Source organism: Simochromis diagramma, unplaced genomic scaffold (assembly GCF_900408965.1).
Source record: "Simochromis diagramma unplaced genomic scaffold, fSimDia1.1 OVJJ01000176.1, whole genome shotgun sequence".
NCBI lineage: Eukaryota > Metazoa > Chordata > Actinopteri > Cichliformes > Cichlidae > Simochromis > Simochromis diagramma.
Genome location: NW_024386892.1, coordinates 2,221,818 through 2,292,944, shown reverse-complemented (window position 1 = coordinate 2,292,944; position 71,127 = coordinate 2,221,818). Strand labels below are relative to the sequence as shown.

The following is a 71,127-nucleotide window of genomic DNA, read 5'->3' as shown; positions in this document are numbered from 1 at the left end:
AACCTTTCACATCTTATTAATGTAATTTTTTTCCTTTTAAATGCGTTTAAAAAAATTGTGTTCTACTGACTCAATTTAAATAAATTGTCATGATGTATGTAGATTTGGTTGAACCAAAATAAATGTATTACGTGGAAAACCTGCCATCAGTCAAATTGAGTTCATCCAATGACTAATTTTTATGAGTGCACGGGGGGACCTGGTGAATGACCTGCAGAGAGCTGGGACCAAAGTAACAAAGGTCACCATCAGTAACACACTACAACGGCAGGGAATCAAATCCCGCAGTGCCAGACGTGTTCCGCTGCTGAAGCCAGTGCATGTCCAGGCCCGTCTGAAGTTTGCCAGAGAGCACATGGATGATACAGCAGAGGATTGGGAGAATGTCATGTGGTCAGATGAAACCAAAGTAGAACTTTTTGGTATAAACTCAACTCGTCGTGTTTGGAGGAAGAAGAATACTGAGTTGCATCCCAAGAACACCATACCTACTGTGGGGGTGGAAACATCATGCTATGGGGTTGTTTTTCTGCCAAGGGGACAGGACGACTGATCCGTGTTAAGGACAGAATGAATGGGGCCATGTATCGTGAGATTTTGAGCCAAAACCTCCTTCCATCAGTGAGAACTTTGAAGATGAAACGAGGCTGGGTCTTCCAACATGACAATGATCCAAAACACACCGCCCGGGCAACAAAGGAGTGGCTCCGTAAGAAGCATTTGAAAGTCCTGGAGTGGCCTAGCCAGTCTCCAGACCTCAACCCCATAGAAAATCTGTGGCGGGAGTTGAAAGTCCGTGTTGCTCGGCGACAGCCCCAAAACATCACTGCTCTCGAGAATGAATATGCATAACAGGAAATTCTGTTGCTCTCTCTCCCTCTGTCTTTCACTCACACAGACACGCACACCACCGCCATCAACTTTGCTAATGAAAAACATTGATCAGGCAGCTGTGATTGAGCAGCATGTAAATCCAACTATTTTCACGGTTGTTGCAGTCGTGATAATTTTGTGAGGCCACATCGAAAAGGCTCGGATGAGTTCTACAAGTGCCTCCATCGCTTGTGTCCAGATCACACGTTGCACTGCTGTGCTACTCCGTCTTTTTCACCGACGTTTATGTGTTTGCGCGTGCGCAGTGTGAGCGGCTGAGGTGACACCCTCACGACCAAGCGATTTATGATCGGGAGCTGGTCGTGAGGTGTTAATCGCTTCTCGTTACCCCACGTATACTACACGATGTGTAACCGGTTTCTGCTTCATCCCGCTGCAACAGTTCAGCCCAAACAGACTCCTCGACTCTGTGTTGTGTTGAAGAAGACAAGGAGTCTCTTATCGATCGTTGCCACTTTATTGCATGAATGGAAACAACGGTGTTTTATCAGTGGACAGGCTCGCCACACACCACTCCGCACAGCACACTACGGCAGAACATCCCATTAGCATTCCACTTTAGCATACAGTTTTACACAATAATAAACAAATGAAAGTACATAAAACTGGTGTTGGACATGTGTCCACTAAGCACTTATTACACTTGGTGCCCATCAGCTAATCAAACATATTTTATGTGCTGTACTACTTAGCTATATCGTGGGCGGAACAATACAACTCACCTCTCGTATGGCTACGGCAGACTGGCAGCGATTAATGCAGCCAGCCTCACCTAACCAGCCACACCGGGGGGGGGGGGGGCGTTGTTTCCCCATTACACTGACATTTGTTGCAAGTGGAATAACACCACATAAACACTGTTACAGATGCACGACGCACGATGAAGGCCAGAATCAGGCTGATCACCAAAACAGTCGCACGACTCAAAAATTGGCTCAAAATGGGCCAAAAATCGCACAGTGTAAGCCCAGCATAAGGAGGGAAGATCTCTAGTCCAAATTTTTATACATATATGCAAAGGGAAACTGCTAAAAAAAAACTGATTTCCATGATCTACTCAGCACTACAAAAAGAAAGGAAACTGTTGTCTACCACCTACATTAAGTTTAGAACTATGGACAGAATTCACTTGGAAAAAAACTATGAGGTTTGTTTTGTTTTTTAATCGCACCTAAGATTAAAGAACTCCAAAGCAAAAATGTTGACCAAGGGAAATGTTGGAGGAGATGTGGATATACTTTGGCAGGCCATTTCCATGTCTTTTGGGAGTGTCCTAAAATCTCCCCCTACTGGTCAGTTGTGATTGAACACACTAAGCAGATAATTGGGTCACAGCTTGAAGGGAGTTTCAGTGTCTTTTTGTTTAGGCAATATACCAACCAGATTGAAGAAATGGGATAGATAACTGCTACAGATACTACAGGCAGCCAGCAAGAAAGCTATAACACATAAATGGCTGAATGAGGAACCACCAACTGTTTCTGACTGGACAGAAATAATACACAAAATTCATACTATGGAACGACTGTCAGGGTTCCTGGGTGGCTCAACCAGTGTTTTCAGTTTGTTCATGTTCAGTTTATTTTGTCACTCGTTCTCATTTCCTGTTTTGCTGTTCCAGTTACTTCCATGTGTCTTTACTCAGATTAAGTTCAGCCGTTCACTCACCAGTTTCTAATCACTCACCATCCAGCCTGTATTTAAACCCTCAGTTTCTCTCGGTCCAGTGTTTTGTCATTGATGTTGTCTACTCAGCATGTGTGTACTCAGTTCAGCCAGCCAGTCTTTCAGTCAGTTCAGCCATCTTACGTTCTGCTCGTCCTGTCATTATAATAAACTCCAACTCTCACCGTGAGTCCTGAATTTGGGTTATCTCTTCCTCTCATCCACACACATCCCTGACAGAATGACAAGACCCGTGCCACGAAGACACGTCTGTGACCCAGTGGACTCAGACATTTTCGAGTGGCAGGAGGCAGTGCTTTCCCTTTCTTACTCCTCACTGCAAGCCAGAGACTGTTCACCATCTACCTAATCAAAAGACTGTGTTTTGTGATTACATTCTGGACTATCCAATTAATACTCACCATCCTGCCGCCAAAGAAACTGTTTCATCATCCCAGGCCATTATTAAAAATATTCACACCTCTAAACCTGTCAGTATCACTCATCCAGTCATTATTTCCACACCCATTGCTCAGACTTTTCCTGCTAGCACGGCGGCTCAGATTCTGCCTTCACCTTCACCTGTTTCACCTTCTCAGGTGAAGGCAGCAAAGGCTCAGCCTGTCCCTGCAACAGCTCCTCGAGCAGCTAGGGCTCAGCACGTCCCTGCACCGGTACCAATTCCTCTGGACGGTGCTGCTGATGCACAGCCATCACCCATTCCTTTGCCAGCTCCCAGGGCGAGGGCAGCTGTGACCCAGCCTACTCCTGCACCTGTTCCTGTTCCTCGGGTGGGGGTGACCGGTGTCCAGTTTGCTCCTGTGCCTGTCCCAGCACCCAGGGTGAGGGCTGCCAGGATCCAACCTGACCCCCCTAGAGGCTCAGCTGAGGCTTTCCAGCCATTGTCCTCACACTCTGGAGGCTCGGATTTGACGATTCCCACAACACCGCCTCATCCACATCTGATTTGGCGTCGGCGGCCACGTTCCAGGAAAAAACATACCCAATAAATATAAAGTTAAAAAAAACTACTTGTAGCAGCTACATTTAGTTACAACTGACTGCCTTCTTTGAACAATAAGACTGACTACTATTCTAAAAACAAGCACACAAAGAACCAGTAAGTAACCAGTAAGCAGACTGTAGCAGTTTATATCTGAATGAAAGTAGAACTAGCTCAGTGGAGCTCAGTCCCATATCTTTGGTTAGAAAGGAACAACATCAAGGATATACTGCTGCTCAAGCAGATTTGAGAAGTGCACACACATCACAGCAGCTGATGAGAGAATCTGTGTATATGAGAAAACAGCTGATCGCTTGCAGCTCGTGCACTGTTGGATCTCCAGATGTTCACTTGGCTAAAGTCTGTGAAGAAACTGTGGTTCACGTAGTTTACACGGTACGGCCTCAGATTGGACTGAGCTTCCAGGATCACTGCAGCATCCTCAGCTGGTACATGGACGTCTCTGTTCCTTAGTCTTGGAGCCCCTGATGGTCCGTCCACACCAACAGGGTCTTCTCACTCACCTGTTCTTTGTCCTAGTCCTTTATTGGAAGTACTGAGTCCTTGTTCATGCAGTGTTGTGCCCATGTGGCAGCGCTGATGTTCCCACCTTTTATGCACAACAAGTATGGTGCTGGTCTTTCTTCGGATGGAAAAGCATCCTTAACTGATCCAGAAAAAAGATCCAGAGTTTGATCCCTCCTAGTAGGACAGGAAACATACTGATGAGAGTTTCAAAGTGTCTTTGTATGCAGACATAATTCAAATGAGCCAGAATGAGTTTGGTTCCTGCAGTTTGTGCATCATAAACAGTGCTGAAGCAGAGGCAGATTGTGCCTGCAGTGAATGTACACTGCTGTCATAAGAGCTGTGGAAAAAGGATGTAACAATACTGCTGAAAGTTCCAGGACAGTCACAGAGTTATTGCATCATTTGTGAACACAAAGAGAGAAAGGTCATCCAAATTTCAGGATTAAGAGTCTGTGTCCTGGTTATGTGCAGTAAAAGACATCTCTGGTAGCAGGGATAGCTCAGTAGGTAGAGTGGTGGCCCCATGATCGGAAGGTCGGTGGTTCGACTCCACTGAACGGCTACCCTGAGGTACCCCTGAGCAAGGTACCGTCCCTACACACTGCTCCCCGGGCGCTGCATTGGTGGCTGCCCACTGCTTCACTGGGTGAATGGGTTAAATGCAGAGGAACTATTTCCCTACGGGGACTAACATGCACACTTTACACTTACACTGTGAAAGCTTCAGTTCAACAGGCTCCTGCTCATTTCCTCGTCAGGTTCTTGATTCTCTTGTACCATCTCACTGTCATCCTCCTCGCTCGCTCTTTGAACTCAGTCTTTTGTGCATCATTAAAACCATTAACATGTGGAAAACCAACGTTTAACTGAATAGAAGACAATCATCAGTGACGCTGCCTTTAAAATACTCTTGTTAGAAATGTACGACTTTAATGTGAAAAATTCAGAGTTTTTTCTCTTGTTGTGTTCTTTTGAAGCTATTTCCTGTTGGCTTCAGCTGTTTGGAGTTTCCATTTTCTAAACTTCTACATTCTGAACCTTCTTCAGCTCTGAGCAGATGAAATAATGAAACAATAAATAGTTTCAAGAACACACTTTGTCTACTAAAACTTACTTCTTTCCATCTTTATACAGATTGGGGTGGTGTGGGCTGTCAAAGATCAGCTGTGATTATCTGGCAGCAGCGCTGAAGTCCAACCCCTCCTATCTGAGAGAGCTGGACCTGAGTAGCAACAATCTGCAGGATTCAGGAGTGAAGCAACTGTGTGGTTTTCTGGAGAGTCCAGGATGTAGACTTGAAACTCTGAGGTCAGTCACCATGTTTTAGTTGTGCTGAGATGAATATGATTTTAAATATGATGTTGTGCCTGACCCTAAACTGCAGACATAAGGCTGATATACTGATCCACACTGAGGATCTTCATTGTAAAGTCTGTTTTCTTCTTCTCTGATTTAGTCCATTGACTGTAGCAGAACAATGTTCACATTTCAAACAGTGATACTCAAGCTATAGGCTGCAGCCCTCCACAGGGCGGCAAGCAGCCTGCCGACCTTTCCTAATTCAGAGACACAACAACAAATAATCCACAGCTGACTTGCTTTAGCAGGTCAAGGGTTACAGGACACAGCAATCTGTGAAACAGAAACAGTTTGGAGCAGGAATTATTTCGCATTTACAAACTGACACTGCTGCACGGCTTGCTGGGTAATGCTAGTTGGTCAGGTATGGGTGTTAACGGCTGTGAAAGGCTCCATGGCTGCAGAACACTGAAGAAGAGAAAAGAGAAATGTAGGATGAAGAAAAGAGGTGGAGATGAAGCAGAAGTTTAGCTTCAGAGAGGAGCTGTGTCTGCTGTTTGGAAGCTTCTGTGTGGGCGGGGCTCAGGCAGCTCCACCCACAACGTGACAGGGAAGCAGGTGGAGAATAATAAATAAAGACTTCAACAGCAGGCAGGATTTTATAAGCTGATGTACAAACATCTAGAATGGTGGTGGCAGGTACAGAAACAGATCCATAAAGAATAAAGCGTGTCTCCGTTCCTTTGTAGTAGTACTGATGAGTCCTACAAAGTGTGTGTGTTCAGTAGGAGATGAGTTTGGTAGTACTTTGTGTGCACAGATGGACACCACAGGAGATCTCCTTTATGAAGAAACTCTGAGAAGTTTTCCAACAGTGGGAAACATTTCAGAGAATATCTCAGAGAATATCTCTGAAGCAGAAGCTAAACATAATAACTGAAGAAAAGCAAAATGATGATACAAATCCTGCCCTGAGTCATTGTTTAAACATTACTATCAGACAGTAAAGGCTTCCAAAGACTGCTCACCTTTTAAATTTAGTTAAAGATGCTCGTCCTGTCCACAGATCAGCTTACCTGGTAGGTCTCCACAATCAGCTTTGTTTCTTGGAGATGTAGGCTGAGCCCTTTAGAGCTTCGCTTTTTGTTTTACTGAACAGAAGTTGATCATCACTGATGCTGTCCTTCAAATACTCCTGTTAGAAATGTATGACTTTAATGCGAAAAATTCACAATTTTTTTTCTTGTTGTGTTTGTTTGAAGCTGCTTCCTGTTGGCTTCAGCTGTTTGGAGTTTCCATTTTCTAAATTTCTACATTCTGAACCTTCTTTATACAGATTGAGTAGCTGTGGTTTATCAGAGATGTGCTGTGATTATCTGGCAGCAGCACTGAAGTACAAATCCTCGCATCTGAAAGAGCTGGAAGTGAGTGGAAACAACCTGAATGATTCAGGAGTGAAGCAGCTATGTGGTTTTCTGGAGAGTCCAGGATGTGGACTTGAAACTCTGAGGTCAGTCACCATGTTTTAATTGTGCTGAGACGAATATGATTTTCAAGTTGTGCTGACACTAAACTGCAGACATAAGGCTGATATTATACTGATCCACACTGAGGATCTTCATTGTAAAGTCTGTTTTCTTCTTCTCTGGTTTAGTCCATTGACTGTAGCAGAACAATGTTCACATTTCAAACAGTGACACTCTAGGCTACACTAGGCTGCAGCCCTCCACAGGGTGGCGAGCAGCCTGCCGACCTGTGCTAATTCAGAGACACAACAACAAATAATCCACAGCTGACTTGCTTTAGCAGGTCAAGGGTTACAGGACACAGCAATCTGTGAAACAGAAACAGTTTGGAGCAGGAATTATTTCGCATTTACAAACTGACACTGCTGCACGGCTTGCTGGGTAATGCTAGACTTCAACAGCAGGCAGGATTTCATAAGCTGATGTCCAAACATCTAGAATGGAGGTGGGAGGTACAGAAACAGGTCCATAAAGACTGAAGCGTGTCTCCATTCCTTTGCATATTCCATATTTTCCAGAAGAGCAAACATCAAATATGCCTCCAAACATGTGACGAGTCAGAGTAAGGACAAACAGTGCAGCAGGAATGATTAAACCCACTAACAGTGAAACAGCGAAAAATTCACAATTTTTTTTCTTGTTGTGTTTGTTTGAAGCTGCTTCCTGTTGGCTTCAGCTGTTTGGAGTTTCCATTTTCTAAATTTCTACATTCTGAACCTTCTTTATACAGATTGACGAACTGTGGTTTATCAGAGATGTTCTGTGATTATCTGGCAGCAGCACTGAAGTACAAATCCTCGCATCTGAAAGAGCTGGACTTGAGTAGAAACAACCTGAATGATTCAGGAGTGAAGCAGCTATGTGGTTTTCTGGAGAGTCCAGGATGTGGACTTGAAACTCTGAGGTCAGTCACCATGTTTTAGTTGTGCTGAGATGAATATGATTTTAAATATGATGTTGTGCTGGGTGTGGGTCCCAATCAGCCAAGGTTTCGGGTGAGCTCATTGTGAAACCTGGTCCCACCTTATCATGCGAATTCCTGAGGTCAGATGGCCCAGGATGTGAGTGGGTGTTAAGGCGTCTGGGGAGGGAACTCAAAACTGGATTATAGATGGCAGACAGTTGGTGTCGTAAACCACTGCCTCTGTTCAAAGATGGTCGCTCACAGTGGACATAGATGGCTTCTTTCACTGTCCAAAATGTGAACATTGGCATCCTCGAAAGAGTGTTTTTTATCCTTAAGATGCAGATGGACTGCTGAGTCTTGTCCTGTGGAGGTGGCTCTTCTGTGTTGTGCCATGCGCTTGTGAAGTGGCTGTTTGGTCTCTCCAATGTAGAGGTCTGATCAAGCAAAATGATCACAGAACAATCCCTTGTATCAGAAGCCCTTGATAGATCATTATAGACCATTAAGAGAGCGTTGGAGTGCTGCTTTTGAAAGCCAGACTGAAAAGGGTCAAAAATCTGTAATCTGCATAGTAAGGACCTAAACTGATTTTCTACAATTGTTTCTAGTAATTTGTTTATAAATGGCAATTTTAAAATAGGCCGATAATTACTAGTAGAACTAGGATCTAGATTCTGTTTTTTTAAAAGAGGAGTTACCTCAGCATGTTTAAAATGGGATGGAACACAACCCTGCCTCAGTGAACTGTTGATGATGGATAGCAGTGTGGGACCGATGTCCGAAGCTGTGGCTTTCCATGCTTTCAGATGACAGTCGGGTGGTAAACACAGGGGGTTGAGGGGATTAATCCAGGTCTGGCAAGTCTCAGGATTATTTTACCGGCAGCAACCCAGGAATAAAGGCCCCCGAAGATCCACTTCTCTCCAAAGCAGCACAAGAAAGCCAGCTCTCTTCCTCCAATGAGGCCTCTGAAGCAAAAAATGAGCTGATCAGCAAGAATGGACATAAGCCGGGTGCTGTGCTGCGCTCAAGCTGCGTTGGAAAAACAACCTTGTTTTGTTGAAAATTATCCATAGCAGATTTGATCGCCAATAATGCATGACGATCATAAATCTGAAGGGAGATGACGCCGGATAAAACTGTAGCATAAACCCTTTTTAAGTCTTTTCATGGTTTTATGATAAATGTACGACTTTAATGTGAAAAATTAGAAAAACAAGAGTTTTTGTATTTGTTTGAAGCTGCTTCCTGTTGGCTTCAGCTGTTTGGAGTTTCCATTTTCTAAACTTCTACATTCTGAACCTTCTTCAGCTCTGAACAGATGATGAAACACTGAATGATTTCAAGCTCACACTTTGTCTAATAAACTTACATCTTTCATTCTTTATACAGATTGTGGAGCTGTGGTTTGTCAGAGATCAGCTGTGATTATCTGGCAGCAGCGCTGAAGTCCAACCCCTCCCATCTGAGAGAGCTGGACCTGAGCTACAACTACAATCTGCAGGATTCAGGAGTGAAGCAGCTGTGTAGTTTTCTGGAGAGTCCAGGATGTGGACTTGAAACTCTGAGGTCAGTCAGCATGTTTTAGTTGTGCTGAGATGAATATGATGTGAAAGTTGTGCTGACACTAAACTGCAGACATCAGGCTGATATTATACTGATCCACACTGAGGATCTTCATGGTAAAGTCTGTCTTCTTCTGTTTCTCTGGCTAGGCTTAGTACACCATTAATCAGTTGTGTTTTAACGTTACTGTCTGCAGTTTCAATAACAAGACTTTTAAATCTTCCATAGACAAAACCAGTGAGTACTGAGACTCTGTGTCACATTCATCACTATTTCATCAACAGCATATCACATGAAAGCTCGTTTGTGCTTATTTCATTCTGCAAAAATCTATAAATTATGTTTGTTCGTTTTTTAAGGATGTGTTTTTAGGTACTGGTTTTGGTCAAAATATTTTAATACTTTTTAAAATCTATTTAGTGAGTGAGAAGGCTGCAGCTGAAGAAGATGGTGGGTCCTTAAGGAAGAAAGAGAAATCCCTCACAGACAGTTTGTATTTGATCAGAAAACCACTAACAAATGAATATGATTGTAAACAGCACCAGTTAGAGTTCCAGGAAATCCTGAATTATTTGATGTTTGTCTCTCATCAGGTTACTCTGAGGTCAGACTGAATCCAGACTCATTAGACACACAGCTTGATTTGTCTAAGGATGACATAAAGCACATTAAGGTGAGAGAAAAGCATGTGGATCTGATTATTGTGTTATGGAACAAAAACAGAGGCTTTCAGCACAGAAACTGTGTCATATGTGTTACAGCACAAGGCAGGTTAGTCAGGCCAGACAGCCAATAAGGTTTAAGATTCAGTGTCATCGTATGTACAAATCAATAATGATGTGTACTCCATGTAGTTTCTTCACTACTTACTTGTTTATTGCTGCTTTAAACAGCTGATGTTGTTTCCTCTCTTAATTCCAGCCTCCATCAAGCTTCACCCCTCAAGTACAAACTGAATCCACACACATCTCCTACAGGTGCTTCTAATTTCACATTAGGTTGATAACATGTATGTAATGATGTGACATAAGACGCGTGATACAGCTGGAGGTGATCAGACCTCAGCTCATACAGGCTGGTTGGAGTGCTTCAGCCCTTCTGTGTCCTACAGGTTCAGGTGTCCTGGTCCAGGTGTGTTCCAGTGTACTCTGACCAGACTAGTGTTTGTTATGGCTCAGGAGGCGGAGCTGTTGTACAGGACTGACCAATGGGATGAGAGCCTTCTTCAGCTAGCTGGAAAAACAGCTGCAGGGCCGCTGTTTAACATCACATGCTCTGAGGATGCAGTCTGGGAGCTCCACCTGCCACACTGTGAAACAAAGGAGGGTGAGCACTGTAATGCTGACTGCTGTGATGATGCTCTGAAAACATCTGTGTTACTGTGTGGTGCTCAGTTAATTCAGTTCAATTCAATCTTTATTGGCAGACTTCATGTCCATAAAAACAAGACAAGAAACACACACACAACCCCCCCCCCCCCCCCCCCCATACAAGGTATAAACCATTAAATATATATATGTATATAAATAAGTATATAAAGCATTTGTAAAAATATAAAACCATAATATACATAAAACACAATTACTTAAAATAAATCAATAAATACACAAACACTTTAACCAGTGCTTTCTCAGACTGGATGAGTACCGGGAACCACTCGGTGTCGGATCTGTAAGTGCTAAAGTTATACTGTTACTCGAACCATCCAGTCGTTCTCTAAAATTGAACATTAACTTTCTTAAAAGTGCTTTAAAAGTCCAAACACCCACAGCTACAAACATCTGGCTGCACTACCACTTCTAGGTATCCTGCAAAGGATTCTCATCGCATCATTATATGCAACATGCAGCTTCAGCATGCTACATTGTTTGTAGGATGACCACAAGGGGGCAGTATATAGCGGTGTGCAATACGCTTTAAACAAAGCCACTTTAACTGGAAGTGAACAAAAGCTGAATTTGCGTGCAGTAGTATTTGCCTGCACATAGAGCTTACATCGTTGTCTGTATATGTCGTCATCATCATTCATTTGCTCAGTAATAAAGTGACCGAGGTATTTCACCTTTTTATGAACTTCAAGAGTTTTTTGTGCCAGTTTAAACAAAGGGAAATTTAGCTGTTTATCCTGCTTGCTTCTACATATCAAAACAGCACTTTTAGCAGCATTGTACTCAATGTCATATTGCACACCATATTCAGTACAGACATTAAGAAGATCCTGTAACCCAGCACTGCTTGGACTAAAAACAACCAGGTCATCTGCATACATAAGATGATTTATCAATGTTTTACCTAATATACACCCAGTGTTACAGGCTCTCAGCTGTATGGACAAATCATCAACATATAAATTAAATAAAATTGGAGACAAAATCCCACCCTGTCTAACACCATTGCTGACACCAAAGGGGGCAGAAATACTGCTTCCCCATTTAACCTGCATGTTCTGATGAGCGTACCAGTAAGAGAGAATCCTCACCATGTATTGAGGAACTCCCCGTGTCTTCAATTTATCAAAAAGTTTTCTGTGGTTCACTCGATCAGAAGCCTTAGAGGCATCAATGAAACACATGAGGACAGATTAATTTTTAGCCCTATACAAACTGACTATTTCCTTGAGTGCATATATGCACACGTCAGTGCCGTGCTTTAGTTTGAAGCCAAACTGATTATCCAGAGAAGAGATGAACACACTAACTCTGTCAAACAAGATTCTTTCTAACACCTTAGGTAAAATACTGGCTAGTGCAATCGGCCTGTAAATATTATATTAAGATGAACTGTTCTGCATTATACAAATAACCATAATGCAGTTTATTTATAACAAGAAAGGATGGAAGTGAACCTGTAGTTTGGAGGAGATGTAATTCTCAGGTATGTTGAGAAGTAAATCTGAACTCTCAGAATTAAAAGCTCTTTGCTTTCACAGCACTGCATGTTGATGGCCTGCTGTCTGTTGCCCACATCTCTGATAATGGGATGAGCATCTTGGAGCCGCTGGAGATCACTGCCACCCATGTGGTTGTGAAAGTCCCTCACCTCTCTGCCTTTGGCCTCATCTGGGATGTCTTCAAGCGGTTCCTGAACGTGGCAGAAGCCATAAATGGTCAAGTTCTGCTGTTCTTCCGACCTCTGGAGACAGGATCTCGAAGAATCAACATGTTTCTGCTGCAGGAAAATATCCCTTTGCCAGAGGTAAACAGTTTCAACATCATCACTCTATGGTCCTCTCAGAATCCAAATGATTTCTCAGCATTTCTGATGTTTAACTAAAATGATGTACAGGTTTACTGGTCATTCCTCCCTGATTACCTGAAACACAGGATCAGACTCCAGTTAACTTTTATGTAATCACATTCACCTTCAGACTTGTCAGATCTGCTGACCAATCACTACTCTTCATTATTCACTCCCAGTAATGACCCTGAGCTGTGAACATTTGATGTTTGTGAACCATAATGTCAGATCTGACACTTTACTGATAAAAATAAAGTCCCAGAGCTTTCCTTCTCTGTGCAAAGTTGTTTTATCTCAAGAATTATTGTTTTTCTTTGATTCATACTCACACATGATGTTCTACACCTGATGCGTTTAAATGAGCTCTACAGGTGAATAGACTTATTAACATTACCAGCATAATAAACTGTCCTGTCTCTGAAGGTGGCTGCCCAACAAGGACATGGTGCTGAATACATTGAGACCCCTGCTGACTGTCTTTTCAGCTTAGGTCAAAGGTACAGTATCCACTGTGAACCTGAGAGCAGGATACAGCCGGAGGTGAGTCAGCAGTAACAAACGAAATGCTGCTTAAATTAAAGTCCTGGATAACTCACACGTCATGAAAATGGCATCTTTCTGTTGTTTTTAGCAAACACAGTTTCGCTTAAAGTTTGGCCCAAATTACCATCCAACATTTCAAGTTTTCCTGAGTACCAGTCCAGAGATTTTGACTCTGACAGTCAAAGACCAAGAGGGGACAGAAACCTGGAAATCATCTGTTTACCTGCCAGGTAAGTTTGCTGCCAGAAGCCAGAGCAGAAACTACCCTGCAAACCTCGGCTACAAGGTTGTTTTATAAAAGTTAACTGAAATCATACTTAAGTCTCTTTTCACCTGCAGGTCAGCGTCCTGTTACATGTCTGTTATCTATCTTTGTTCCTTCAGCACCAAGAACAGAAACCTTAATGAGGAGTGTCCCAGCTGAGGCCCGAGTCCCAGCAGCTGAGGCCGGAGTCCCGGTGGATGAGAGACTGTTCACAATTCGCTCACAGTTTATTGAAAGAGTGTCTGAATCTGTTTTAAACCAACGTCTGGATAAACTCCTGCAGCAGCGCGTTATCAATGATCAGGAGATGGAATCAGTCAGATCACAGCAGAGCAGAGCAGATAAAGCACGAGACGTGATGGACACAGTGCGACGAAAAGGAAGTGAAGCCAGGTCACTGCTGATCGCTGCTCTCTGTGAGGAGGATCGATGCCTTTCCAAAGACCTGAAGTTAACCTGAATGCAGACAGACTTGGAAAGAATCTGTGGAGCTGTGACCATGAATCTCAAAGACCACTGACAGTCACTATTGTGATCTTCATGGGAGGTGTGTTTAGCTGTTTTTTTGTAAGGACCCCAAAGCGCTTTACACTACATTCACCCATTCACACACTGGTGATGGCTACAGCCACAGCTGCACTGACAGAGGTGAGGCTGCCGGACACTGGCGCCACCGGGCCCTCTGACCACCACCAGTAGGCAAACATGGGATTAGTATGCAGCCAGGAGACAGCCTGGAGTCTCACTATCTGTTTAACGTCTTCTGATACTACTATTACTAAAGTGATATGGTTAAAATATGTGATTAATACATCAGAAAAGAAATCTGCCTGTACACTCATTACCTCCAGGCCAGAACCAGGTTTCCTTATTAGCCTCCAGGAGGAACAGATAGAAACTTCAGTAGTACCTTAGCCATTTAGTGTTCTGTGCAGAAGAGAAACCAACTATGACTGCTGGCGTTAACACACACACACTTTTGTCCTGACTAGGGATGGGTATCGTTTAAGTTTTATCTGATACCGGTGCCAAACCGGTACTTTTGAAATGGTGCCGGTGCTTAAACGGTGCTCGAACCGGTGCTTAAAGGATGGAGAACACAAACTTTGTCCAAAACCCTCTCATGTTTAGCTGTTTTTTTTATAAAAAGATAACAATGTTAGCCTTTTCTGCAGCTATAGGGCATATATGGTATCACTCTTGGCTGGAAACAGTGCTTAATCAATGGAAAAAACACAAACTTTGTCCAAAAACCTCTCATGTTTAGCTGTTTTCCACTTTTTCTTTGGTCATTTTTTGGCCAGGGTGCAGGGAGTATCTGCCATCATACAAGAAGACAGCTGCATGTAACTACGATGGTGTTTGCTGTTCACCTTACATGCATTAATTTAATAACGTGGTTAGCCTACTCAACGTAAATTACACACGAACATTAATCAACCAAAGACCCAGACAGACTTTTAATTCATTTGAAAGCCTGGTGCTTCGCCTCGTCCACCCCAGCTGTGAAACTCAGAAACCAGTCTTACTTGTTATCATCTATCGTCCACCTGGGCCTTACACAGAGTTTCTGTCTGATTTCTCAGACTTTTTATCTGATTTAGTTCTGAGCTCAGATAAAATAATTATTGTGGGTGATTTTAACATCCATGTAGATGCTAAAAATGACAGCCTCAACATGGCATCTAATCTGTTATTAGACTCAATTGGCTTCTCTCACAATGTAAAAGAACCCACCCACCACTTTAATCACACTCTAGATCTTGTTTTAACATATGGCATAGAAACTGAACAGTTAACAGTGTTTCCTGAAAACCCTCTCCTGTCTGATCATTTCCTGATAACATTTACATTTACAATAATTGATTACACAGCGGTGGAGAGTAGACTTTATCAAAGTAGATGTCTTTCTGAAAACGCTGTAACTAAGTTTAAGAATATAATCCACCCACTGTTATCATCCTCAATGCCCTGTACCAACACAGAGCAGAGCAGCTATCTGAACGCTACCCCAACAGAGGTCGATTATCTTGTTAATAATTTCACCTCCTCACTACGTACGACTCTGGATACTGTAGCTCCTGTGAAAACTAAGGTTTCTAATCAGAAGTACCTGACTCCGTGGTATAATTCTCAAACACGTACCCTAAAGCAGATGACTCATAAGCTGGAGAGGAAATGGCGTGTCTCAGATTTAGAGGATCATCATTTAGCCTGGAGAAATAGTTTGCTGCTTTATAAGAAAGCCCTCCGCAAAGCCAGAACATCTTACTATTCATCACTGATTGAAGAAAATAAGAACAACCCCAGGTTTCTCTTCAGCTCTGTAGCCAGGCTGACAAACAGTCAGAGCTCTGTGGAGCCAACCATCCCTTTAACGTTAACTAGTAATGACTTCATGAACTTCTTCACAAATACAATTTTAATCATTAGAGAAAAAATTACCAGTAATCATCCCACAGATGTAATATTATCTACAGCTACTCTTAGTACCATTGATGTTAAGTTAGACTCTTTTTCTCCAATTGATCTTTCTGAGTTAACTTCAATAATTACTTCCTCCAAACCATCAACGTGTCTTTTAGACCCCATTCCTACAAAACTGCTCAAAGAAGTCCTGCCATTAATTAATGCTTCGATCTTAAATATGATCAACCTATCTCTAATGATCGGCTATGTGCCACAGGCCTTCAAGCTGGCTGTAGTTAAACCTTTACTCAAAAAGCATCTCTAGACCCAGCAGTCTTAGCTAATTATAGGCCAATCTCCAACCTTCCTTTCATATCAAAAATCCTTGAAAGAGTAGTTGTCAAACAGCTAACAGATCATCTGCAGAGGAATGGTTTATTTGAAGAGTTTCAGTCAGGTTTCAGAGCTCAGCACAGCACAGAAACAGCTTTAGTGAAGGTTACAAATGATCTTCTTATGGCCTCTGACAGTGGACTCATCTCTGTGCTTGTCCTGCTAGACCTCAGTGCAGCGTTCGATACTGTTGATAATAAAGGTGTGGAGCAGTGGGTACAGGGTGTATTGTCAGAGGAGACTGAACTTCATCTCATGTCTGTGGAACCAGATGAAGTTAGAGCAGGATCAGGTGACCCTAAATCCTCCCTTAGTTACTTCTTAGGTAAGAAGTATTATTTTTCTCTCACTATGTGTTTACACACCACTCTGAATGTAATCATTAGTTATTATTAACCTCTGTCTCTCTTCCACACCATGTCTTTGTCCTGTCTCCCTTCCCTCACCCCAACCAATCACAGCAGATTGAGGAAAATATTTTTGGGATTTGGCATTACATCAATTGGAAAGAAGTACATTAGTGTGCGAATGTGTGTGTGAATGGGCGGATGACTGGTTGTGTAAAGCGCTATACAAATACAGGCCATTTACCATTTTTAGTACATTTCTATCTCAATCCTTAATGACCCTAAACTGCTGCACTTACATTTTAAAGAATATTAAGAGTTATAATTACCTGAATACTACTCTAGTACCACCTTGACGTTTGTAATTTGAAGAGCTACGTAGTGGGCCACCACGAGAGATTAATTCCTCAGTTCTTTGGTATTTGACAACCTACTGATGATGAGCCTCAGCATTCTTCTAATGTCATGTCCCAAACCGACACAATACAGTCATTATCTGGCTGCCAGCCAGTCATAAGCACATATTTACAGTTGTTTCTGCCACTTAAATTTGCCAAACTTACGGTACGTCATTTTTAAACCAGCACTGGCCTAGTTAAGCCTGGTTATAGTTAGGGTGAGTTAGAGCTGTTTTCTTGCGTTGGCCTTGGCTCTCCATGAACTATGCTTCCTTCTGATAACATGTTGGCAATAAACCTTTTTAAAAACTGACCTCAACAGCCTCCTTATATTCCTTTTTCCAGTTTTATGTTAGTCTCCTCACCACCTAGACCTTCGTGGGGATGTAACATGATTGTTACTCTTGGCTTTGTCATTTTTTCTTCTTTTCTACAAACATTAGAAACCCAATTGTAAGTACAGTAGCACTGAATAAGAATACTGTCTTAGTGTGTTTGACCCTACATTTACAAATGATTGTAAAATTTGTAGGCAAATCTAGTGCTGCAGTATAGATTACAGGACTGTTAAGTGTGACAAAGTTGGGTTTACTGTAAAGCAGTGATGAGTCATGAGACACCAGATGGTTTAGAGACAAATTACTCTACAAATTTACTGTATTATTGATCAAACGAGTATAGTCCTGTATAAAAAGGACTCAGGGTTTAGAGAACAAGGCACCACATTTAGTAGACAATGGTTTATATCCTTCTGATTGACCCATTCCACCTGCTTCCACTGCTGAAATCTATAAATTAACATGTCTGTAAAAAGGGAAAAGCATAAATGAACATTTCTGGTAGAAAGCTACAGTGCACAACAATAAGGATCAGCACAAACATACATAAATATTTGGCACCATATTCCTCAGTGTGATTAAGCTTTTTAAAAATATGACATTAATATCCAGGCCTGGACTTATTTCTAGACTCAAGAACTACAGGTTTACGCAGGGCTCTGGAATCTGTATTGCACTGGTGATTGATAAGTCTGCATACCAAAGTTTAAGCAGCAAAAGCATACGCACTTTATTGACCAAAGACACAAGGGAAAAACTATATACATTAGTATATATTCCCAACTTCCCCAACATCTAGAATAACAGAGTTTTAAAAAAATCCTGGTTTTGTAGGTTTTTTGTTTTTTTCCCCCCCACCCATGCTCCAGGGTAACTGTCCATGAAAAGGTCCACAGCTCCAGGTCATCCAATCACACTCCAGTATATAGTGACAGGAAGTAGATGTACAGTAGGAAAATGGGATATATGAGAAGGGGCTTCTTTGTTTTAAATTCATCTCCGACAAGCAGTGAAGCAGCACTGTATGCAGCCCAGAAAACTCCAAAAAGCTGAAAGATGAGAAGACATTCATTCAACATTAAGAGCAAACAGCCACAGGGTGAAAGAACTTCATTGCTTATCTAAAAGCTACAATTATTAACAATTTTCTATCATGCTGTGGGTTATGAAAGACTCATTAGAAGACAAGCTTGTCAAGAACATACTGGCTGGAGTGCACAATTACAGCAATGCTCTAATTACCTGATGGTTCTAATGCCATCCTGCTCTGACTTTTCAAGTCACTGCTTGTTGACGTAAACTTCTCAGGCAGTTTGTGTCCCTGACTTTTCTTGCATACTCCATGAATGCGTGCTGAACCAAGCAGCGGATATTTTCCTTTAGAGTAAAGGAGTGAATTTGGAACCAGGGACTATGGAGGACTCAAACCATCAGAAATAACAAGGCTCTCTATTTTTTTATTCATACATTTCTATCCGCTTCTCGTGAGGAGAAATGAGGAAACTGTCATAGGCGCATCAGTGTCTGTCACGTTTATGAAGCTCTGTCTCCATGTTCACACCAACATGTTTTTGGACTTGTTTCGTCCACACTGAGACGGCGTTGTTGGTCAGGGAAGACGCAGCGTTTTGAAAACGCTCTCCAAAGCGAAATCGGAGGCTCTCGAAAACTCTAACGCATTTTAGTCATGTGATGCAGTCATGTGACCAATTCAACTAAGATGGCGGACGGCATTACGCAGCAGCCCTATTGAAGATTAATTCTGATTCTAATATCAGTTTGTACATGCTCCAGAAGACCCAATGTTTCCTCAGAGCAACTTTGTACTCTTGTGTTACTCGCAGCAACAACTCCACCTCAGTGTCAGTCCATTTGAACGACTCGGTGCGTTTCCTCAACATTCTGCCGCGACGCTTCAAAGAGCCGGAAAATAAATGGCAGAAGGAAATGACGCAGGTCGAATTGTCCTATGTTTCACGCATGCGCACTACAGGACGGTAAGTGTTTTCAGTGTGGACGAACTCTCGGAAACGATTGAAAATGATAGTGTGGACGCAGAGTGTTTTCGAATTTATCCGGATCAGTGTAGATGTAGCCTTTGACTACAGCCGTCCAGCCTCCGTTTCGGAGCGGGCCCTCTCACTTACTCTCTACAATGATCTGAACACCAGCTTACTAGACTAGACCAGCTCAGCACGTGTTTGAGCCGTCTCTGCCTCCTACAATCTTTACAAAATACCCATACATGCATAGCACTGCCGATTTGCTGTCATAATCATGTTCTTTATTTACATCTTTCATTTTGCTGTAGCCTATGAGACAGGTTGTAACATTGAGCTTTGTAACAACATGAAAACATAAGACACTTGCTTCTTAAAGTGACTCACTTTGACTAGTGTAGAAACCACCTCGAAGCCTCCAATCACTAAGAGCAGAGGGGCTATGACGATGAGAGGAAGAAGGGAATACCCAATCACTCCAAGGACCTGACCGTATGAAACCTGCTCAGGAGAACAAAAGCATTTCTTATCCTCTGTATGTACAAGTTAGAGTTAACTTCAAGTGCTGCAGGTGTCAGCTGGATTTACCTCCCCACCAAGAACACGAGCCAGCAGGAAGATGGTTAGTGATCCAAATATCCAGATGGTGATGATCCAAGACACAACCTGTGAATGCAAAGAACAGGTTGGTGTTGACACTGAATTATGCCACAGTGAGTATAGAAGAGTATCCAGCTAGTACATTATACATATGTCTGACGCAGATGCATATAATGTAGAGGATGCAAAGTACTGTCTAGTGAAGCTGCATTTGTTGGTCTACACATAAGGACGTGGTTGGTTCAAAGGAAAGGTTGTATTTAATCCAATTAATTAGCACAATGTACTCAAGTTTCCACTGGACACATTTTCAATCCGTCGTTTCCAAATGTCACTTGGCACAAACAAAATGCCGTGTTTTTCATCAGATATCTGTCAAGAAGCCAGATGGGACTAAATAAGAACTATAACCAACAGCATATACAAACTAAAATCAACTCCTCTTCAATGCAAACTTTTATCTTTGTAATAAAATAAATCAACTGCACTAAGTTACAAGATCTTCTCTCACTCAAGCAACTCTGTACTCTGTACTGGAAAGAGGTACAAACAATGAACCCGAGTTGGTGTGTACCTGACATATTTCACCTTACCAAACAAAACCAGGTAATAGGCCTAACCGAATTCAGCAAACAGAGAAACAAAGCAGCCGATCATCACAGTCCTCTTCCACAGGGGAAATTCATTCAACAATGAAACGTAACACAGGTCTGCAACCAAAAAACTGCATACGAGTGTTTCTTATACATTTGTACTCGCTGAAACCGGGAAAAATATTTTTAAAATTCCTTCTCGTCGCATTTTCTTGCAAAACTCATGTTTTTAGTTTAACTCAGCGTAGAATTTTTAAACTGAAATCTGAGTTAACAACCATATCCCATAATGACTTCTTACATTAATGTAATATTTCTAAGAGCGAGACTCCAGAGAAATACAAACAGAAAATGGGAGGAAAGGGAAGCGTGTTGGGAGCATCAAAGAGAAGCTTTCACAGACAAGAGTAAACGTGTAGTGTTACATCTATCATGAACGAATCGTTTTTTGTTTCTACGTTCAATCATGAGAAAAATTATGCATAGTTAATTGTAACAAAATATTGACTTGTTTCATCGCTGTTGTGCTTTTTTAAGACGCGTCCAAATTCATGGGCCGCATCCTCCTGAGGACCCGGCCTTCACAGTCTACGTGGGCCGGGTCCTCAGGAGGTCGGGTAGGCCGGAAGTAAACGGCCGTGAAATGTGACGGTCCAGCCTTCAGATTAGCGTCACCGCTGTCTCGGTGGAGTTTAATAAACTCACCGTCTGCTCCTTGCTGTCTAAAATATAACAGGACACTGGAGTAAACTCTCGACTGTCTCACACTTCTGTTTAATCAGTTTTCTGTTTGACGTTTATTCAGCTGTGTAAACACCAAGGAAGAACCCACCCGATGGATTAATAAAGTTTTATCTAATCTAATAACTTTAATCTCAGCCAAACCGATTTACTCACGAACAAATAAAACACTGAAAAAAGCCCAACAATAACATTTGTAGGTTGTCTAAGTGGACTTATATATTACGTTTAACCCGAGCAGCGAAAGTCCGCGGTGATCTGAAAATGATGTGCCGGGAGTTGTGCCGTTCTCGGCCGCATCAGTGACCCTCGAGCTCCCGGCTAGCTGTCGAGCTGGTGGGTAACAGATGCTCCGAAAACATCGAAGCACTTTTGCAAATATGTGATATCTTGATAAACCGAGCAGATATTTGATGTTTACACAGCTACTTTCTCGCCTGACAATATGTTAAAAGTTTATTTTGTGACCCAGAAAGATTAGTATGAGTAATTTTAAAACTTAGTAGCGGCCGCCATCGTTGGAAACTGGAGTTTGGCTGGGCCACGCTATAAATTCTGGGATATGGTGGGCCACGAAGGACAGACCCGACCCATCCTTCAAATGCGGTGAAAAGGAGGACGCATTTGTCGGCTGCGTTCGGAGGAGTCTACGAATTTGGACAGCCTTTGGCGCGTCGCTGTGACGTAATCGGTCTTCAAATGCGGCCTCAGGAGGATGCAGCCCATGAATTTGGACACGACCTTAATGTAAATTCTTTGTGTTTTGCAAAAAAACTGTTCGTGATGGAGGGAGATCATGTTTGGATTCAGCACCCTACAAACATCAAATTTACCTAAAATATCCCACGCAGCTGAAAAAATATATAAATATTTTTTGCAGACCTGTGCAATCCGTCTTCATTTTCACAGACTCACTGCTTCCACTGCTCACCATAGGATTGGAGCTACTTTTGTTGTTCAGGAAGTAATCCTAGCTATTACAAGTCTGGGCGGTAGAAACGTTATATGGTAGAAACGATATGAATTTGGCCAACGGCAGAGATTTTGACTATACAGCTCTACCGCATGTTGATGATGTCATCAAGCTGCACCTGTTTTGATTGAAAGCATCACAGTGGCTGCAAGCATGGAGCTTACACGTGGGGACTGCATTTATTCCAATTCCACTATTCATTCACTGTCACATTCACACACTGGTGGAGGTAAACCACAGGTGTAGCTACAGCTGCCCTGGGGCAGCCCCTCTGGCCATCACCAGTAGGGTAAAGTGTCTTGCCCAAGGACACAATGACCAAGACAGACAGAGCTGGGGATCGAACCGGCAACCTTCCGGTTACAAGATGAGCTTCCCAACCCCCTGAACCACGGTCGACCGGTGCGCATAAAGAAGACCGGTGCGACGCATTTGGACCTGGTTTGGGTTTAAGCGGTCAGATGTTGAGCAGAAAAATAGCAAAGAGATGGAATACCAAGTCTGCATACCAAAAGTTTAAAAGGAAAGCCAAAAACTGTGCCCTCCACAAACACCAGTCAGTCAAGTGGCCCTAACAAAGGTGGCCCTAACACCAGCAGACCGATCTTTTCCAAGCCTGTTCCAAAGGCACATTTTCCACTTTATTTTAAACAACTTAGAATTTTGCGTATTGGTATTTGGAAAAAGATCTTAAAAGTTATTTGAAAAGTTTTGCACAATAAATATGCTTAAATGGCATTCTATACTGTTCAGTTCAGACATATATACAGAAGAAAAGAATATGTTGTGATATATATCGTTACAGCAATGTGGATTTTGGGCCATATCGCCGAGCCCTAATTACAAGTAAAGGTTTTGAGTTACTGGAGGCTACTGGCTCCAGCAGAGACTGGAACCCACAGCCAATCCACACAGATCTCAAAGTGCTGTGCAGCCCAGTGCACTGGAGCTGCTTGATACGGCCAATGCTATTTTGGGCTTTAGTTCTTTTCTGGATTCAGTATGAAGCTACATGAAAGAAAAGCAGTAACATAATGAGCACTACTTCAACTCCTGTTTAACCCACAAACATTGGTTTCAAATGCCCTCCAGGCAGGACAGATGATGATGGTCTTGCTGTAGTTTGAACATGTTTGAATGAAACGACACAGCTGTGTTTCTTGTGTCCTCCTCACCCTGAACTGTCCATAGATGGAGATCATGGAGAAGAGCAGCACCACAGCCAGAGGGCCCCAGAAGTCTGGGTTGTCTCGAACCACCTGCCGGTTGTAACCCAGTGATGGCATTGGCATCAGCACACATCGAATCTTGTAATAGATGTCCTTTATATCAATGTCCAGCTCCTCCCTGTTCAAAAAGAAGCACAACAAGATGACGTGATCATCACTGGTGTTAAAGTCAAGTCTAACCCAGTTAGTTTCAATGGTAAAGATCACAAAAACAGGATCTACAGATGTGCATGTGTTTTGAGCAAGCAGCACAAAGTGAACTGAACTGTTCAGAAGCAGTGGAATAATACAACTGTCCAGCCCTTCACCTTAAAGGGGATCTATTGTTTTATTCCTCTGATATACATCTTGTTCCAATAGTGCATGCTTGTATTGTGTACTCTGATATCTGTGTTATTCCATAGAGCAGGAACATCTCTGACACACTGCTCTGGGTTCAGGTAGAGAATAAGTTCCCCGTAAGTAATCCTACAGTTTCAACATCTCAGTACAATTATAAAAAAGCAGAAACATTTCACTACAAGTACTCCCAGTTATCTAAAAGAAGTCTACACAGTGCAGACTTGGATGACATTTTTTGCGGGGGGAAAGATAACCCACTATATAAGTTTATTGTAAAGATTAGCCAAGTTGATGTGAGTCATAATACAACACACTTAAAGCACTATGGCTGTTCCTACAAAATAAAACCACCATGCACTTACAGAAGAGGTTTGCTCTCTTCATTGTCCTCTTCCTCCACCTCCAGCAGCCAGCCGTAGCCCCGTTGTCTCAGGAAGGTGGTGGCATACGGGTCCTTCCCACTGTCACTGCCTATATTCAGTTTAACATCTGGAGTGCTGATGGTGCCGCTGAGTTCTGAGGATGACATATTTGTTTACATCGTGTAATGTGTGCTTTTAGAATGGCATGAATCCAGAAATACACACTGCAAGATCTATGACAAAACAGCTTTAAGTCCACCGCTATAACCAGTTCTTACTCTCAATGCAGCCTTACCAAGCTGACCAATAATCGTCCTAATTAAAATTAGGATGTCAAAGTAAACATTAGTGGCAGCACCACTCTAAACATAAAGAGTGAGACCGATGCAGGCAAAGGTTAAATCTTTTTTTTTTTTTTTAAATAAGGAAGGTATTCCAGCGTGCTGCCAGAGCGCACTCGCCTGGCATGTTTAACAAGCCCCTGTCCAATCAGTGCAGTTACACACACAGGGGATGGGACTAGGAATCGAGAACCGGTTCCCAGGAGTTCATTTCCTTGGAAATGTTAGTCTGTTTATCTATTGATCTTGCTTACTTGATTGGAATTTGCATGTCAGAGGAGGAAAATACCAGCACAGTGTACAGCATGGATATGGACTTTTATTTTACTTTTATTGCACAAAAGGGTGAGAGCATGATGGTAAAATGGAAGATGCACCCAGGACAGAAACAGCTGCATTATGCTAATCAGACAGCAAGCTAACTCTAAGCTAGTCAAGAACCTGAGTGAACTCTGACCCCAAGCAGCCAGACCCTGAACTTCAACAGGCAACAAACAGCCTCCATTGTTACCTTCTGTAACGTTTCTGTACAGCAGAGTCACTGTGGGGCTTTGAAGCGTCTTTGTACTGGTTTTCATTTTGGTTTGCTGTTTTCAGCTTTGTGTTCATATCCAAATACCGTAGCCTCAGGTTTATATTGTTCGACGGCAATTATGAGACAATGTGCTCCACCCATTTTATAGAGTTACATAAAATAACATTATTTTCTCCTTTGAGTAATAAAGTAACGTACTGCGTTACTTTTTATCCAAAAAGGTATTGCGGCCTAAATCACTGATCGAAAATCACGTATGTGTTCAACCCGGATGACATCTAGTGACTATGAAAGCCATAACATGTGACCCATTCACAGTAACCACTGTGGACGGATGAATTTGGATGAGAGTGAAATGTTTCATCCCAGATAAAAGTGACCACTTACAGCAAGCCTGTATTGACAAGCAGTGACTTTTCCCTTGACGTGGAAACAAAACCCTCCGCATCATAACAGCAGCAACCAGACCCTCACCCAGGAGAGACTCAGAGTCACTTACTCCATCACAATTTAAGTAGCAACATTTAATTTCTTGTTTAGCCAGTAAACTTGGTACTCGGCAGCTACGTTCTCCACCAGCCACGTATCAGTGCTGAAGTTATTTAGCAAAGCTAAATGACAGACTGTCTACCTGTGAATTACTGTGTACCAATTACTCAGAAATGCAGAGTCAGCCCACAGCAAAGTGCTATTTCTTAGTGTGGATTGATCTACACCTGGGTATCTAATCTAACTCGTGACCACGAAAATAAACGACGTGAGCAGGTACGAGGCTAGCTCTTTTCAGGCCTGCTAGCTGCGTAGCTCTGCTAGCGATAGCCTACCTTCAGCCTCGGTCGAAGACACGAACGTGAAATCTCCGTTGGTGGGAGAGAACTGCATGTTTCAGTTTCTATTACTGCCACACGCCTTGGCTCCACAGAAATTGCATTTAGTGACACGTTAATAAAGCTGTCATTGGTCACAACTCTTCAGTGAAGTTCAACTACCGCATCTTGTTTTCTTTCCGACGTTGTGCGCTTGGACGTAAGCAGGAAGTGCAGATGATGCTAGTAAAGAGTACACGTCTTGTGATGCATTCATGTCTAATCATGATGGTCGGAAACTATCAGAAAACCTTTGTTAAGTTCAGTGTGCAGAATATATGCAGGGGTGGAGGGAAGGGGATCCACAAAAATAATTCAGGAACCACACGTGGTCTTTTATACTCTAAAGCCTGGTGGAGTATTTATGTCAATTTAACAAATTATAGATTAATTATAATTTCAGCTAAACGTCAGAACTTGACAACAGCCTTTAATAAAATGTTGTTTTTTTGTTTTTGAGTATTTTGTTGATGAAGTTAATGTACGCCATATTCTCAGTCTAACGTTTTCCTCTGCAGACACATGTGATGGGTACAAACTGTTAAATATCCCCCTTAATACCCCTTAAATCCTCCTCGTACTGTACTGTGTCGTTAAGTGCTTAATGATATTAGGGCTACGAAAATCCATCAGAACAAAATGTTGTTAATTTGAAAAAAAAAATGAACAGTGCCCCAAGTACTGCAAAGCCTGAGTGTATTTTGTGCAAAGTAGAGTTCAGTGTGTTTTGAGGGTATCTACAGCCAGGTCATAGATCATAGGCTCTCATCTACATCCAGCTGACTGTGATCTGCTCACACTTGCCTGCAGTGCACATTTTTACGTGATTCTTTTTCAGCTTGGTATGGGAGATATTTTGCTACCAGATATATTATTATTATTATTATTATTATTATTATTATTATTATCTTTATTTAACCAGGAGATTGCATTCTTAAGATAGCAAATGAATTTACACATACATTTTGGATTAAGAAAGAAAGCAAAATTCACAGATGCATTTGAACATGACTTCTTCGCTTTTGCCAATGACTATTTTCTACAGTTGGACTTTTGGATCCAGCCTCTAGTGGCCCTTTGGAGGAACTGCAGTATTACAGGAGGTTAGCGCTCTGTACCGGCGTACATCGCTTCGCAAAGAGGCGGGTAAACAGTGTAACGGGACAGAAACATGGAGCCAATGGCATGTCGTCGAATCTCTGGTGGTGTTCACACAGCCGCGACTAATGTGGAAGATTTGAGTTGCACCCACATCAACGAGATACGGGTCGTTACAGCAGCCCTATGGACACGACGTAGCGTCACGCCGGTGATGTTTTGAAGCACACTCCCTTTTCTATTACGTTCCCTGCCTCTCAGTGAATCTAGCCAATAGCAACATCTCTTACTGAAATACTTCTTTTGGCGCTAAAACCAAACTCCCTCTAGTTTTCTGTCGTCGAGGGCTCTGTTGGTGTCGCTAATTTCGAGAAAAAGGTAAGTTTAACTTTTAACCTTTAGTCGAATTACGTTAAACTGCTTTTACGTGTTCTCGTCTGAGGAGAAATGTACACTGACATCAGTTGTAGAGCCAAGAAACTGTCCAGTTTTGTCCTTTTCCCGACCAGCTACCTTTTAAACGACATACGATAACAAGGCGTTTGCAGTGTGATTTTCATCTGTTGAGCGCATTCAAAGCAGAAACGTCTGCGCTGACTTATTGTTGTTATTGTTACGGAGCGGGAATCGAGCAGCTCACGTGCAAATTATCAGACAAACATGAATAATTCACACGTGCTCATGAATGAACTGATAGGTAAATATAGGAATGTGTTAACGCCGCTGAACGCTGTTTACCACTGCATACGTTTATATTTACACGATACAAGTGTGACAACTTTATAGCTAAAGCTAGTTTAAAAAAATAAAACAACGTGTGGCATTTAGATCTAAATCCGGTTTACTGTGCATGTGGCTTTAACATTAGCAAAAGGAAAGTAAATCTGAAGCCTTCAAACAATTCTTAAGTGAAATAGCAGGTAGCAAAATATTAGTCACTGTAGGTTTGGAGGATATTTTTGGTTGCACTGATATATCTGCTGAGTATGGGTAGAATCCAGTGGGCTTGTTGACTGACACTGACAGATGGCTGATTTTGTTTTATTTATTTTTTAATCTGTAGTGTCCCATCAGTCTTACACTGTCAAAATGTCATGGAAAAATGGAGAGCTGTAAAGAAAGCAAACAGAATTATCAACAAGCAAATCCGTATCGGCCCAGGATTTTGGAATTGATGCATCAGAAGAAACCTCCATTTGTGACATAGTACTGTTAAACCTTTATTTAGTCCACAAAGTCCATTTTAGTTTAAGGTGTCCACGCCAGATGCACCCTCTCTGAAGGTGTTCTTTATCCCTTACTGATGATGATTTCTCATGTTCAGAATCGGCGTGGCACCGATCACTGGCTCAAAATGGGAATCTCTGGACTGCTGCAGTTCATCAAAGATGCAGCAGAGCCCGTCAATGTGAAAAAATACAAAGGCCAGACGGTAGCTGTGGACACCTACTGTTGGCTGCATAAAGGAGCTTTCTCGTGTGCTGAGAAACTTGCTAAAGGAGAACCGACTGACCAGTAAGCAGTTGTGTTATTTTCAATCAATTAAAACGACCCTGTTGTTGTAGGGTCTTTATCTGTTGTTATGATTTGGCACAATGCAAATAAAACCGAAGTGAACTAAAGGTGTTCTGAATGAGGCTGTTTTCTGATTAGGAATGGCCTAAAGTCTAGAACTGACAGTGGTGTTGAATTTGCCCCATCCAGGTATGTGTGGTACTGCATGAAATTTGTGGACATGCTCTTGACCTTCAGTGTTAAGCCCATACTGGTGTTTGATGGACGCAATCTGCCTTCAAAACAGGAGGTGGAAAAGGCTCGCAGAGAGTGAGTATTTATTTTTATTTGCTTCTCGCTGTAAACATATACATTTGAACAAGTTTAACCTAAAGTGAGAACAATCACAACTCTTGGGATCCTGATAGTTTCTATAGTAAATGGCCTGTATTTATATAGCGCTTTACTAGTCCCTAAGGACCCCAAAGCGCTTTACATATCCAGTCATCCACCCATTCACACACTGATGATGGCAGCTACATTACAGCCACAGCCACCCTGGGGCGCACTGACAGTAGAATCAAATGAGGAATTTGCGATGCATCCAGATAGAAAGAAACCAATACAGTACACTTCATTACAAAGGCTGGGCTTTTAAAGAAGAAAGAACACATAAGGAGCAGTCTTACTGAGAGCAACACAAAATCATGTTTTCATGTTTAAGCCACTCGAAAGAGTGTCAGTTTTGTGACTGCATGAGATATGTAGGAGTTTCTCTTACAGAAGGATGTGTTCAAAATATATCATGCAAACCTGATTTTTGGGTTGTAGTGTGGTATTTATAGCAAATTGCACTAAAAAAGCATGCCTGATGCGTTTGTGATAATTGCTTCTAGGAATGATTATTTAGAACGGAGCCACTCACTCAAACTGTCAGTCAAAGCTGTGGGCACAACACCGTGGTTCTTTCCTAAAACTCTGCCTTTAGTCGTCATGTTGGCTAACTTTTTGCCATGGTTGCACTGGTGCGCCTGGTTTTTTTTTTTTTTTCCCTTGGGTGCATACAAATTTTTCAACTGCGTTGCTTAACACCGCAGTTTTACTTGTGCTGGAAGTGCTTCACTGAGTTGAAATGTAAACTTAAAACATCTCAAGATATATGAAATAAAAAGAAAATCTAAATTGGAAGGACCTCAAAGTGTCTCACAGTTTTCAAACATCTCAGTACCTGAGCAGCTCGATATCTATGGACTCTCCTCCATTGCAGTCACGTGCCCCTCAGATGGCCAACTCCTGTAATTTTGCCCCCTTTTTTCTTCTTCTTCTTTCTTTTCCCCCAATGTGTCAGCAATGACACCATAAACATGGCGCACGCGACATCATTACTGTACGTGGGGTTTACGTTCAAGCCATTTTTCTTGTGAAGAATTATTTCAGACTTGAACTTAGTGAACAGAACATCTTCTTTGGAAACATCGTAGGTAATGTTAACCGTAATCATCATGTCGGCCTCCTCTGACGGCCTGTTTGCTGCTGAAAGGCCGTGGGGAGCGGGGACACTGGGCAGTGCATTTATGGCAGCATATGTGTTTTCTGGATACACTGTGCTTTTTCAGCGTTTCAATTGGAAACTTATTAGCACCAGTCACAAATGCAGTATTGTCAGCCATGGTCTCTCCACACTCACCACAGGAAATGCAGTGCAGCATGTTGTCAGCTTTACTGTATCTTAGCCGGGGAAAGTGGACAAGCCGCTCTCTTCCAAATGTATACACTACCCCCTTTTACTCTCAGTGGGCTCAGTCCATCATATGTGGCTCATTATCTGATGCTGTCTCTGGACCAGTGTTGGACATAAGCTGAGAGGTCGATGGCTCCGTGTCATGAATTTCAGACGGATCAGGCCTTAATGAAAAGGTTATCGAGTGTTCTTTTCATCTTTTCTCCTTCCCCACAGCTACATCCACCTCTGGGCCTAGGCTGCTCACCTCTCTCTATCCGCCTGCACTTTCAAACGTACTCCCACATGTAGGACTACAGGAATCACGGCCAATCAGAGAGTCCCACCCTTGACTGTTTGTGATTGGTTTCGATCAGGGGTCCCCAATCCCAGTCCACGAGGGCCGGTGTCCCTGCAGGTTTTAGACGTGTCCTTGATCCATCACAGCTGATTTAAATGGATAAATGACCTCCTCAACATGTCTTGAAGTTCTCCAGACGCCTGGTAATGAACTAATCATGTGATTCAGGTGTGTTGACCCAGGGTGAGATCTAAAACCTGCAGGACACCGGCCCTCGTGGACTGGGATTGGGGACCCCTGGTTTAGATCATGATATGGGAATAATGTGTTTGTTGACCACACGGAGACTTTCAGAGTTTCTGTGAAGGTTCCCGAGCAATGAGCACACATCCCCATCACAAACAAATACTTTAACTTCATGAAGCAAAAGATGTTCAAAACCACATCCTTGACAAGGGAGCTGAGCTGTGCCTGTGACTGTCCTAATTTTTTCTTTCCTGCTAACAGTGACACCACAGCATCGTATCGTATGGTTTCAAATCATGACTGTCACTTCCTTCCACCTCACGTTGTATGTCCTCAGTTTGATTTCACTTCTGTACTTTTCAGACGCAGAGAAACTAACCTACAAAAAGGGAGACAGCTGCTACGTGAGGGCAAACTGTCCGAGGCCAGAGAGTGTTTTAACCGCTGTGTTAACATCACCCCAGCTATGGCTCATAACCTGATTAAGGTGGGGTTCTTCTCCTTATTCGATCGACCTATGAGCGCTCACACCTATGAAGTGCTTCTGGTAATCACTGTCACCTATCGTGTTAACTTGTTCTGTGACAGCGGGGGTGTTTGACGCATGCTTTTAACCTTAAACCCACATTCACACAAATGCATTTTCACTTGACGCCGTCTTTGTCCGGATTAGCATTTGATCCCATGCTCTCTGCATTTTAAGCTTCTTTCCTCTTTCTTTCTTGTGCCTCTTATCTATTTCTGGTGTTTCTACTTACTAGGGCTGTGCGATATGACCAAGATTTTAAATCTTGATATAAGATATTTATCGTCCTGACAACAATATCATTATAACAAATATATATCACAACAAATTCACATTTTCTGTGAAATTCTGTGAATCTCGGGGAACGTGGCTTGTGTGAAGTGTTTTCAGCTGGGCGTCGTGTAGCTCTTTTTGCTTCTCATCTGTGAACTCTCGCCATCCTCCGTCACGTGATTCTTGCGTAGGTGGTAGAAGAGGTTGTTGTGCTTGAGTCTGAGGTGGGGACCAGTTTGTGCCTTAATCTGCATAGTGCAGTTTTCTGGTCCGTGTCAGACTTTTCATAACCAAACCACGTCCATGAGGTAGCCCCTCATTTAGGAATAAGGTCCTCAATGTGTTTTGACTGGTCCTTCTATTTGTCATCATTTCAGTTTATTTTGAAAAACCTCAACAGGATCTTCAGCTTTATTGTGAAAGGTTTATGTGGGGGGGAAAAAACAAGCAGACGGCGAAGCCCCAGGCTGGGGTTACCGTCGTTGTTGCTAACGACAAAGCTAAAAACAGTCGCTTGTCTGTCCGCAGTGTGGTTATTTTAACTATAAGAGAACGACAGAACTTTAAGAAATGAATATAACCATCAAAACATGAAAACATTACCGTAAACACCATGAAACAAACGATAGATGTTTTCATGTCATCATCCGATATATCGTTATGTCAAACAACCCTACTACTTATTTTTTACCTGATATAGTTACATTGTTACTTTGTGTTATTTTGATATCATATTTGCTCTATCCTGCTGTATCCTACAATTCTTATTGTATGTTGTTGTATGTCTTTATTCCTGTGTTTCTCTTGCTGCACTGAGCATGTGCATGACAAAAGAATTTCCCTCAGGATAAATGAAGTTCTTATCTTATGTACTGCACGTGCTTCTGTAAATGGGAAACAAATGGTTTGTTGCTTAATTAGCAATAAAATCTATACTTTCTGTGGAGAAAGTTGGCTCTCTCGCCCAATCACAAAGTGAACGTGTATACGAGTCATCCTCTCACAAAAAGTCTCCATCTTTGCTTGTTTATGCATAAACACTCCAAAAAAACCTTTAGTGGTCTAAAACTGTTTGCATGTGCAGAAAATACTAAAATGCATTTGCAAAAATTGTCATGTAAAGGTAAAGAAAGGCTTGTTTTTGTGTGTTCTTGGACCAGGCTGCAAGGGCGAGAGGCGTGGACTGTGTTGTGGCTCCGTATGAAGCTGATGCTCAGCTGGCTTACCTCAGTAAATCTGGTTTGGCCCAGGCGGTCATCACAGAGGACTCTGACTTGCTGGCATTTGGGTGCAAAAAGGTATCTAAACTCAGGAGGTGCATTTCCAGCTGCATGCATGCAACACCATATGTCAGTGAAGAATGAATTGATTTTAAACCTAGTGTAATCTCTAATTAGCAGGAGCAAACAGGACTGTGTTTAAGATGAATCTCTCTTTTTTTCTTTTCTTTTCATTCACAGGTTATTCTAAAGATGGACAAGCAGGGCAATGGCCTGGAGATAGACCAAAGCAACCTCGGCCACTGCCGATCCTTGGGGAATGTTTTCACTGAGGAAAAGTTCCGCTACATGTGCATCCTCTCTGGCTGTGACTATCTTGCCTCTCTGCATGGCATCGGTCTGGGCAAAGCCTGCAAGCTGCTGCAGCTTGCCAAAGACCCTGATATACTGAGGGTAGGACAGGCCGAAACCATGAAGTCATCAATTTAGATATTTTATTGATCATGTTTGGGCATTTACAGTATATACAATAATCCTACTTATAAGAAAATCATGTGTTATATGTCGGCTGTCTTTTCTTGTCCCTCACAGCCAAGTAGCTGTGGCACATGGCTGCCGGAGAGCAGAGCTTTCTTCCTGTTAGAAGGACGTCTTTGCTTCCTGCTAAGTGCTTGCCTCTTTAAGGAGGTTGTGTGATTGTCGGGGTTTCATTTTTCGTCTTTAGCTTATACTATAAAGTGCCTCGAGGCAATTGTTCTGACTCTTGTGAATTAGAAATAAAATATATAAACAAAATTGAATTGAAAATGAAACGAACCCTGTCCACCCCACCCCTAAGATGCCGTAGTTGTTATTCTATACACGCTCTTAATCAGTGACTGACAGTTATTTTTGATCACGTCTGATCGACTGCTCATCTTCCTGTCAGGTAATCAGAAAGATGGGCCAGTACCTGAAGATGAGTCTCGTCGTTCCCGAGCAGTACATCGAGGGATTTGTCAGAGCCAATAACACCTTTCTCTATCAGCTGGTTTTTGATCCCGTCAGGAGGAAGGTCGTGCCCCTCAACCCATACCCAGAGCGCATTGACCCAGCCACGCTGAGCTATGCTGGACTGTATCCTCGTGTCCTGTAGCACATCTGCTCTTATCTCCACTCGTGTTTGATTTAGCGAGGTGACTTGTGTAAGTTGCCTGCCTTGGCCTGTCCAGTATTTTGTCCTTGATGTTAGATTCAGTCATTTAGGAGATGATAAGGGCTTGCAAATGGCCTTGGGAAACCTTGACATCAACAGCATGGAGAGGATAGATGACTTCAGCCCAGACAAACCTATTCCACAGGTACTGGATCATGGTCAGTCAAAGGTGTTAAAATAAAGTGTTATTTTTAATACAGAACAACTTTCCAAACCTAATTTCAGCAATGCAAAGGCCGCAGTCACAGCTGGAACTACTCACCGGCCTCCACAGGGCCGAGTATATGGAGCAGAGGCTTTACGCCAGCCACCGCGGCACCTGCCCGGCCCCCAACCTCTCCAGACAGGCCTCCCTCCACCAGGGGGAAGAAGAGAGTCATCAACCTGGATGGCCTAAGGATACCCTGCAGAGAGCTGCAGGTGAAGAGGCCCGGAGAGGGTGAGATCGTCCTGCTGTGCTTATGTTGTGTAGTGGAATGTAACAAAGCACAAATCTGTTTCATGCCTCTGTTTATTTACTGTGTTTCAGTATGTGAAGCATAGCTGAAACAATTAGCACGAAGATATTTTCATGTAGAAATACTAAACATTACACTATTGAGCTACATTAAACCGTGCAGCTTTGCTGATATCCATGTTAATGTTGTACATTTATTTTGCAGGTAATTCATTTGTTTGGACAGTTTTGTTGACACGAAGCCTGAAGTTGGTTTAGTTTGGCAGATTTCAACATCCACTAGGAAACGAGTACACAGACCTAGATAAAATATTATCTGCCCTTTCTAGATAGAGGTGGGAAGCTAGATGTACAGCTTAACAAGAAAAATGCAAATCAGGAAAATTAGCAGCCGGTGCATGTTGAACTCAGAGTAGTTGTGACTTTGTGAAATTTAGATTCAGAGAAGGACAAAAACATACAAAAGAGGAAATTAAACAATGGGTCATCATTTAATGGTTGCAGCTTCACAAGATTTTATTTGTTTTTTTTAAATTTTATTTTGTTATCTGTACTCTCTTGTAGACTCAAGTATAACGGACCAGGATGTGCTGCAGGAGTACTCTTCATCCAGCCCAAAGCGCTCCAGGTCAGACCAACCAGCAGACAAGCCCACAGTCACAAGCCTGCCCCGGTCACGCAACATATTTGCCACTGTCCTGCAGAGGAGGAACCAGGAAGCTGAGGAGGATGGTCAGGTCACACGCAGCAGGTAACACTACCCTGATTTTAACACTGTATCTGAAAGGACTCGATGCACAGACTGAACAATGTTTATTTGCAGTGTTGTCCGACATTCTTAATACACGTAGCTTTCCAGCTGCTTCCTGCTGCCCAGCACACACCACACAGCTCTCTGGTCAGGTCGTGGAGGCATTAAGACACTGATGCTTGGTCCTGGCAGGGGCCTCCTGAAGTCCAGCTAGAAATGCTACACACACACACACACACACACACACACACACACACACACACACACACACACACACACACACACACGTGTGTGTATTGATTGCAATGTCTATTCTGTTGTATTAAGAGTTGGTCTTGACTCTTTGACACAACACCAGGGCAGCACTGCTGATAACACTTGTGCCTCTGCAGATCTTCATCCTAACAGGTTATGAAGTCATAACCAAATGTGATAATGCTATGTCAGCAGTGTGTTTCTTTTCAGTTACAAAATAGGATATTATTAGACTTTTGCACAAGTGAGATGTAGGCTGTGAGTTTAATCACACAGGCCAGTAGAGGGACTCGGCTGACATGGATTTTAGTTGTAGATAAATGAAGGTAGAAGCACAACATTGGACCCTTATTGAACACAGATGCGTGGCAAATAATTCCTCTTTGTCAGTGACAGAATCGGTAAGGTAGAGACTTGGTTCATATCAGGGTAGGCTGAAAGTTCTGTGAGATACTAAAATTCATCAGGACACGTTATTATTCAAGACAGCAAAAAGGAAGTAGGATATTAATATGATGCTGCAGCTCTTGCTTCTGATTAATGCCTCAAATTAGTGGAAAGAAAACCTATTCTGAAGCTCAGAAATAAACTATGACCTGAATAAAATATGTGCTTGACACATTCAGTGTGATGAAGGTGATACTTAATGATGTTTGAGTCATTTTGGTCCTTTTGAAATTTGAGACAAATGAAATTGGCATCCTGTCCTAAAGCTTTAAATATTGCTTTAAACCAAGCACTGTAACTCAACCAAAAAATGCTCCAATAATATTTGTTCACCATCCCCCTCACTTTTAATGTGCAGTTATTTAAACCTGACCATCTTCCCACGTGTAGATTCTTCAGCAGTTCCAGTTCAGCACCGAGTCGGAGCATTCAGGATTCCTCCCCGGAGGACCCCACAGCCACTCAGAAGTCCTCACCCAGCATTCAGAACTGCGACGCTGAGAGTTCAGATGGCCCGTCTCTGGAAACCACCAAGCCATCTCCATCACCCAGTACCACCAGTTCAGCCAGTCGTGGCCTCAGCCTATTTCGGTGGTCAGACGGCCCGTCAACTGAACAATCTACCACGCCATTGTCCACCTCAAGCTTGTCTGCGCTGCAGCAGTTCCAGTATAAAAAGGAAAGCTGTTCATCTCCACCAAAGGTCACCAGACCCTCTGGAGATTCGGTTCTACCAGAGCCCTTCTCCCAGGACAGAAAATCAGAGAAGGATGAGCTCTCAGACTCCCCTCCCTCCCAGGACAGCGCTTATTTCTCCCAGTCACAGCCCTACCTCACTTCCTACCATAAAGAGGAAGCCCCCACCTACAGCTTCTCCTCCTCCTACCAGGAGGATGCTGCTTCGGTAAGTTGGTGTAAATCTCCCCGTTTTACAAATGCTGTTTGTCCCTTGTGGTTGGGTCAGCGTCATCACAGTTTCATTTCTGTTGAGTAGTTGCATAGAAAGGTTTTCTGGTTTCACATCTTTGTTTTTTTTTGTGTCTGACTTTGTCTGCTTCCTTAGGAAAGTAATTCAAGCAAAGATTCAGAGATAGAGCACAGTCCCACACACTCAGCAGAAGCAGAGGTGAAACCCGGCATGCCGAGAACTAAGGTGAGTTTGAACCAGAATCCAGCGTTGTACAGGCTTTGGGTTTAATCACAGCTGAATGTTCTCTTAGTTTGTTCAACACCGTCCAACACAGGGTTTTTCTTATGTGTCGATTGGCACGTTTGTTATAAACTGGGCGATAAAATGTTTAAATTGTTGTTTGTTGGTGACAACAAAGTGTTGATTGAAGTCAGTGAATGTTTTCACAGATGGCACAAAAGGCCAATAACAATGAGAGTCAGCCATACACACCGGTACATTAGGAGTGTGTGAGATACAAGAGAAGATGAAAACAAATGTCTTACGAAATAAGACAGCCCAAAGCTAACTGCTGAGAACACTGTTAAACACACACGTCTGAAGGATTTGTGGAGATTTTGGCTATTTAAAGTCAAACACAGAGTACTACACTAAACTGCCTCATGTTTCCACAAAGGAAGTTACCACCACAAATATGTATAATCTGAAACTGTGGCATTCTAGCACAGTTGACGGTTCATCTGCACAATGCAATGTGCATGCTTTGCATTATCCCATACAGCTTGTCCCGCAGCAATAAGACACAGTGATACCAAAGATGCAACAGCCCAAAGGTCACAGACAAATCCATTTTTTCTGAAAATCTTGTGAATGCAACAACTCGACAAGAACCTAATGTTGGACTTTCATACCAAAGGTGCATCTGCGAAAAATCTCAATCGAGTTTGAATCCCACTGACCGTGACCTCAGGTCAAAATCAGAGGTTTTCTGAAAACGTGACTGCATTGAGACCGAGGTGACGTAGGATTTTGAAATTCATACCATACTTACATCTACTAGGAGGGTGAGGGGCAGCACGGTTTCATTTTTTGTTCATCTGTTTGTGGGATTGCTCCCCGAGAATTCAAATGAATCCATGCAACTAGAGCAGGGCGATATGACCAAAAATATTTATCACCATATACATTTGAAAATTTGCGATAACGATATAACTGAGGATATGATTGGCACGAGACAAAATACTTTACAACTCCTCAACTTTATTAGTGCAAAAAACATCAATGCATTTTCACTTAAACAAGCAGCTGTTTTTATCTGCATTAAAGTTATATAAAAACGTAACAGTGCAAACTCCTCGCTGACAGTTTAACCAAAAGGCATTTTCAGTGGAAACTGGCCGACACATCCTCAGCATAACCATGTATAATATCCACAAAACTTAAAAAGAGGTTATACACACACAATACGGTAACATTATGTTGAAGCACAGTACGTATCACTCCGCCTACGATAGCCGTAATGCTCCGACAATCCATCAAGCGGTGCGGCTTCGTAGCTTAGCAAAGTCGTACTGAAACATCTGACAGATTTTCGAGCGCCGTGCACATAAAATCGTTTCGAGGTCAGTAAACACAACCAGAGTTCATACATAAGGCACACGGGATTATAAGGGGCTCTGTCGACTTCCAGAAAAATCAAAGGATTGATTTTAAGTGTGCCGTATTTTCCAAACAACACGGTAATAACGACGGCCCGCTAGCATGCGCTACCAAAAATAGTGCTTTGTTGTGTATCTGACGGAGGAAAGCTAAACCAGTTCCACACCAGTGAAGCTGCAGCATTTTTACAAACCAGTTCTGGTTCATCTGTTTCATTCAACGATCCGCTTTCGCTCTTCTCATTCTCCGCCATGCTTTTTCTGCCATGTGCTATGAAAACAATTCAGTTCAATTCAATTCAATTTTATTCATATAGCGCCAAATCACAACAAAAGTCGCCTCAAGGCGCTTCATAGATACAGAGAAAAACCCAACAATCATATGACCCCCTATGACCAAGCACTTTGGCGACAGTGGAAAGGAAAAACTCCCTTTTAACAGGAAGAAACCTCCGGCAGAACCAGGCTCAGGGAGGGGCGGGGCCATCTGCTGCGACCGGTTGGAGTGAGAGAAGGAAGACAGGATAAAGACATGCTGTGGAAGAGAGACAGAGATTAATAACAGATATGATTCAATGCAGAGAGGTCTGTTAACACAGAGTGAGTGAGAAAGGTGACTGGAAAGGAAAAACTCAATGCATCATGGGAATCCCCCGGCAGCCTACGTCTATTGCAGCATAACTAAGGGAGGATTCAGGGTCACCTGGTCCAGCCCTAACTATATGCTTTAGCAAAAAGAAAAGTTTGAAGCCTCATCTTGAAAGTAGAGATAGTGTCTGTCTCCTGAATCCAAACTGGAAGCTGGTTCCACAGAAGAGGTGCCTGAAAACTGAAGGCTCTGCCTCCCATTCTACTTTTAAATACTCTAGGAACAACAAGTAGGCCTGCAGAGCGAAGTGCTCTAATAGGGTGATATGGTCCTACAAGCTCATTAAGATAAGATGGGGCCTGATTATTTAAGACCTTGTATGTGAGGAGCAGGATTTTGAATTCAATTCTGGATTTAACAGGAAGCCAAAACAGCAGAAATCTGCTCTCTCTTTCTAGTCCCTGTCAGGACTCTTGCTGCAGCATTTTGGATCAGCTGAAGGCTTTTCAGGGAGTTTTTAGGACTTCCTGATAATAATGAATTACAGTCGTCCAGCCTGGAAGTAATAAATGCATGAACTAGTTTTTCAGCGTCACTCTGAGACAGGATATTTCTAACTTTAGAGATGTTGCACAAATGGAAGAAAGCAGTCTTACATATTTGTTTAATATGTGCGTTGAAGGACATGTCCTGGTCAGAAATGACTCCAAGGTTCCTTGGAGTCACAAAGGTGGTATTACCATAAAAGGTGTGATATGGCCCAGCCCTACATGCAACAACAAAAAAGTGATAAGGTATCGATTTTTCTTCTAGGTTTTATTTTGTATTAATACCTACATTATTTATTTGGACCGAGGAATTGGTCTTCCGTTTGGTTTGCATTCTTCTGTAACACCTGGAGCTTTTGACTGGTCAGTTACAGAAGGGGAAATAAGTTGCATATCATTGAGTGACATAAGCGCTTGATTACAACCCAGCAGGAAGTCTGGCTCACACACATTGCATGATCTCAGCTTGTGGCATGTATATACAGCACAACTGTCCACAGAAACAATCTCACCATTAGTGGCCCTCAGTGTGGAAGTCCATGCAAGGTCTTTCCTCACAGGCTGAAGATGATCATGAGAACAGTGATGGGTAGGGCTGCACGATTAATCGTTAGAAAATCGCGATCTCGATTCATACTTATGTGCGATCTCATTTCCAAATGACAACGATTTTATAAAAAAAAAGAAAAAAAAAAAGACGACGATTGTACCGCATTTTGATCCGGGACGTACTCTGCATGAAAACAAGCGCTCTCTCTTCCTGCTCAACAAATGACAAGGGCGGAGCCTTATACCACGTGATACAGAAGCTGTGCCGTGTGATGCTAAAATTAGCAGGGAAAAAACAACGGAGAGCACGTCAGGGATGACGAGAAAGTGACAGGAGAAAATCCGTCCCGGTCAACCACCCAAACATCAATAACGGGAACCTTATACAGCGCTTCGCTATACCCGTCGAACTCAAAGAAATTACGGAGGCTATCACTTATCTTACGAAAATGAAAATGGCGCCGGTGAGGTCGGCTGCCGTGCTGGATGCTCTGCCCTAACTTCTCCACTTTTTGCAGTTTTTCGTCACTTTTTGCTATATCTGCGATAATCTTGCATGGGCATCATGCAAAACACACAAATCCGCTACAGTAGAGACACTTTGGTTTCTATTGGTCTGCAATACACGAACATTTCACCATGTTTAACTCCGGACCCAACCTGGCCAAAGGAGATCCTGAGAGAGAACAAAGGACGCGACCCTAAGCGACGGCCTCGAGGTAAAAGAGCCGGCATCAGGAACAGGCTACGGGCTCGCGCACACCGCGCACCCATGCCCAGTATCCTGCTAGCCAATGTTCAATCCATCGAGAACAAGCTTGATGACCTCAGAGCCAGAATCAAGTTCCAGAGAGACATTCGGGACTGCAACCTCCTCTGCTTCACCGAGACTTGGCTGAACCCAGCGATACCAGACCATGCCGTGCAGCCGACGGGGTTCTTTTCGGTTTACCGCATGGACAGGACAATGGAGTCGGGGAAGAAAAGAGGTGGTGGAGTATGTTTGATGGTGAACAACAGATGGTGCGACAGCACAAACATCTCCCACTCACACGCTCTTGCTCGCCCAATCTGGAGCTTTTGATCGTTAAGTGTCGCCCTTTCTATCTCCCTCGGGAATTCACTGCGGTCATTGCCTGCACTGTTTACATTCCGCCTCACGCGGACTCGAACACTGCCTTATGTGAGCTACATGAGGCTCTCACACATCAACAAACACTTCACTAAGATGCCGCACTCATTGTTATGGGAGATTTTAACAGAGTGAATCTCAAACGGACATTTCACAACCTTCACCAGCACATCAACTGCCCCACCCGGGGCACGAGGACATTAGACCACTGCTACACCCCGTTCAAGAACTGTTACAAGGCTCAGCCCCTGCCGGCATTTGGAAAATCGGACCATTCCGCCATCTTCCTCATGCCTGCTTACAAACAAAGGCTAAAGCAGCAACCACCAATCAGGAGGGAGGTCGCTCGCTGGACGGACCAATCGGTGGCCGCGCTGCAGGACGCACTGGATGACGCACTGGATGACGCAGACTGGGACATGTTTCGGCACAGCTCTGATGACATCAACATGTTTACGGAAGCGGTTGTGGGATTTATCGGGAAACTAGTGGACGACACAGCAGAAAGAACTATCATCCGAACGTTTCCCAACCAGAAGCCGTGGGTGGATAAAAACATCCGCGACGCTCTGAGATCACGCACCGCTGCCTACAATGAAGGGCTTGTCTCCGGTAATATGGACCTATACAAGGCTGCGTCCTACAACGTGCGCAGCGCGGTCCGAAAGGCAAAGCGGAGCTACGGGGAAAAACTAGAGTCACAGCTACGACAGTGCGACTCTAGGAGCCTGTGGAAAGGACTGCGGACTATAACTGACTATAAACGACCAGCTTCTTCAATGATGAATGCAGATGCTTCACTGGCTGATGAGCTGAACACGTTTTATGCTCGCTTCGACGCCGCAGCAATTAAAACAACAAACGGCTGCGCGCGCTCAGAGTGCACCAGTGAAGAAAATGCATTCGTCATCACAGAGCATGCCGTGAGGAACACCTTCAGGAGGGTGAACACCAGGAAGGCAGCAGGACCAGATGCAATCCCTGGCCGGGTCCTTAGAGCCTGCGCTGATCAACTAGCACCGGTGTTCACGGAGATCTTCAACCTCTCCCTGGCCCAAGCTGTGGTTCCCACGTGGTTCAAACAGTCCATTATTGTCCCTGTTCCAAAGAAACAACAGCCCGCTTGCCACAATGACTACCGTCCAGTAGCACTGACTTCAATTGTGATGAAGTGTTTTGAAAGACTGATGAGAGATCACATCACTTCTTCACTTCCTGCCACCATCGACTCACTTCAGTTTGCTTACCGGACTAATCGTTCCACAGACGATGCCATATCTCACCTGCTCCACACATCCCTGAGTCACCTGGACACTGGCAGAGGGAATTATGTTAGGATGCTGTTCGTGGACTACAGTTCAGCATTCAACACAATAATTCCCTCTAAGCTTTTCACCAAGTTGACGGATCTAGGACTCAGCTCATCACTGTGTCAGTGGATCCTCAACTTCCTCACAGACAGACCCCAATCAGTGAGGGTGGGAAAACAAGTCTCCCCCTCCATCTCACTCAGCGCTGGAGTGCCTCAGGGCTGTGTTTTAAGCCCCCTGCTGTACTCACTGTACACTTATGACTGTGTAGCCACATCCGACACCACCTCCATTGTCAAGTTTGCTGACGACACTGCTGTTGTGGGCCTGATCTCCGACAACATCGAGACGGCCTACCTGGAGGAGATTAGGAACCTGGAGACCTGGTGCCAGGAGAATAACCTCCTCCTAAACATCAGCAAGACTAAGGAGCTGATCGTGGACTTCACTACAAAGCAGGCGAGGAATTACAAACCTCTCATCATCAGTGGCACGCCAGTGGAGAGAGTGAACAGTTTCCGATACCTGGGTGTCCACATCACTCAGGACCTGTCATGGTCCTGCCACATCAACACCCTGGTTAAGAAAGCCCGTCAGCGTCTCTTCTTCCTCAGAAGACTTAGAGACTTCCATCTGCCACTGAAGGTGCTCAAGAACTTCCACTCCTGCACCATCGAGAGCGTCCTGACGGCAAAGATCTGCACCTGGTTTGGGAACAGCACCAAGCAGGACAGACGAGATCTGCAAAGAGTGGTGCGCTCGGCAGAACGCATCATTCAATCAGAGCTCCCTGACCTGCTGTCCATCTACACCAAGCGGTGCAAGTCCAAAGCTAGGAAGATTATGATGGACCTCTCCCATCCCAACAATGGACTCTTCTCACTGTTGAGGTCTGGGAAGCGCTTCCGCTCCCTTAAGGCCAAAACAGAGAGAATGAAGAGGAGCTTCTTCCCCCAGGCCATTCGGGCCCTGAACCAGGTGTAGGACTGGACTCTCCCAAACACGTCACTATAAGACTGGACTCTCACACGCACCACCACACGCACCACCACACATTTCCTTTAATCCTATAATTCCTATAATTTATAATCCTTATCTTTATAATCTCTTCTGCTATTTGCACATTCTTTACTGTAAATTCCTAAGTTAATTTGTAAATTTTGTAGTAAACTGTAAATTGTAAATATTGTAAAACTTTTCTTCTGTCATTTAATGGTCGGGCATTGCACAGCTACAAGCATTTCACCCCCATGTCATACTGTGTATGGTTGTGTGTGTGTGTGTGACAAATAAAATTTGAATTTGAATTTATCACCTGACCAAAGATATGGCTCCCAACAACACTGTGCAAAACGAGGGATTTAGGAGAATGATCAACACCCTAGACAAACGCTACACAGTGCCGTCCCGCAACTATTTTTCTATTGTTGCACTACCTGCTCTATACACGCAGCGTCGAGCAACGGTGGAGACGGAATTTCAGGCAGGACAACATTTTGCGGCAACAACAAAACGTGAGACATTTGTTGTTTTTATGTTTATTTATTGTTTTTATGTTCAGTCTCAACTGTTACGAAGTTGATGTGCAGTTAATAAGTGCAATTAATATTTATACTGGAAAAGAAAATCGTGAGAGAATCGTGATCTCAATTCTAAGCCAAAAAATTGTGATTCTCATTTTATGCAAAATCGTGCAGCCCTAGTGATGGGCCAATCAAAACCTAGACTACCATGTTATTAAGGAGCTTGTTAACCTGAAGGGAGCTGGGACCACAACAGTTGTTGGCACACAGTGAATATCTAAACGATTCAGAGAAGGCTTGAAGGAAACTGCTGCAGTCAGATGAAACCATAATAGAGATTGACAGACCACGTGACTTTCGCGCATTGCATGCCGGGTATGAGTGGCAACAACATCAGGACACTGCATCAAACACTAGTATTTCCAGCACCGGTTATAATTAATTCTGCGGTTTTAATCCCTACTTGCATTTTATTTACCCCCAAAACAGTTCTGTACAAAACGACAGAGAACTCGGCAGGTCCATACAAAGACAGACGTGACAAAAAGGCAACAAAAGGACGAGGAAAAAATCAAAGGAGTGAAAGGGTCAGACCCACACGAGCATACAGAGTGGAGTAAGGACGTTAGCGTGCTGCACAACTGTCATCACGTACATTCATTATTATATGGTCCTAAGCGTGAGTGCATACACTCACAAAATGTTTAGTAACGTCAGATCCCTGCAACAAGCCCAGGTCCAGTTTACTTTGGTGATTTGGACGATTCCATCTCACAGCTGTTGTTTTTTCCCTTTATCTCCTGTACAGGCCAACGCATCTATTTGTTGTTTCAGGTTGTAGTGTTACACAACATTTTCAGATCTAATAGGAAAAAAAAGAGTGTTTTGTAATTCATTCAATCATTGTCTTTATTTATAACTGGCATTATTGTTTCATTCTGTTATAGAATCTTACACGAAAGAGGCAACATTGTATTCCATCATGCTTTATTAGCTGCTTCGGTGAAAAACAAATCAACAATGAAAAAACCCCCAACATACTGGAAAACAGTTATTCATCACTTGCTTGCTTCAATACAACACTTGGGCACATATATGCAGACGTTTCGTGGCTGTTTTGATCTCGCTCTCTCTCTTAACCGATCAAATCTGGCTGTGGTAGCAGCTTTAAACCCAGGCTGATAGAGGGGCCCAGTCTGGATCGCATTCCTGCATTTTGTAGGCTGGTTTTCCTACAAAACGCATCAAAAAAATTGGCAAACATTAGCCCGCAAAGCCACAATGAACAAAGCAGCATAGCAACGAATTCAATTCAAATCAATATAAGACTTAATTGTTGATGTAGGTTGATGAATCTCACAGATGGGGAAACAAAGGCAGTGTTACCATGACATGTATAACTGCAGTTTCCTTACATATTAGGACGCCATGTTTTAAACCAAAAAGAAGCCCCTACCTCTTCACCTTTGTTTTCTGTGTCTCTTCATGCACATGGTCTCTCTTTCCAGGTTTCAGGTCTGCCAAAACCAAAGACCAGCAGCCAGAGTCAAACGGCAAGAGTGCAAACACTGGGTCCAGCGAGGGTCAGCGGACTGAGGAAAAGGTCTTTGAATCTGGGCAAGAAATTCCCCTCAGTGAATAACGAAAACAACCCTGGTGTCCAGGCCACCATCAGCAGCCTCTGGAGGAACTTCAGCTTTAAAAAGTAATTAGGAGAAATACTTCAGTGTCGAAGTCACAACAATCATAGTCCATCACCACGGCCATCAATGGTTCTGAGTTTAAGCATGTAAAACACAAGCTGGTAGTACTGACCTTCCAGAAAATCCACGTTAGCTTTAAAGATTCAATATATAAAATTGTTATTTTATCTTTTGTACTGAGCGGTGCTTATTAACTCAGAAGCCTGAAATCAGCACAGGAGCCATGATGTGAGATACACTTTAATTAGTCCCACACGTGGGACAGCAGAAAGTGGACAGCGACAAGTAACAGCAGCAAAAATGAGGAAACACAATGGACTAAGAGCAACATACATAAATAGAATAAAATAAATAAATAAAAAAATGTAAGTCAGGTAAAAGTGTGAACTGGAGTTGAACCACTGCTGCAGTGAGCCAGAAACAGCCAACAAGTGTGGTTAGTGTTACAAATGAAATCCAAACAGACGCTTTTTGTCTTTGTAGACCTTTTCTGGCCTTACTGACTACTCAAAGAAAACTGTAGGCTCCTTTTAACCAAACACTGCTTTCAGTACACTTCAAGCATGTTATCTACCTCCATTGTTACCAGGTTTATCTTGTTCTGTCAAATCAAAAGTTAATTAACGAACAGTTTGTCAGAGACGATTCAGTCGCTTCAAAGCCATCCAAGGTTTTTAAGGTGTCGAGCAGCACCAGTAACTATTCCAGCTTTTCCTCCTGTTGTTACTCAGAGAATATTTCTGAGGTCACATTGTTCACATTGTTAAAAGATGCTGTCAAAAGGAAACTGGGAGCATTTGTAGCTCATAGCTTCTCAGCAACATAGACATGGTATGCCTGTGATGAGTACAGTATTATTTAATTGAAGAGCCGTAAACTTTTCTACTCTTGTGTTTTCAGAGAAGCCCAGAAGATGACTGGCTGTCCGAAAAAAGAGCCCATGTCTCCAGTTAAAGACAATGTGCTGGCCAGCTGAACATCAGCACACGACTGCATGTTTCACTCGGTGCTGAATGCTCGGCGGAGCCAGGCTTTTAAACATACCGTGTATGTACCTGTATTTACTGTAGAGTTTTAAATAAAGAAACCGTCTCCCTCTGTGTAGTCTGGAGTTTTCTGACATGCCTCCCCTTCTTTACTCTTATCTGCCTTCAGCACTACAAGCACGTCACATATTAAGGTGACATGCTTTTAAAAATTGTGGCAAGCGTAGTTGTGTATGTGCTGAAATGCACAACACGCAAGCTGAGGAATGTGGATTTAAAACTGCTGGCTTCTCAAGTACACTCACACTGCACAGGTTAGCAGTGTAACATTAGCTGTGAATGGTCAAACTTTGTCTTAAGTGTGTCTTTTTGTATAGAGGAACCCTTGAACCATGTCTCTAGCTCAGGGGTGTCCAACTCCAGGCTTCGAGGGCTGCTGTCCTGCAGCTTTTAGACGTGTCCAGCTGATTTAAACGGCTAAATGACCTCCTCAACATGTCCTGAAGTTCTGCAGAGGCCTGCTAATGAACTATTCAGGTGTGCTGACCCAGGGTGAGATCTAAAACCTGCAGGGCACGGGCCCTCGAGGCCTGGAGTTGTACGCCCCTGCCTAAGCCCATTGTTGGTGATTTTGCCGGCGGTTTTCATTTGCAGTATATGTATGATTTACTTTTTTTTTTTTTTTTTTTTTTTTTTTTCCTTCCAGTACAATAAAAACACATATGCCACTTTGCATCAACTCTCGGGACTGAAAAATTAACTTAGAACTCCACTCAGAATGACTTCGTTGTGTTTGTCCATCTTTTCACATTTCAGTTTAAATCCGTATATATGTAAGATGTAATCATGTCATCTTATCACACAGCACTTTGAAATGTTTAGTTTTATTGTAGAGATCCTTGGATTATGCTGTTGACAGCGTTTTGGCGTGTTCTCCCATTAACGTAGACTGCACAGCGTGTAGCACTGACTCTTGCGGGTGCATACTGCATGATGTCTTTACTGCAGTAAAGCAACACTCCAGTACATGTGGCTTTTAAAACAGCCAGAAATGCATTTAGGTGATTTTTAATGTGCCTACTGAGGTTTTCTCTTCATTACAAATGTTATTAGTAACTAGGATTTTTTTTTATTTATTTATTTATTATATGCAAACCCTTTAAAAGGCCCCTATTTGAAGAGACATAATCATCTAAGGCGGAAAACACAGTACCATTTGTTTAAAAACAAAAGTGGTGCGCTGACACTTGGAATGCTTTTAATGACGAGGACAAAGCTGCAGAGCAGGTTGACATTCTTCCTCATGAGCTTTATCTCTAATCACAGCAATGTTTACCACATTGTACATGTTTGTCAAAGAAGATTCGATGGGCACATAGTGAATTTTATTACATTAGTCATTCCAACGGTGTTGCTGCAGGGCAGAATGCCTGAGCAGATCCAGATACCACACATGCTTCGGTGGCCTCTTAACCAGCCTGACTCATTATTGCAAAAGGCCCATTGTCCTCATTGCGGAGATTAAAGTTACAGCTTAATTCTGTTTCCTTTATTGTTTGCTTTGCACCTGCAGATGATTGCTACAACTATAAAAGGTGTGAACATTTTTTCTTGGTATATTAGTTCAAGACATTATTGCACAGGTGTCCAACTCCAGGCCTCGAGGGCCGGTGTCCTGCAGGTTTTAGATGTGTCCTTGATCCAACACAGCTGATTTGAATGGCTAAATGACCTCGTCAACATGTCATGAAGTTCTCCAGAGTCCTGCTAATGAACTAATCATTAGAATCGGGTGTGTTTAAACACTGATATCTAAAACTTGCAGGACACCGGCCCTCGAGGCCTGGAGTTGGACACCCCTGATGTATGCCAACCAGAAAACTGAGCTTTTGCTGTTGAAACAGGTTTATGTTCATTCAGTTAGAAAAATTGAATTATCTGTTACAGAAAATGAAGTTAAACTATAGTTAAAAGGACTTCTTCTCTTCCAACCAAATCAGAGAACACTGCTCTGTGAGACTTGAGTCTGACATGCCTGTGATAGCCCCAAGGCTGCAGTGCAGGGATGGGCAACTCCAGGCCTCAAGGGCCGGTGACCTGCAGGTTTTGGATCTCACCTAGAGCTGGGTGAAATGGCCTAAAATCCATATCGTGGTATAATTTGAAGCATGTGCGATAGCGATATATAGCGCAATATATTCTTTTCTTCTGTATAACATATTTTCCGCACTATAAGGCGCATTTAAAATCCTTTAATTTTCTCAAAAATCGACAGTGTGCCTTATGTATGAATTCTGGTTGTGCTTACTGACCTCGAACTGATTTTATGTGCTACACGGCGCTCAAAAATCTGTCCAAAAATGTTTTAGTACCACTTTGGTAAGCTATGAAGCCGCACCGCTTCATGGACTGTCGGAGCATTACGGCTACTGTAGTCAGGAGCCTCGCGGAGGAATCTGGGTCCTAAACTCTGTCGCTTCAGGTCCCAAAGTCAAACGAACACTGAGAGTTAAAAACTGTCTAAATTCTTTCATCTTTAATAAAACGATCAGCGTTGCTGCTTTACCAGGTGTAACAATGAAGTTTAGCATCCAGGCATCCATGAAAACAGAATTTATTTTAAAAAAAAATTTCCGCCTGTGCTGTTTGGTTCTTTTGCCATCAGAATTATTGTCACAGTGTGCTTTGAGGTAGGAGCCAAAAAGGGTGTAGTTTGTGTGTGTGTGAGCACCCGTGTGTACACCTGTGAGCATGGACGCGCTTGTTTTTAAAAGGTTCCTTCATGTAACGATCTGCTAGAGGGTGTGGGGGGGGGGCACAGCCCCGTCCTCCAGGGCATGAAGCAGGTTTGGAAGGGAGGGGCAAGTGGCCCCTCCCTGGGGCCAGCTCCCCCACTGACCCCAGTAGGCACCCCCATACTCTGCAACCCACCAGGGCAAGGGGGCCCAGGCCCATCCAGACCGGGGCCCAGTTCAGCAGCACCACCCGGCCCCACAGAGCCCGGGGCAGCCCACCCAACCCCACCACAGAGAAAACTGCACCCACCCCGTCATCCACTCATCTCCCAGACTACATAAGACAATAGACGCCCAGGCTGAGTTCTCCCTCCACCTCTCCTGTATCTCCCCCTCCTGCAGAGAGAGTTCCTGAAGAAAGGAGAGCTCCTGCAAGATGTAACAGCCTCCCCCACCAGTTGAAGAGCCCCCCATGTGGCTCTATGCCCTGGTGGCACCCCGCGCCAGTGCTGAGCCCCCATACACCCACCCGCCCACAACCCCGGCGACACACCAAGCCCAGCCAGGGCCCCTGCCCGGAGACAGAGCACCCCCCCACCCCCCCCCCCACTAGGTGATGGAGCTGATCAAAGGAGCCCTGAGCAATTGATCTGATGTGGTGGCAGAGGCTGTATCAAGACTAATGTAATCTAATAGATAATTTCTATATTGGTTAGAATTAAGATTATTTTTATTTTTCCAGTTCATGAGGACTGTTTTCTTGGCTATGCATAGGGCAGTGAAAACCATATGGGCTATATTCTTTTCTGAAGTGACATTATCTAAGCTGCCCAACAAACACACTAAAGGGGAAGTTGGAATGTTACATTTCAGACACTTTGATAAGTCCTCACATATCTCGCGCCAAAACTTCTGAACTGCTGGACAGAACCAAAGAGTGTGGATATAATTTCTTTTTTACTATGGATTTAATTTGTTGATATTCTAAAAATCTTTTCTTGTTGATCCCATATTGTGTAACTAGTCTGTCAAATGAAATAAATTCTGTTCCTTCTAATATATGTTCTAAGTATTTGATTCCTTTACCACTCCAATCTGGAAAGTTTATCATATTCTTGTTTTGTAATATGTCAGGGTTGTTCCAGATAGGTGTACGTTTGCATGGGATTAATGAAGACTCCGTCAAGTTTAGAAACTCCCACCATGCTGTCAGAGAAGAGCTGATGCTGATGCTTTTGAAGCATTCATGTCGTTGGATGTTTGAGCTGATAAATGGTAGGTCTGAGATCTCTAGATTATTGCAAAGTGCTTGTTCTACATCTAGCCAAGGTTCATCTAAGAGGGTATGTTTTAGCCATCCTGAGATAAACTGAAGCCTGTTGGCTAAGAAGTAGTGCTGAAAGTTAGGCAGTTCTAGTCCTCCTTTATCCTTGGTCTTTTGTAGTGTTTTTAAGCTTATACGTGGGCGTTTATTTTTCCAAAGGAATTTGGACATACATGAATCTAGAGATCTGAACCAATTTATTTTTGGTAAGACCATCATTTTTATAGCGGCAACCCTTCCCATGACTGATATGGGTAGACATTTCCATCTAGCCAGATCACCTTCTACCTTCTTTAAAAGTGGGATGTGGTTTAATTTAGTTAGATCTGCAAGCTTGGGAGAAACATTAATACCTAAATATTTTATATTTCTACATTGCAGTGGGGAAGGAGAAGAATTATGGAAGGAGCAATAATCGGAAGAACTGTTGATTTCGACCAGTTAATTGAATAATCTGAGACACTTGAGAAAGAATTTATCAATTCAATCACCCCAGAGAGACTGGTTTGTGAGTTTTGGAGAAAGAGTAACACATCATCCGCATAAAGGCTGATTTTATGTTCCATGTTCTTGCATTTTATGCCCTTAATTACTGAATTCTGTCTAATTGCTGCTGTTAATGGCTCAATAAAAATTGCAAACAGTGAAGGGGAGAGTGGGCATCCCTGCCTGGTGCCCCTCAGGAGACAGAAGCTGGAGGATGTCTGGTCATTTGTTCTAACACAAGCTGTTGGGGAATTATATAATATTTTTAACCAGTTAATGAAAGAGGATCCAAAACCAAATTTGTGTAAAGTTGCAAATAGAAATTTCCAGTTAACTCTGTCAAACGCTTTTTCTGCATCTAAAGAGAATATTGTAGTTTCGATGTTTTTACTGCATTAGTAGTCTATCAAATTAAGTAATCTACGTGTATTTGTTGATGAGTGCCTACCTTTTATGAAACCAGTTTGGTCAGGATGAATTAAGAGGGGGGTTATTTTCTCCAGTCTCTTTGAGAGAGCTTTGCAGATTATTTTAAGGTCTACATTTATAAGGGATATTGGACGATAGCTTGAGGGATATACAGGGTCTTTGCCTGGTTTTAGCAGGAGATTAATGTTTGCAGAATTCATATTTGATGGAAGTCTGCCCTTTTCTTTGATTTCCAACAACGTTCTGTAGAAAACTGGTGCCAGAATCGTCCAGAATTCTTTGTAGAATTCTGCAGGAAAGCCGTCTGGACCTGGAGCCTTATTATTGGGCATACTTATCAGGGCTTCCTGGAGTTCACCTGGTATCAGTGGTGAATCCAGTGCCACTGTTTGAGTGTCTAATAATTTTGGAAGAGTTATGTTGTCCAAAAACTGATCAATTTCCTTTTTAGATGGGTTTATTTGTGGTGAATACAACGTTTTATAGAAATCCCTGAAAATGTTGTTTATTTGTTTTCTTCTTTCTTGTTATGGGATGGTAAATGGTAAATGGACTGATTCTTATATAGCGCTTTTCTACTCTCACGGAATACTCAAAGCGCTCTATACAACATGCCTCATTCACCCAATCAGCTTGTTATGGGATGAGAAAGAAACTATTTTACCTCTCATCACAGCTTCCCCTGCTTCCCATAGAACAGATGCTGATGTTCTGGGAATGCCATTGAAATCAAAATATAGAGTCCATTCTTTTTTTAAATATTTAATAAAGTCTTCATCTTTAAGCAGTGAACAACTGAGATAATCCATCCACAATACGAGGTTAGTCATTCATATACTGCAACAACATGGGAATAGAGCAGCTGTGAGAGGATTCAACATTAATGAATCAATGGTACGGAAGTGGAGGAAGCGTAGTTTTTGGCTTTCTCCATATTTCACCGTACACTGTTTATACTGCCCACCCCTAATCTCACCCTGGGTCAACACATCTGAATCACATGATGAGTTCATTACCAGGCCTTTGGAGAACTTCACGACATGTTGAGGAGGTCATGTAACCATTTGAATCAGCTGTGTTGGATCAAGGACACGTCTAAAACCTGCTGGACACCGGCCCTCGAGGCCTGGAGTTGCCCACCCCTCTCTGCAGTGTCATTGAAATGCAACATTATTTGACCTCTGATCCTAGAAAACGTTCTAACATGAATGTGCAAAGCTGTGAATCTTACTGCCAACATCAAAAGTTTTGATGGTCAAAGCTGAGGAAACATTTACAGTCCAGAGATCTTTCTGAATTAATGTCCATATTGAAACATTTGGAAACCTCTAACATGACCTTTTCTGGGTATGCTGTTGCATTCAAGACATTTAGCAAGTTGTGTTGTGACAGTAAAGCCTGCTGAGTAAAGGATATGAAATGTTTTTGTCCTTTTTTAACATTCATTATAACTGATGTCACTGGCTCTTGCATTGCATAAAAGTATCCACTGTAGCTTTTTTGAAGACATTTTGTGTATCCTGTGTGTCACACGTGTAAATCTGAAACAGTAAGAACTAAAATGTGTCCGCTCTGAACAAAAGTATGTGAGAATGCAGTGCCACCACATTCCCCTTCAAACACATGACATGTGCAGAAACGATCAGCACTACAAAGTCGATTCCTGATCAATCACAGAAGAATAAATGCACCATTATATTATCTTTACTGTTTACATGCTATACACACGTGTCCTGGGCCTGTTGTGAAGTTTCAGCTGTTTGGCAAACACAGGCAAAAAGCACAGAGCAGATCAAATGTGGACTCATTACCAACAGTGACAAAAAGCTAGAACTGATTTACAAGAAAAGACAGTTACATTGACCACATTTACATCTTGTCTATCCTCTATATTATTAGTATACAGCATTCATATCATACCATATGAGCCTAATGGAACATTTCACAGCTCCTCTCTGCACACCTACACTTTGATCACTATCATGCAAATCTGTGAATCCCACACTGGTAATGGCACACACTAACAATGATACAGGCTACTATATAGCCCACTTTAATGCTTCTTTTAGGTACCTTCCAGTCACACGTTCCATTTATTGGCGATGCTGCATATTTTCCAATACACGACTTCTACTGTATATCATGGATGTGCTCGCATATCCAGTAATAACCACATAAAGCTCTTGGTGTTTAGGCCTCTATTAGACATACCTAGCATATTTTGGTCATGCCATACTGGTCTTGGTCCTGGAGCAGATGTAGCCTTGGTGGAGAGCTTTATTGCCATTGTTACACCTGACTGGGAAATTCTGAAAAGCGTGCTTCTAATGTAAGAGTTAAAGACGCAACACTGTTTCCAACTTGTAGTGACACTTAGTCTGGAAGGAAGTCTTCTCACCACCGAGTCACCACATCCTCACAGCCGGGGGAGGGGGGGGTCCTATGTCAGTCACTTTAATTTCGCCTGGTGTTATATTTCCACTGTGTACATTCAAATCGGACGTATGATAAATTCGAAATGCACAGGGGTCGTGCCATTTCCAAAAACCACTCCTCACCTGTTCTTTCTGCTCCTGTGTTTGTTTGAGCGTATAACTGTGAATGATGTACTTCAGTACTCCTGCGTGTGTGTAGTTTTGCCAAAGGTGCTCGTGTTGTGAGGCGTTCATGTAGCTACAGTTTTGTAGTGTCTATAGTGGAATTCTGATGCATCGCTTTTTGGGGGGGTTTTCACACATCTTTATTAATAACTGCCCAAGTTTTTCAGGGGTGTTTCCCTGTGGCTGTCAGTTTAGTCTGACTCCTGTAACAGTTATTTCAGCGTACCGTATTCTAATTCTAATTCTGATTTAACTTGAGGTCTTTTGGATAATACCAAACCCAGACTAGTAGTTTGACTCCCAGTTAAGTAGACAACCTGAACAATCCTCTAGATTTGTTCTATATTCAAGTACAACAGCATAGTTTACGTAGGCTCCGATGAGGCTCTGCTTAACATGAAATATGTAACCCTTGACACACTTTTGTAATTTGAATGAATGAGGCTATGTTTGTGTTCCTTTCAGTACTAGCTCAGAGCAGTGTCTAATGCTCAGTTTCTTCCACATACTCCACATGCCTTCCTCACTATGGCTACAACTTAGCAGATAACATAGTTAGGCAGTAACCAGAATTACAATGTCTATGTACCTATCCACATGCACAAAGCAATCCTGTGCTGCAAAGCCTACAATACATCACCCGACGTAATACCAGTACTGCTATAACAGTGCAGGAGGTGTGTGTGTGTGTGTGTGTGTGTGTGTGTGTACGCGTGCACATGCACAAACATCCTGCTCAACAACGCTCCACAGGTATTCATTAAACGGCACAAGTTCCAACCTGAAGTAAAGGCAGTGAATGTAACATGAATCGAAGACCAGTGTGTGTTCTTCCTCCATTTCCCAGATTCTAGAAAAATCATCCCCCAGCTAACAGACATGTATAAACAACACCCCCCTCATCTGCGCACCTGCACCCTCAACACCTGCATACTTGCTGTATACTGTCACCTTTTGCTCGTTTGACTGGAAATCCAAACAAATATGTTCTTGTTTTTTGGGAAATCCATTACTGACTATGTATTTCTTTCATTTCTAAAAACCACAAAACCGCTGCTCCTTCAGATGGAGCCTCCATCATGCATATGGACGGATATTAATGCCAGTGGCAGATATGGGACTGGTACATCAAGGCAAGGCAAGGCAAGTTTATTTGTATAGCACAATTCAACAACAAGGTGATTCAAAGTGCTTTACAGAGACATTAGAAACACAAACAAATAAAAAGCATGATTTAAAATTGATTAAAACAAGCAAACAAACAAACAAACAAAACAGTATATAAAATCAAAACAGATAAAATCAGAACAGTAGATAAAATCAGTAGTTAAATGTAAGTTTTGAAATTTAAGCTTAAAAGTGTGGATTTGGTGCTTTATTCAAATGCAGCTGAGAACAGGTGAGTCTTCAACCTGGATTTAAATAAACTGAGTGTTTCAGCTGATCTGAGGCTTTCTGGGAGTTTGTTCCAGATATAAGGAGCATAAAAGCTGAATGCAGCTTCTCCGTGTCTGGTTCTGACTCTGGGAACTGATAAAAGACCGGATCCAGATGACCTGAGGGATCTGGAAGGTTCATACTGGGTCAGGAGGTCACTGATGTATTTTGGTCCTAAACCATTCAGAGCTTTGTAGACCAGCATCAGAACTTTAAAGTCTATCCTCTGACGGACAGGCAGCCAGTGTAAAGACCTCAGAGCTGGACTGATGTGGTCCACTTTTTTGGTCTTAGTGAGGACTCGAGCAGCAGAGTTCTGAATGAGCTGTAGTTGTCTGACTGATTTTTTAGGTAGACCTGTAAAGATGCTGTTACAGTAATCAAGCCTACTAAAGATGAATGCATGGACTAGTTTTTCCAGGTCCTGTTGAGACATCAGATCTTTTATCCTTGAAATATTCTTGAGGTGATAGTAAGCTGACTTTGTTATTGTCTTAATGTGTTTTTCTAAGTTTAGGTCTGCATCCATCACTACACCCACATTTCTCGCCTGGTTTGTGGTTTTTAGATGTATAGATTGAAGTTCTCTGGTGACCTGTAATCGTGTTTCTTTGGCGCCAAAGACTATTACTTCAGTTTTGTTTTTGTTTAGCTGGAGAAAATTGTGGCACAACCAGTCATTAATTTCCTCAATGCATTTACCAAGAGCCTGTACAGGGCCTTGGTCTCCTGGTGACATTGTGATATATATTTGTGTGTCATCTGCATAGCTGTGATAGTTTATTTTGTTGTTCTTTATAATCTGTGCCAGTGGGAGCATGTAAATGTTAAACAGAAGGGGTCCCAAGATGGAACCTTGGGGAACTCCACATGTGATACTTGTCTGCTCAGATGTGAAGTTACCTATTGATACAAAGTATTTCCTGTTTTCTAAGTATGTCTTGAACCAGTTTAGTACAGTTCCTGAGAGACCTGCCCAGTTCTCCAGTCGTTTGAGTAATATGTTGTGGTCGACTGTATCGAATGCTGCACTGAGATCCAGTAAAACTAAGACTGACATTGTTCCACTGTCTGTATTCAGACATATGTCATTAAACACTTTGGTCAGAGCGGTTTCAGTGCAGGTTTTAGACAGAACCACAGCACTGAAACCGCTCTGACCAAAGTGTTTAATGACATATGTCTGAACTGTCTAAAACCTGACTGGAAGGCATCGTAGCAGTTATTCTGTTTTAAGAAGTAACTGAGCTGTTGAGAAACTGCTTTTTCAATGATCTTACTTAAAAATGGGAGATTTGAGATCGGCCTGTAGTTGTTCATTTGTGTCTTGTCAAGATTGTCCTTTTTCAGTATAGGTTTTATTACAGTTTTTAGTGGTTCTGGAAACACACCTGACATTAAAGAAAAGTTGACGATCTGTAACAGGTCTGACTCCAAAGTCTTTGAGACCTTTTTGAAAAAACTTGTTGGCAGGACATCTAAACAGCAGGAGGAGGAGTTCAGTTGACCTAAGATGTCCTCCAGGTCTTTGCTGTTAATAGGGTGAAACTGTTTGATGGTGTTTAAACAGTTTTTTCCTCTCCTGCTCACCCTGGCCTCACTGATAAAACTGTAGTTAGGAGGGGTCGTCTCGATGAGAACAGCTCCACTGTTACTTTGGTCCAACCAAGTTTCAGTTAAAAACATAAAATCAAGGCTGTGCTCAGTGATTAAATCATTAATTAAAAATGTTTTCCCAGCTAAAGATCTAACGTTTAATAAAGCCAACTTAAGTGTTTTAGAGGTATTATTTGCCCCCTCGTGTTTGGGAGCAGTCTGTGGCACACAAGCTATGTTTACTATGAATTTCTAGTAAAGTGCTTCATATGGAGCTGTCCAACTGAGAGCAATCATTGTGACACATTGTGTAAAAGATTTTAGAGATTGAAGTAAAGATGATTTAATGCCATTTTAATTCCTTTATATTCTTCTCTGAACCTTATCTTTAAACTTTCTTTGTGATTAAATTAAACTTGAATGAAAAAGATGAAATACAAAAGACACCAGCCCTCACATCAATGAAAATCGTGACTTTAACTCAAAATCCAAATGAGTATTTCCTTGTACATTTGTAAATATTTTGTAGCCAGCAGCTTTAGCCTGCTCTGGTTTCTTGGTCCTCTGAGGAGGACAGGATCTTCTAGTCACCAGAGCCAGTATTTCTGCCACGATACCTCTGCAGCAGCTCAATACTGGGATGGTCCCACCCCATCTCTCTCACCACTCTCATTTGTGTTCATTACCTTGGTTTGAGCTCTCATGTTGACGATAATAGTAATAATTGTTATTATTATTGTTGGTAGAAGTAGTGGTATTAACTGATGTAAGAAAACAATGTCTCCCATATGTGCGGTTAGACATGCTCACCGAGCTTATTAGAACCTAGAAATTCAGGTTTACTCGTCTGCTGGTAATAAGGATGGGAACAAAGTTAGGTGTTGTGCCATGTTGTTACTGTAAGCACCTGTCTATTTTAACCCCAATAACTGAAAAAACTGTGAATCCTTAAACCTTACACAGTTTTCTATCAGTAGAATGGAGTCAATAAAATGTAATGGCCTTGTCTACATGTGCTCCACCAATTCTATGCTGCCTTTATAATTTAAGCAACATACAACATAATACACATAAGTCGTGTCTAAATTCATGGGCCGCATCCTCCTGAGGACCCGGCCTTCGCGGTCTACGTGGGCCGGGTCCTCAGAAGGTCGGGTAGGCTGGAAGTAAACGGCTGTGAAACTGGACGGTCCAGCCTTCAGATTAGCGTCACCGCTGTCTCTGTGGAGTTTAATAAACTTGGCCGTTTGCTCCTTGCTATCTAAAATATAACAGGACACTGGAGTAAACTCTCGACTGTCTCACACTTCTGTTTAATCAGTTTTAATCAATCAGATTTATTAATCAGATTAATAAAGTTTTATTTATTCTAATAATCTAATAAGTTTAATCTCAGCCAAACCGATTTACTCACAAACAACTAAAACACTGAAAAAAGCCCAACAATAAAACTTTCAGGTTATCTAAGTGACTGATATATTACGTTTAACCTGAGTAGCGAAAGACCGCGGGGGTTTGAAAATGATGTACCGGGAGTTGTGCCGTTCTGGGCGGCTCCAGTGACCCTCGAGCTCCCAGCTAGCTCTCGAGCTGGTGAAAATATGTGATAAAATATGTGATGTCTTGATAAACCGAGCAGATATTTGAAGTTTACACAGCTACTTTCTCGCCTGAAAATATGTTAAATGTTTATTTTGTGACCGAGAAAGAATAATAAGAGTAATATTAAAAACGTAGTAGCGGCCGCCATTGTTGAAAACTGGAATTGGCTGAGCCGCGCTATGAATTCTGGGATATGGTAGGCCACGAAGGACACACCCGACCCATCCTTCAATTCGGGGAAAAGGAGGACGCATTTGTCGGCTGCGTTCGGAGGAGTCTACGCATTTGGACAGCCTTTGTTGCGTCGCTGTGACGTAATCGGCCTACAAATGCGGCCTCAGGAGGATGCAGCCTTTGGACACCCCCATAGTTTTTGCTCTACTCTGAGCTTTGCACAACATATATGTAACCGGTTTGTGCTTCACCCGCTGCAACAGTTTGGCCCAAACAGACTCAGACAAACAACGCCTCTGTGTTGTGTTTTTTAAGAAGGCAACGAGTCTCTGATTGATCGTTGCCACTTTATTTCCTGAATGGAAACAGCGGTGTTGTATCAGTGCAGGGTTTGCCACACACCACTCTGCACTGCACACTACGGCAGAACATCCCATTAGCATTCCACTTTAGCATACAGTTGTACACAATAATAAACAAGTGAAAAGTACATAAACTGGTGTTGGGCATGTGTCCACTAAGCACTTGTTACACTCGGTGCCCATCAGTTAATCAAACATGTTTCATGTGTCTGTACTACTTCGCTATATCGTGTGGAACAACACAACTCACCTCTTGTATGGCTACGGCAGACTGGCAGCGATTACTGCAGCCAGCCTCACCTAACCAGCCACACCGAGAGGGGGCGCTGTTTCCCCATTGCACTAACATTTGTTGCAAGTGGAATAATACCACATAAACACTGTTACATATAGAGGTTTAATGCAAAAAAAGAAAAAACTATTCTGATTAAAGTACAAATTTATGAAATAAACATACAAAAGACATGAAATGATCTATAAATAATGTGCTATTTGCAAGAAGGGGCCAGGTTGGTAGCAGGTTGGCCTTATTATGAAGAAAAGCCATAAGTAAGAGGTCAACTTAATCTGCTTATTGCTAACTCCAGCTACAGGAAGTAGCAATAATATTATCTTGGCACAGGGCTGACTTGACACGGGCGCGGTTGTGATAAGGTGAATGTAGTACATTCATGAATCAGACATTATCCAGATAACATATGTAGAAATAGCTGCAGAACAAATAAAAAGGGAGAATTTTCTCACAGCTGTCTCTTGAAATGGGTGTGAATGTTACTGATTTGTTACAACTGAGTGATCCAATATTTAAAAATGGCTATTTGAAGTTTTGAATTTTGTCTTTTATACATTCCTCAGTTCCTGTTCTGGTGAATGTTTTACTCTTTTTTTTTTAACCCTTTTTTGTGTACTTCCTGTTTTATTTTGACATTTTGATTCCCGGTGTTGTTTCCTTTGTTTTTACTTCTCATGCCCATTAGTCTGACTGAATTCAGCTGTTCCAAATCATTGTTTGATGGTGTTGGAGTTTCCTGTTGTGCTGCACAGTGCACGTCGCAAGTGTAAGTCAAAATAGGTTTTTCTCTGTTTATCAAACTAGTGTTGATTTAGCCATCAGTAATTTTCACCTTTAAGATTTTAATTATATATTCGAAGCCAAAACAAATGAAAATACAAGTTTGAACACATATGGCTTACAGCCTGGTGCCTTATTCTGAACTCCTCTTAAAAAAAACAAACCAAACAAACATATTTTGAGTCAGTAGTCAGTGGCCACCTTTCTTTTGAAATACATAGGATGCTAAGATTGTCTTTTATAAGTGATACTTTGATGTAACAGACAGGTTTTGTTAGTCCAAATGACCATCCTTTCCTTAAGTAGGTTGGATAAGCTGATCTGAGTATTTTATGAACCCGGATCAACTCAAAACAGCCATCTCCAGGTTTTTCAGGGAATTGTCAAAAAACCATATATAGTCTATAGCGAGCAATCATATGTTGTTAATGTCTGGGAGAATGTGCAGACTGCTTTGAGCTACAGTAACTCAATAACCCCTCGTTACAATAAAGGTATGCAGAAGAGCATCTCTGAATGTCCTAAACATTGAAACTTGAAGTAGATGGACTGTTGCAGCAGTTAACCACAGTAAACCGAGGCTCCAGTTGGCGCTGGCTCACCAACATTGGACAGTGGAACTATAGGAAAACGTTGCCTGGTCTGATGAGTTTTGATTTTTGGATCAGAATTTAGCGAAAACAACATGAAAAGATCCGTCCTGTCTTGTATGAGTGGTTCAGACTGGTGCTGTCACAATGTAGGGGATGTTTGCTTGGCACGTTTTGGCCTCTGAATACCAACTGAACACTGTTTAGATGTCACAGCCTACATGGTTATTGTTGCTGACCACATTTATCCCTGTGAGACCACAGTCTTCCAGAAGCATAACACACCATGTCACAAAACTCAAATCATCTCAAATTGGCTTCCTGAACTTGACGGTGGACGTGCAGCTGCAACTGGGCTGCTATGGTGGCAGTACGAACCAAAATCTGAAAGGAATATTTTTAGTACTTTGTCAGATCTACGCCATGAGAAGGGCAAGCAAAGAATGTAGGATTTCTAAAGGACAAAGGGGTTCCAACCCAGTATTAACAAGGTCTACATGAGTAAATGTGTAATTAAAAGGTAGATCATTACAATGACTGATGGATATAAAAATAATATGTACCAGGGCTAGCAAAATCGCTAGCCCGACGTCCCGGAGCTAGCGATATCTCCGGTCGGGGGACCAAAATCTGTCTCAGCCCTGCCCGTCGGGCTATAGGATAAGCCGTCGGGCAGGGCTGAGATAGATTTTGGTCACCCGACCGGAGATATCGCTAGCTCCGGGACGTCGGGCTAGCGATTTTGCGAGCCCTGTGTACATTATGAAGTGCATACCCAAACCTTTTGGTGACAGTCCTGGCCCTGTATCCTTTCTCGTGCATATGGCAAACATTTAAAGTAATTTCATTAAAAAAGACTCGTCATGCTCTGTAACAGGATATTTTAGATATCAACAGCCACAAATGGAAAGTCGTAAAACTTATCTTAAGTCCTGGAAACTAGCCCAGAGATTTTTGATTAGTGACTGTATATCAGGGATATCCAACTCCAGGTCTCGAGTGCCGGTGTCCTGCAGGTTTTAGATCGCGCCCTGGGTCAGCACATCTGAATCACATGATTAGTTCATTAGCAGGCCTCTGGAGAACTTCAGGTCATTTAGCCATTTAAATCAGCGGTTCAGGACACAGCACTCGAGGCCTTGAGTTGCCTACCCCTGTTGTATACAGTGTGGATTTAGTTCCTCAAAACGTAAATACAGAGTAGCGATGAAGTGATTCATCTCACCTCAGAGTCAAGAGCCTCTAGGGCTGTGATGACGAAAACTGAACCTACACATTTGTTTCCATTTAAGGTTGGTGTGGTCATACAAATGAAAAAAGGACTCACACAGAGGTACATGCCCACACAGATGTAAGTGGAGGATGATTTTTGTAGCACATTCTGCTGCTTGAGTGATGTGTTCAGCGAAGGTGCCACAGCCACATTTACCACAACTGCTGTTTTGAAGTTTGCCCCTTGTGCGAGTGCCTCAGTTTGACATACTGTCTCGCAGTATTCGAGATGCTGTTTGGCCACTGAGCCCTATAGCAATTATTATAAACCAGGAGAAAGGACAGATCTTCTGAATGTCTGCACTGAATCAACTGTAATCTGTATTAATGGGTATCTGCATTAGAATTTGTCAGCAGGAGGCTGAAGTTAGGTACCAGATGCTTCTTGCTTCATTTGCATTTGTAGTAAAAGTTTTGCTGATCAGTAATGTCTGAATGACTCTAAACGGTCTTTGTGGACAGCAAGAGAAACCTATTGATGACTGCACATGAAACAGCAAGTTTTGGTATACATACTCTTTATTTACCCTGAAGGAAATTTACATCCATTATCCAGATATCCACCAGCTACAGTGGCAGCCACTAGAGATTTTAATGCTCTGTGGCATATTGTCACACTGCTGAAGTCTGTCTAAGTTAAGGTTTAGCAGAAAATTGCAATCTATACTTTTTATACTCAGGAATTGTCCCTCACTTCTGGTTGATCTTTATTTCACTGTTAGAAACGTAAGGTTGGTTTATCACCTTCAGAAATATTCCAGAGGTGTTTCTCTCAGATGGAGCTGAAGATGGAGCTCTGCTTGGCCCTTGTGTGATCGATGATCTCTCTCACTTAAAGAAATAGACACAGTAAAATTGTAATACATGAAGTGACTCCTCCTGTTTCTTGGAATTCAAGTTTCTGTTGATCTGTGTTTTGCTATCATTTTACATTGACAACACCCTTCTGAGTGTCTCTTCTACACAGTCATCACATTGTATTAACTGGTCACATGGGTTGGGTAGTGACTTGCTGCAGTCGGGTACGGCTTTTCAGGTGACATTCTCTGCAGAATAGCTAAAATGCTTTGCGGGAAAATGCCACTCCAGTTCGTCATCATTATAAGTTGTTCTCCGAAAATGTCTGACAGAATTGTTTCAACACCTAAACAAAGTGGCACCTTATTAGTATGGCAGGCCCATGACACACAAGGCAGACTCGCAGTCGGTCAGCCGACAAGTTATTGAGGCAGTAAAATCAGCAGTGGAAGTGTGGGGGTGTTGCACAGCACAGGCCAACTGTCAACAAAAAAAAGTTTCAAAGAAAGCATCTGTAACTGAGCTCCAAGAGGAGCAGTGTCATACTGTCCCAGGGCTGTGTGCTGAAGGTTGTTGTTGCAGACTTTTGTTAAATTTGATTGCAAATAATTTATATTATGTTTGTCCATTGTGTTATGTTGTAATGCAAAAATGACATTCTCATTATAAAGTAGTGAATGGTCAAGACTAAACATTATTTCAATGTTGTATTTGTTGGAGGGTTATGATGTCTACATGCTCTCAGAATATGTTTAAATTATGAATATGAAAAGTCCTGCGTTGAACCTAATTTCATGTTTAAGAAAGTGTCCGACATAGTTCTTTGGATGCTGCAAACTGAGCGTGCAGCTTTTAGCCTTACAGACCACTCAAAGTGCTTTACAAACTATTTAGGAAGCTAGCTATCAGTTAGCTTAGCACAAACACTGGAAATATTTGGACTCATGGTTTGCTTAGTTTTTACTGTTGAGTTCACTGACACTGAAGCGTGTGCACTCTTGCTGCTAGAAGTTTACTTGTAGCCCATTTGACAATCATTAGCTGTAAAGCAAAATGCCAATTGTGTGACTTTTAAGCCCGTGAAGCCATTAACAAGTGTTTCTTTGTGGAGCTGGCATGCTTTCCCTGTGCCTGTGGGGGTTTTCTCTGGGCCTTCTTCCTACACACCAAACACATACATGCTAGGTTTTTGATTCTAAATTGACCATGGATGTGGAGTAGACAAAGTGCTTGGAAGTATACAAAATACAGCTCTTTATGAAGGTATGGTCAAATGTGGTCAAGGACTAAAGCACTTTGAGAGGTTGGTGCAACTGGGGGAAATGTATGTTTTTAAACACAAGAACATTTATATCTGTTTCAGTTTTTACACGCTTTTAATCCTGCTGTCCTAGCACCTCATCAGGTCATTGTGCTGTGAAAATTGGATTACAAGCTTGAAACATAATCACGTTTACTTATTATTCTTGTTAAATTTCAGTGTACTAAATATGTACAAGTATACCAAAATGAATAAAAATGAGTGCAGCATTAAATATGGCAGTTTTTAAGGAATGTAGATAATCAGGAGTCTTTAACTAGCAAACAACAACTGTTTAAAAAAAAAAAAAAAGACACTGAGGCAAAATGAAGTGTAAGCAAGTGTTGCTGCTTGTTTGTACCTTTGTGGACCTGGTTAGTCCTGTTGATAAGGAGTGGTGTTTCTCACTCATACATCTTTCTCTTGTGCTTTCTAGTCAGGTTTCGGCTGCCTAAAGGCCTAGTCTGAAGTTAAGGTGTGTGGGGGTGTGTGTCTGTGTGTGCGGATTTGTTGCAAGGGGGCTCCAAAAGAGGCGGTCCTGATGCTGCCTAACCTGTTTGCCTGCATTATAGGTATTCAACTGGCAGCTTCACCTCGTCCTGCCCACAGAGCAGCAGTGATACACTGAAGAGGAGACATCTGGCCCTAGGCTTTCCTAAGGAGACGGTGTCTTTGGCACGCGGTAAGTCCATCAAATCTCAGTTTGGTTGTTATGGCACAATCTATGATTGGAATAAATTGGAGGAGATTTGATAAAAAAAATACCTTAATGTTTATTCATTTCAAAATCTAAAAATTGCATTTCAGTAAAATGTACATTGTAGTTGGTATAGGTTCATCTCTGTACTTAACATCAGTTACATTTATGTTCTGGAGAGTAAAAAGTTTTCATTCGAGTACTGAGACTGACCCCCGTCCTCTCACAGACTTGGGTGGAAAGTCTGAATTAATACTGAAGCCATTTAAGGATGAGGCGTTTGCTTATGTTTTGCCTCTGGTGTCATTGATTTTTTTTAAACATATTAAATTGTTGTACTTGTATGTCAGCACCAAACTGCAGAGTTTGTCTGGCGTAAAGATTTTAAAACAGGTTGACCACAACTGTGGGCATGCCAGACTCTGCTGTCACTGGACTCACACCCTGTTTGATTGAAGTTGTTTCTTAAAACGTTGCCACCCTGGATACACCTATTAACGGCAATGCAATTAGTTTTTTAAGAAGTGTCTTGTGACTTCACTGCCTTTCCTGTTTGTTGCTCATCTCTGGTTTGGGGAACCATAAGGTAGAGCCTAAAACCACTGCCCAGTTTCCTTGCAAGTCAAGAATGCCTGAAACGGCATCATTGAGCATATGACTAAAGTTTTCTGAGCTCTCACTGAAGAATTAGATTTATCTACTGTCATCTGGTTATTAACTGGTTAGTAGTTTCTATATTTAAAGAAAGAGAACTCCTGGGATGGACTGTGTTATCACCAGTGGGTGTTGGCCAATAATAATCAATTAGCAGTTTTGTAAGTATTGTTTTGTTTTTTTCAGAAGTCCTGTTTGTTTCAATTTGAGTGACTGTTTTTACCACATCTGATTTCTATTTGAGTTGAATTTAAAAGCATGGTGTTGACGATCGTCTGACTCTTAGCTCTGCTGGACAGTATAAACCTGATGAAGCAGATGCTCATGAGTTTAGGGTTTTTATCACAGCATGTCTAAAACCTGCTCCCTCATATTCTATTCTTGCTGCAAGTGAATTACGTTAGTGTTTATATGCAAATGTGTTGAGGTGTGGTCGAATCCAGTGTGTGTCAGTCAGAATGCATCCAAACCAACTGGTTTAGATGCCTACATACACCTTAACAAACCTGGCAAAGGCTTTAGATTCCTGAAGTGTGAGACAATGTGGTTTGTGGGCGTCAGAGTTTCTCTGTCAATTCAGAGTCAGGAAAAAAATGAATAAAAGTACCAGCTCTTCTTTAAAAAAACAAAACGCGTTTCACTTGTGTGTCTCCATGTGGATCGTATTATCAGGTATTACAAAAATGTTATTGCACGGGTAGAAACAGTGACACACTATTTTTTTAGCTGCACCTACAGTATACCTAAACCAGTGTTTTTATTAATAAGCTGAAAGCTGCATGTTGCTGCATTGTTTGTGATGAGAGATCAGAAAGAGCACAGCTTTTAGAAAAAATAAAATGATCCGATTTTACTTTTACCTACAAAAACGACATTCAGCATTGCTTCCCTGCATCTTACTTAGTCGGTGTCAGCTTTAAGTAAAAGCTCCCTCTGCTTTCTTTTGTGTTTCACAGATAATATTGCTGTAGTTCCCACATTCGCTTGAATTGTCATATGAATTCTGTGATGTGGATGTGCATGTAATAGAAATAATGGTAAGTATAACAATGCTAGACATACAGTGGCTAACAATCATACACAAAAATGTAAACAGTGCCTGATGTAAAAATCTCATACTGTGTATTCTAACCACTGTCAAAGGACCAGGACAGCAAGAGTGCAAGCTTCTCAGAAAGCCTCGTGCTGGATAACGCTGAGAAAGGAGTTGTTGTTGCAGGAATCAAAGACAACACAATCTCTCCAAAAAGTGGTAAGATAAACATTTCAGATTCATTTTTGTTAGTTTTGAAAATTCAATAAGCACTAATAGAAAAAAAGAATGTGACATTATTTCTGCTCCTTTCAGGAGAAAGGTTGGTTGCAGCAACAATACAACTTGATGAACTTGAGGAAAACGATGTGCAGAAAATCTTGAAGGTGCTGGAGCCATACGAAAGAAACATAAATCTTGTGACAAAGAAGGACTTGAGCCCCGGTGTTGACCTTGGCTCTTTGGGAGTAGGTCTCAAAGATTCGGCAGCGGTAAGCATCAAGCTGTGGGGAACATTTGGTTTATGTTATTATAGGAAAGACCATAAAATATGTTTTTATTTATACATTTTTAAACGTTTTTGTGTATGAGAACTGTTGAAATATTGACTTTCAGTATTTCAATAAACTGTCAAATCACAATATATCTGAAAAGATATCCAGTTAGACATTAAATCCTTTTTCTAAAAACTGCATATGTGAAGCCTAAAATCCCCTACGTAAAAATCTTTTTCTCGAATCTGTTACCAAAATTAAGCAATAGTAAGCATATCAGTGCTTTCTAAGAAGACAGGTCAGTTTGCTTATTTCAACATGCATCAGTAAAATATATATATTGTAAGTGACCTAATGTATGGGGACGTTTTGTGAGGTGGTGGTGATTTACTTAATCTAGTCCATCCTATTCGTCCATGACATCTTCTGTTTCCCATTTCTACCCCCACCTTGCTGCAGTGCAGATGAACTGGACATAATTTGTGCTGCTCAGAATACAATTTTGGTTAATAGTCATAAAGTTAGTGCTTTAATTTGTTTTTTTTTTTAATTACCAACAGATATTACAGAAGGATCTGTCGCTGGATGCATCAGCTCAGGGACCAACCGTTTCCCTTGATGGCCTGAATGGAAAGCTTAATGATGCACAAGGGTTGGGGGTAAAAATAAGTGAAACGACTCTTAATGGAGACCTTCCCAGTCTTAGCCTAAATAAGCCATCAACTGATGCTGGTGCCACATTTAAAATGCCCTCCGCAGGGCTTACGATGCCAGACATAAAATCAGATTCAAGTGGAACCCTAAAAGTACCTGATATCAGTGTCTCAGCTCCCAATCATAACACTCCCATTGCAACACTAGACATCAACAAACCAGAAGCCGAAGGCAAACTGACACACAAGGCCCCGAAATTCACAATGCCACACTTCAATCTACCTGATCTTGATGCACCAAAAGCAGACATTGATGTCTCTGGTGATCCAGGTCTTCCTTCAGTCATTGGAAGTATGGAGAGACCAGGCCTCAACCTGTCAGCTCCAAAGTTAGATTTGAAAAGTAATGATTTGGAGCTGAATGGGCCAAAAGTGGATTTGAATAGTCCTGATGTAAATGTAAAGGCCCCAGATGCTAATATTGAGGCACCCTCAGGGAAAATCAAGTGGCCCCATCTAAAATGGAAAAGTCAAAAACTCAAAGGACCAGATGCCAACTTAAATGCTGACCTGTCCACACCTAATGCCAGCATTTCCACACCAAAGATTGATGGTGATCTAAGTACCCCAGATGTGAATGTTGGCTCAGCTCAAGCTGATATTAAAGGCCCTGATCTAGATGTTCAAACCCCAGATCTTAACGTTGATGCCCCTTCTGGTAAGATCAACTGGCCTCACCTGAAATGGAAGAAGCCCAAACTTGAAGGATCAAAAGCAGACTTGGACATGGATGCAGACCTAAAGAAACCTGATTTAAGTCTTTCAGCTCCAAAGATTGAGGGTGACATTAATGTACCAAATGCTGAGCTGAGTCTTCCAGAAACAGAGCTAAAGGCCCCGGGTGTAGATGTTCATGCCCCAGACGCTGACATTGATGCTCCTTCAGGAAAAATTAACTGGCCTCATCTAAAGTGGAAAAAATCCAAACTTAATGGGCCAAAAGCTGATATGGACCTCAATGCAGATTTAAGCCCACCAGATGCTTCAGTTCCAAAAATTGATGGGGAGATTAGTACACCTGACATGAGCCTCAATTTACCCAAAGCTGACGTTGATATCAAAGCACCAGATGCTGACATAAACCCACCTTCTGGCAAAATCAAGTTCCCAACACTGAGAAAACCTAAATTCTTGGTTTCTGGGCCAAAGGTGAAAGCTCCAGATGTTGATGCTGATGTGAAAGCACCTGACCTCAGTCTGTCTGCTGAAGCACCTGATGCTGATCTGAACTTACCAAAAGCTGACCTTGATATCAAAGCACCAGATGCTGACATAAACCCACCTTCTGGCAAAATCAAGTTCCCAACACTGAAAAAACCTAAATTCTTGGTTTCTGGGCCAAAGGTGAAAACCCCAGATGTTGATGCTGATGTGAAAGCACCTAACCTCAGTCTGTCTGCTGAAGCACCTGATGCTGATCTGAATTTACCAAAAGCCGATGTTGAAGCACCAAATGTAGACATTGAATCTCCATCTGGAAAGATCAAGTTGCCCACTATGAAAAAGCCAAAATGGTCAATCTCGGGTCCTAAGGTTAATGGTCCAGATGTTGATGCTGATGTGAAAGCACCTGACCTCAGTCTGTCTGCTGAAGCACCTGATGCTGATCTGAACTTACCAAAAGCTGACCTTGATATCAAAGCACCAGATGCTGACATAAACCCACCTTCTGGCAAAATCAAGTTCCCAACACTGAGAAAACCTAAATTCTTGGTTTCTGGGCCAAAGGTGAAAACCCCAGATGTTGATGCTGATGTGAAAGCACCTAACCTCAGTCTGTCTGCTGAAGCACCTGATGCTGATCTGAATTTACCAAAAGCTGATGTTGAAGCACCAAATGTAGACATTGAATCTCCATCTGGAAAGATCAAATTACCAACTATGAAAAAGCCAAAATGGTCAATCTCTGGTCCTAAGGTTAATGGTCCAGATGTTAATGCTGATGTGAAGGCACCTGACCTCAGTCTGTCTGCTGAAGCACCTGATGCTGATCTGAACTTACCAAAAGCTGACCTTGATATCAAAGCACCAGATGCTGACATAAACCCACCTTCTGGCAAAATCAAGTTCCCAACACTGAAAACACCTAAATTCTTGGTTTCTGGGCCAAAGGTGAAAACCCCAGATCTTGATGCTGATGTGAAAGCACCTGACCTCAGTCTGTCTGCCGAAGCACCTGACCTCAGTCTGTCTGCCGAAGCACCTGATGCTGATCTGAATTTACCAAAAGCCGATGTTGAAGCACCAAATGTAGACATTGAATCTCCATCTGGAAAGATCAAATTGCCCACTATGAAAAAGCCAAAATGGTCAATCTCGGGTCCTAAGGTTAATGGTCCAGATGTTGATTTAGATGCTGGTGTTTCAACCCCTGACTTGAATCTCTCAGCTCCAAATATGGATGGTGAGATAAATGCACCAGATGTGGATCTAAAGTTACCAAAAGCTGAACTGGAAGCCCCCAAATTTGATGTAGAATCTCCAGATGTTGACATTGAAGCCCCATCTGGAAAATTCAAATGGTTCCAATTCAAGAAACCCAAATTTGGCACACTGAAAGGTCCAAAGGCTGATATTGACTCTAATGTGACGATACCAGAGGTGGGCCTCAAAAAGCCTGATGCAGAAATAAGTGCACCAGATGTTAATCTTTCTGCATCAAATATTGACGCCAATATCAGTGGCCCAGACCTTAACCTTGGTGGTCCAGATCTTGATCTTGATGCACCTGATGCAAAGGTGAAGTTTCCCAAATTTAAATTTCCCAAACTCAAAGGATCACAAGTCCAGGGTCCCAGTGTGGATGCTGATTTAAAAACACCTCATATTGATGCAAGTCTTGATACACCAAAAGCTGAAGTGAATGCACCTAGTGCAAACCTCAGAGCGGAACCTCTCTCCTTGTCTGCACCAAAAGTTAATGGTGGTCTTGATGCACCAGATCTTGACGTAAATTTACCGAAAG

At 42.3% G+C, this 71,127-nt stretch overlaps 4 protein-coding genes across 13 annotated transcripts in view; 3 read left to right on the top strand and 1 right to left on the bottom strand.

Moving 5' to 3' along the window:
• Positions 1-5,360: 5,360 nt before the first annotated feature.
• LOC120734846 (NACHT, LRR and PYD domains-containing protein 1b allele 2-like) lies at positions 5,361-14,479 on the top strand. The gene is made up of 11 exons (XM_040033890.1): positions 5,361-5,401; positions 6,729-6,902; positions 9,588-9,628; positions 9,812-9,841; positions 9,985-10,064; positions 10,313-10,368; positions 10,503-10,717; positions 12,321-12,586; positions 13,052-13,168; positions 13,260-13,401; positions 13,511-14,479. The coding sequence occupies exons 2-11, from the start codon at positions 6,754-6,756 to the stop codon at positions 13,894-13,896; spliced, it is 1,482 nt and encodes a 493-aa protein (XP_039889824.1). The 5' UTR covers positions 5,361-5,401; positions 6,729-6,753; the 3' UTR covers positions 13,897-14,479.
• A 3,131-nt stretch (positions 14,480-17,610) lies between these two features.
• yipf4 (Yip1 domain family, member 4) lies at positions 17,611-26,096 on the bottom strand. Its single transcript, XM_040033883.1, has 6 exons — positions 25,862-26,096; positions 24,162-24,315; positions 23,404-23,575; positions 19,910-19,987; positions 19,709-19,822; positions 17,611-18,370 (listed from the first exon to the last, which is right to left on the bottom strand). The coding sequence occupies exons 1-6, from the start codon at positions 25,917-25,919 to the stop codon at positions 18,233-18,235; spliced, it is 714 nt and encodes a 237-aa protein (XP_039889817.1). The 5' UTR covers positions 25,920-26,096; the 3' UTR covers positions 17,611-18,232.
• Positions 26,097-27,039: 943 nt separating this feature from the next.
• On the top strand, positions 27,040-46,908 carry exo1 (exonuclease 1). 3 transcript variants are annotated; one of them, XM_040033881.1, is made up of 14 exons: positions 27,040-27,383; positions 28,326-28,516; positions 28,706-28,825; positions 31,126-31,249; positions 32,722-32,859; positions 33,022-33,234; positions 33,710-33,897; positions 34,019-34,121; positions 34,202-34,415; positions 34,998-35,184; positions 36,277-36,790; positions 36,950-37,039; positions 45,614-45,810; positions 46,709-46,908. In XM_040033881.1, the coding sequence occupies exons 2-14, from the start codon at positions 28,356-28,358 to the stop codon at positions 46,782-46,784; spliced, it is 2,325 nt and encodes a 774-aa protein (XP_039889815.1). In that variant the 5' UTR covers positions 27,040-27,383; positions 28,326-28,355; the 3' UTR covers positions 46,785-46,908. The 3 variants fall into 3 exon arrangements, with proteins under 3 accessions (XP_039889815.1, XP_039889814.1, XP_039889816.1); XM_040033880.1 differs by having other exon boundaries at positions 27,041-27,379; XM_040033882.1 differs by lacking the exon at positions 27,040-27,383 and adding an exon at positions 27,774-27,921.
• A 13,588-nt stretch (positions 46,909-60,496) lies between these two features.
• si:ch211-125o16.4 (neuroblast differentiation-associated protein AHNAK) overlaps positions 60,497-71,127 on the top strand; it is a 12,883-nt gene continuing 2,252 nt past the window's right edge. For 3 of the 8 annotated variants that reach the window (XM_040033877.1, XM_040033872.1, XM_040033870.1), the window contains exons 1-6: positions 60,497-60,597; positions 65,144-65,253; positions 66,879-66,959; positions 67,060-67,174; positions 67,271-67,446; positions 68,010-71,127. The exon at positions 68,010-71,127 is cut by the window's right edge. In XM_040033877.1, the coding sequence (XP_039889811.1) occupies positions 66,957-66,959; positions 67,060-67,174; positions 67,271-67,446; positions 68,010-71,127 (3,412 nt within the window). In that variant the 5' untranslated portion in view covers positions 60,497-60,597; positions 65,144-65,253; positions 66,879-66,956. The remainder of the gene's footprint in view (positions 60,598-65,143; positions 65,254-66,878; positions 66,960-67,059; positions 67,175-67,270; positions 67,447-68,009) is intronic. The other 5 variants (XM_040033875.1, XM_040033876.1, XM_040033874.1 and 2 more) reach the window with 5 other exon arrangements.

Excerpts from the sequence above, each read along its gene's own strand:
- exo1 (XM_040033881.1), top strand. The coding sequence starts at position 28,356 with ATGGGAATCTCTGGACTGCTGCAGTTCATCAAAGATGCAGCAGAGCCC. Across the intron at positions 31,250-32,721 it reads TGGCTCATAACCTGATTAAG|GCTGCAAGGGCGAGAGGCGT; the intron begins GTGGGGTTCTTC and ends TTCTTGGACCAG. Across the intron at positions 37,040-45,613 it reads CCGGCATGCCGAGAACTAAG|GTTTCAGGTCTGCCAAAACC; the intron begins GTGAGTTTGAAC and ends CTCTCTTTCCAG.
- LOC120734846 (XM_040033890.1), top strand. The coding sequence starts at position 6,754 with ATGTGCTGTGATTATCTGGCAGCAGCACTGAAGTACAAATCCTCGCAT. Across the intron at positions 10,369-10,502 it reads TCCACACACATCTCCTACAG|GTTCAGGTGTCCTGGTCCAG; the intron begins GTGCTTCTAATT and ends TGTGTCCTACAG. Across the intron at positions 12,587-13,051 it reads AAAATATCCCTTTGCCAGAG|GTGGCTGCCCAACAAGGACA; the intron begins GTAAACAGTTTC and ends CTGTCTCTGAAG.
- yipf4 (XM_040033883.1), bottom strand. The coding sequence starts at position 25,919 with ATGCAGTTCTCTCCCACCAACGGAGATTTCACGTTCGTGTCTTCGACC. Across the intron at positions 19,823-19,909 it reads CTCGTGTTCTTGGTGGGGAG|GTTTCATACGGTCAGGTCCT; the intron begins GTAAATCCAGCT and ends TCTCCTGAGCAG. Across the intron at positions 18,371-19,708 it reads TGGTTTCTACACTAGTCAAA|CTTTTTGGAGTTTTCTGGGC; the intron begins GTGAGTCACTTT and ends CTCATCTTTCAG.